General features: G+C 40.3%; 2 protein-coding genes across 5 annotated transcripts; one reads left to right on the top strand and one right to left on the bottom strand.

Moving 5' to 3' along the window:
- Window positions 1-3,552: 3,552 nt before the first annotated feature.
- Window positions 3,553-31,977, top strand: kiz (kizuna centrosomal protein). 4 transcript variants are annotated; one of them, XR_013935964.1, is made up of 16 exons: window positions 3,553-3,742; window positions 4,135-4,197; window positions 4,725-4,887; window positions 6,143-6,217; window positions 7,565-8,159; window positions 8,239-8,497; window positions 13,616-13,735; window positions 14,614-14,778; window positions 15,793-15,943; window positions 18,001-18,157; window positions 18,616-18,678; window positions 18,751-18,892; window positions 20,038-20,124; window positions 20,888-20,957; window positions 28,801-28,847; window positions 31,691-31,952. XR_013935964.1 is itself a non-coding variant. In XM_080479675.1 (15 exons), exons 1-15 carry the CDS (start codon window positions 3,675-3,677, stop codon window positions 31,771-31,773), a joined length of 2,166 nt encoding a protein of 721 aa, XP_080335801.1. In that variant the 5' UTR covers window positions 3,553-3,674; the 3' UTR covers window positions 31,774-31,977. The 4 variants fall into 4 exon arrangements, 3 of the variants coding, with proteins under 3 accessions (XP_080335801.1, XP_080335802.1, XP_080335803.1); XM_080479675.1 differs by lacking the exon at window positions 18,751-18,892 and having other exon boundaries at window positions 31,691-31,977; XM_080479676.1 differs by lacking the exon at window positions 18,751-18,892 and having other exon boundaries at window positions 28,804-28,847; window positions 31,691-31,977.
- A 35,646-nt stretch (window positions 31,978-67,623) lies between these two features.
- Window positions 67,624-69,229, bottom strand: nkx2.4a (NK2 homeobox 4a; the record flags this gene model as incomplete). The annotated part of the gene is made up of 2 exons (XM_080480692.1): window positions 67,624-68,291; window positions 68,860-69,229. 2 exons carry the CDS (start codon window positions 69,227-69,229, stop codon window positions 67,624-67,626), a joined length of 1,038 nt encoding a protein of 345 aa, XP_080336818.1.
- Between the last annotated feature and the right edge of the window lie 2,860 nt (window positions 69,230-72,089).

Below are 72,089 nucleotides of genomic sequence, written 5' to 3' on the forward strand. Positions count from 1 at the left end.
TCTACTGATTTGGAGAACAATAATCTCATACAGGGCTGCACGATTCTGAATGGACAGTCTCAGTGCACTGTGAAGCAGAAAACTAAACAAGCTTCTGTTCTGGCATTCTGCTTCTTTGTGGCTTTCAAGGAGCATCTAACTTTCAAGAAAACACCTTCAATCTGGTGGAGAGCATCTGCTGCAGTGTTAGGAAGTAACTGCACAATGTAAAGCAGAGAAATGGCACTGCGCAACTAATAGCCGTCTGGATTTTAGAACTCTAACAGTAGATGAATATTGTCAGAATCAAGGTAAAAAGGAAGTTACTGGACTAAGACTGACAATATGCTGCCTTACAGTTCAGTTCAAGTCAACCGCTTCACAGCTGGTCACACTGACATCGCTGCTTTAACAAGGCCCAGGGTCAGTGTGACCAACGAGGAGCATACTGTGGCTGTCAGACATCTGACCACATGAATCTCATCAACTGACAACTACACACACTGCTCTTATTTGCCGTTGTGCCCCTCCCACCAGCTGTCGCTCAAACTCTGGGCTCAAAGGCTCTTGTCAAACAGAGAGAGAAGCCTTTCTTTCCTGTCTCCTGACGCCCACAGACCGCGAGCATGCGAAAACGACCGGTAGGAGCTTGGCTGACAGTGGTGATGGATGCTCAAGAACGAAAAAAAGGAAACAAGGAAAGCGGAGATTGTAAAACTCATCACAACTCTTGCAGGCACTAACAACAAGCCACTGTCATCAGACCTGGCAGCCTTTGTTCAGAACCACACTGAGGCATTGTGCTCTCAGACAGCACTCGAGACTGGACTGATGTTTATTCAAATAACCTACAAGTGCAGCATCACGGTGAATCTGATCTCCTCACTCCAAAGCACAAGTAGAAGAAGCTGTATCTACAAGAAATAGAAACTACTAAGAAATACGTCTGGATTAGAAATATATAAATGACACACTAAGTTCCCACACAGCTTAACACACCCTCTTGGGGTTCAATTTCTTCTCAAGTCGCAAGCAAAACGCCAAGCATTGGAAACTAGTCTCCCCCCTATCCTATTCTATTTTGTCAGCTTTCTTTTGCATGGAATTATAAAGGGGATTTGTTGCAGCTTTTCATCCACTTGATAGCACTTAACTAATTGCTGTCCCCTCACAGACAAAAACGTACTCACAAAATATGGACACACAAATAAACCGTGTGCGGGCACATGTGTGCGCACCCACATGTGTACGCAGCCACAAACATTAGAAGATCCGACTGTGGTATTTTGCATCCTTTTTAAAATTTAATCAGCCCTGGTTTTGAACAGATACTACTAATATCATCGTCTGGACACATTTAATCTTTTTAATATAACTTTGTGAAAATCAAACTACACCTGTGCCAACTACAAGTGCCTACTTTCTGAAATGATTATAAAAGCCCGGTCAAATCTCTTTCACTAGTGGTATCAGCCAATTATAGAAACAAGTGACCATTGAATTAACACATGGAACTTGAAAGCTTTTGCACTCTGATGTAGAATGCTCTCTGGAAAAAAATATGTCAGACCTTAATTTGCAATTTCACAGGGAGTCACCTGAGTTCTGGGCAAACAATAGGCTTAAACTGAATGGAGGCACAATGGCATTGTAAATGTTAAAATGTGTTGATAAATGTCACATTTGCCCATTCCAACATTTTAGTAAATGCTATCCAGCTCGAACTGCGAATGAATAACAAATGCTCAGACTCAGTTCATTTTAAACTTGCCACAAAAGGCAAACTCCTACGGCTTTTCTCTCTTCATAGATGAGAATTGAGGATTTGCATTAACCCCAAACACTGCTTCAGTATCTAAGTGATAGTGAAAGGCAAGGAAATGGGAGGTCCATGAAAACCAGAGTCGTCACAAAAGACAGATAAAACCCAACACCAAAGAGAGGTGAGCCAACTGTTCCAAGTCTCACACAAGGGGAGGAAGAAAAGGAGGAGGGGATGGAGCAGATAATTTAGCGTTTGTGTAAGCTGTTTATCAAATTATTAACTGCACAGATGTTTCTGACTAGCTAGGGGCTGAACATGGGCTCTGCCAGGCAGGGGAACAAAGGTCTGAAGGATTCAACGGAGATGTGCACTGAATATCAATTTAAATTACTAGCTGTTAATTCACATGCAAATTGTGACCTCTGTGAGGGCATATCAATGGCCATACACATTGTATGTCTTCAGAAGAGCAGCAGGGGAAAAACAGTGCAGAAATACTGTATAAAACCACAAATGGTATATAAAAAATAGGATATTTAGTGGTGCCATTCATGTGGAAAGATTTGAGAAACGTATGCATGGCACTTTTTTGTTTATACTGATAAACAAAAGGTATTGCAACTCTGTCAAGCTGTTTTTTTTATTTCTGCAGCATTCAGACTGTAAGTTTTTCTAACTTGGGTGAAACAATAACATAGATAACTCTCTTTAATGGTAAAATAATGCCTCCTGTGAGATACACAGATGAGAGAGCTATGAAGAAGATGAAAATGTGTGAGTGACAGGTTTTTTTTTTTTTTATTCCGTCTCTGTCCAGAAGTGACTGAAATCAGACTCACCAGCATGCATCACACTGAAAGGTGAATCCAAGCTTTTCACCTTAATTCGCAGCCATCTCGCACATCTGGATGCTGCACGAAAAAGGGGACACAACAAACACTGTGTAATTTATGGGCCATAATCTGCTGAAAATAATCATGAATGCACAGCATGACATCTGACAAAGGTCGATGGCAGGCATCAACCTTGGCTGAGCTCAGCTGGAACAAGGGTGCTGCAAGTCTCATTTTCATCACCTCCAAAGTACTGCCTTTCAGCTCTCCACCCAACAAACAAAAAGCCTGGCAACAATATCAATTATACATGCAGGAGGCAAACAAGGGGATTTATTTCACAACAAATAGCCTCATGGAGAGATGTTGAATGGGGGAGATTTGCATTAGAAAAGGACAACAAAACTCCCCAGTTCAACAGCTAAAGAGCAATTTGATGGGACTGGAATTGGGGGAAATTGCTTGATTAGGGTGTGCATTTGGAGGGGCTGTCAGTTCTCAGAAATCCCAGCAAGGACGTGCAGTATTGTGGCTTTGCGAGAAAATGACGTACAGCCCACAGTCACAACATGACATTATGAGAACTGTCAGTGATGAACTTTGATAGTGCAAGACAAGATCTGAGGATGATACAGCAGCCATCAGACCAAATGAGACATCCATGTGTAGGTAACAGAGGGAGGCTCTGCTTATCAAACAAGAGACAAAGAAAGACATTTGAAGGCTGGTATTTAGCTTTTCCAGGTTAAACTAAAAAAAAGCAGGGTTGACGTTTAGCACGTGTTTCTAAAGAAGGGGCTCTCTGTTTGAGTGAACATTGAATAGCTTACCAAAAAAAAAAAAAAAAAACACGCATTGTTTTCTTACCCACACTTACCTCTTTGTGAAACAAACTTGCGTTTCCTTGTTTTTAAAATCGGTGAAATTTTAATTTGTAGTCCCACGTGCTCTCTGTGTTTACCCGCGGGGGTTTCTGGGTAGCGGTGGTTATGGCAACGAACGTAAACACCGACACTCCTCTCCGCCCTCCTCCACCTCCTCCGCCTACGTCCCGCTCCCCTGTCTTCCTCCCGGCTTAAGCTGCGGCGCCGAAGCGGATGAAAATGGCTAACGAGGACCCGTACTACGAGAAGATCACGTCGATTCGGGAGAACATGGCCAAAATGTGAGTTTAATTCCTGATCGGGAGCGGGCCCCGACGGAGACCGCGGCCTTGAGTTGCGGTTGTACCCCGCTCTGTAGCTTCCTCTTGCGGCTTGGCACATGCTAGGTACTTAGCTTCCAGAAGCTAGTTTATTAATAGCCTTTTTTTCTACTTCAAACACTAATTGAAGCTGTCAGCAGTCGGCTTTAGTTACTCTTGCGTGCAGACGAATACATAAACCGTCTATAATATTGTATAAATGCTTGCAGAAGTTGTGTGTTGCTAATTCGCCACATTAGCACATCCTCGATGTAGTTGATCTTTGAGTGGACGAGCACCGCTGTAATTAAAACCATAGAAATGTTTCAGTGATCTGTGCAAGTGACACTTTCTTTTCACTTGTGTGTTTGCAGGGAGAAACGGAGGCTTGAGCTGGAGAGGGAGCTGTTTACTTACTGCAGATCAGATAAAAGAGTGTAAGTTACGCTGGTATTACTGAAAGATTTTGCAGTGCTCACCTTGACATTCACGTTAAGCTGCAAGATAAATATATGATTACATTTAAGTGGAGTGTCATCACTGTCTGTAAAGCTACTTTCAGTGTTAATTTAAATGATCTAGCGTATAATCAGTATATAGTCTTTCTAAGTGTTTCCAGTAGGAGAAAAAATAATGCTTTCAATTAAGGTATTCAATAAAAAAAAAAAAAAAATATATATATATATATATATATATATCAGTGTTGTACTTGGGTGTGCTTCGTGTACAGTACCTCTCTTGATCCAAGCACCCTGTTTTCATTCCCATTGTAAACGGATTCTCATAAATATTAACACGCAAGGCCAAAACAACAAAGCTTGGGTTGATGGGAGAGCTGAGAATGAGATTTAAATTTAAAACATATTGTGCTTAACCTTTTCTTGTGAGAAGTCTAAGCTCTTATTTTTTTGACAATGCTCTTTGATAATATTTCTTTTGAATAATAGTTCTCCACTGCCTTCAGCTCGCAGATAAAGTGTTCCAAACTGCGCAGCTATCTCAAGGAAATCTGTGACAGGGAAGCACGAGCGAAAATGAGAAACCTTGAGCTTCTGAGAGATGTGGAGTGCATAGAAATTAGCATGAAGAAATATAGTCCTGACCATGGCCCCCTGCAACAACAAAAGGTATGACACACACACACACACACACACACACACACACACACACACACACACACACACACACACACACACACACACACACACACACACACACACACACACACACACACACACACACAGTAGATAGTTTTCCTTGTCCTTGTTGGAGTCATATTAAAGGCAGGTTATTATATAGATAAACACTCCACTGCCTATTTTGAACCAGGTGTATTCAGTAATTAATGTTGTGGATTGTTTATACACAAAAAACATCAGTCCTAATAGTTAACCAAATGAGCAATCACTTTAGTACAATTGCAACTGAAGCATATATTGTATCTATATTTTTCGAAGGAATGTTGATTTATAAATGAAGCATACAGACTCACATTTGCCTTAATGACAGGCTGTAATTTTAACACAGAGTCGAAATATTTGCTTGTAATGGCTTGATGTGACAATAGTAAACACTCAAACTGTGCAATTTATCACGACAAGCAAATGAACGAGGGAGAAAACAATGAGCCAGTCAGATTATCACTTAAAACTCAACGACAGTGCTTGACAGCTTAATATCAAATTAACAAAATTGGCTAATTATGACTCACTGAGTTAATTGCCCAATATAGAGACTCTGAAGTGCTCCAGAGGTTTAGTCATTCTCTACCCTCAAGCAGTTGGTTTATTTCCTCTTGATGCTTTATGAGTCCTGCATGTTTGCTGTTATTTTGGTTCTCCTGTTGCACTTTGTTTCCACTGTGTGAAATAATCTCTCCAGTGTTTTCAGTCCAGCAGGTACACATTCAGACCCTGAAATGTAGAAATTTGTGTGGACTATAGTGCGAACATAGATAGAAGTATGTTAAAATGCAAAGATGAATAAACGGTAACCTACGACAGCTGCCTTCTAAAAGGTCTGATGGTGTTCCTGTAATCGAAAGAGGTGGACTAAACAAGATTATTACATTTATTTATTTGAGTTGGGATTAAGGTAGTCGGTCTGCCCGTTCAGATAAATTGTGATGCCTGTCAGCCGCCACACAAAGGACACTCACACTTGGTAAAAACCCCCTTGTGATTGACTGACTGACTGACTGACTGTCATTTCTGGTTTCACACCTCCTGCTTTTACACCACATGCAGATAATATTCAGCGACCCCATATTGGACCATTCCTAGTATTTACGTGCAGTGTAGGTTCACATGGCAGACGCCATGATCATGGTATGACTGACATTTTTTTTTGTTTGTTTTGATTAAGTCTTTACATTTTGTGCAGGCTGACTATTTGAAAAAGATTTCCAGATTTATGGAAACAAGGAAGAAAGTGGAGCAGCATCTTTTAACACCCAAGGTAATATTGATATTTTACAAATTCAAATGTGAACTACTGATGTCATTCTATTATTCTATTATTATTTTCTGACATCCCAAAATCCTTCATTAAACAATCCACATATTGTGGATGTGTGGATGTGGTCTTTTCTTTTTTTTTTTACACAATTTATTGTACGGTTGAAAAATGGTACTCGTTCCTTTTTTTATGCGGGATTCTTCTTTTTTTTGAAATGTTTACAAGCTTTATGTAAATCTAGCTTTTATCAAGCTATGTTTTCAGGTTTAGAATAACAAAGGGAAAGCAGACATTATGCCTGGTAAATCTGTAGAGGAGTCTACATTTAAACTGTGTATCTGTAATAGCACAGGTGTCTAATCCTGCCTGGTGAATCTGCACAAGCGATGTAGTTCAAGCCCATAGCCGCTTTCTCCCTTCACTTAAAGCAGTTAAAGCTCTTTTAGATGAAATGTCTAAGACATCTCATAATAACTTGGAGCATGCTGTCTAGAGCAGTCACTTGTAACTGTGTGCAAAAACCCCCCTCAGCCTGTCGATATTGTAATGAGCAAAATGGTACCGTCACTCCATTATGCATACAAGCCATTGGCTGGCAGTGTGCATGTCCCTCAGGCTGCAGCATTCATTAAGGGAAGCTTACCGGGCTGAAAGCTGGAGACAGATGATAACGGGATATGATTTTCATATTTAATACATTCCTTGGAAGAGCACACGCGTGCCGCAGATTGATAGAAGAATCAATTGCTACTTTAGTGAAACACTTTCTACTTTGCCCTGCAGCTACCGATGGAATCACTCAGCCAAGAAATTAACTTTTCCTCTTTTTTTACCTACTTTGTGGATCTGCTGGGCAGGCTGCATGGTTTACAGTGAATGTTATTAAGCAGCTAACTGTTTGGTATTTAAGACGCTTATCAGAAAAGAAACAGAAGCCATGCTTTTTGTTATTATGTTCGGAGGGAGGCTTTTTTGCTCCTCTCTCTCCCCCCCTTGGTGACATTGCAGACATGAATCAAAACTTGTCTAAAGGATTTCTAATAAGATTAAAAGTTAAAACATTGATCCTGAGACATTCTTCTGAAAAATGTTGTGAAAAGAATTCTGACCTTGGCCCAAATAAGCTTCACTTATTCAGATTTGTAAAGTGGGTGGTTAACATTCTTGAGTTGAATTTCTTTCAGAATGACACGTCTTTAACTTAGGCGAAGAAATTAGGAATTTTTTTTAACGATCTGTATTCATTCAAAAAAAAAAAAAAATACTTAAGGTAATTGAAAGATTAGTTACTAAAAAGAAAATATTTCGTCTTTTTTTTTCCTTTTCTTGTTTTTCTCATATGTGCAGGCTGAAGCTGAATGCAGACAGCAGTGGGACAGCTACTCCTCTCACACAGAGAAGGATTTTACACAACCACCGGTGGGAATTTTTATGGACCACCAGACCTCCAAAGGGTCTGATGCTGGAGCTGGCACCACAAGTGTACACTCAGACCAAGCATTGCATCGTTCACCCAATCGCAGCCTGCACTCCCGCGAACGTCTACCAAGTGGCCTTTTGAAGGACTTCCGAGTTGGCGGAGAGGATGCCGCCAGCAAGCGAGCGCATTTATCAGATGACATTTCAGGCTCAAACGATTCCCCTGACGGCTGTAATTTGAGTGACAAACATGAAAGAACGATGGGGCTGCTCCCATCTGTTCGAGCCTTAACAGGTACGGCTGGCAGTGTGGCTTTCGGAAGTGATGATGAGCAAGAACCTTCACCTCTGGTGACCTTGGAGGGGCCAGCGAAGAATCCGTCTCCCGGCAGCGGCAGCCACACGAGAGCTGAGACTTCCCCCGCTGAACACATAGACTCCCAAGAGGTGGCTCACAAGTCACACATCATGGAAGACGGAGAGAGGGGTCTTTGTCATGGACGAGAAACTCCAGAAATTCCAGGTTTGCTGTGATACTTCTTGTTGATCATGACCTGTCATTTTCGAAGATTCTGATTCTGTGTTTGTGTGTTTACATGTAGGGAGATGTGAAAGCGTCGCCACGCCCAGCTCTGATGTGCAGCTGTCAGAAAGCAGTGCCAGTGACCTGACCATTTCTCTGACACAATCGGAGCTGGAGGAGGACATGCCAGAGGGTGTGGCGTCTGAGAGGAACAGCACTTCTGGAGGGAGCCACGATCACAATCAGCGCAGTCCTGAATCAGCCCTCCTCTCTGATGTGTCCAGGAACACACCTCAGTTAAACAGTGAATCCTCAGCACAAGTAGTCACCTTGGAAAGGTACAGTATGTAAGACTTCAGCACTTTATTGTTTCACAAAGTGGGTCAGCCGAGAAGAAAAAGCATAAAAGTTTCTATTGTTTAATAGCACATATGCTTTTCAAAAGTGGAGTCAGTGTGTGTTTCCCCTTAAGATTTAAAGCCAAGCAACCTAAAAAAAAAAAGAAAAAAAAAAAAGGAGAATTTTCTGCACGGCCATGCCGAACCACAGAGGGCTGTTAATGATAGCGGGTGAAGGCACCACCATCACATCTACGGCTGACAGAGAGGATTGTGGGTCACGGTCCACGCCACCGTGCTCTCTGGAGCTCAGCAGTCTGCTGCTGTGTTGGTGGCAGTGATGCATCTTATAGGGAGAGCTCAGGACCTGTCACCAACAATATTGCCATAATCCAAGATAATGCTCTAACAGAGCAATTTTCTGCTTGAGAGACCTCAGGAAGTCCCCAGTGGAGGAGGAAATTTGTGGCACCATAGAGTGTTCTGGAGGGTGGGCATGTGGACAGCACTTACTGCCACAAATCCTTAGCGTGATGATGGCCTCTGAGTTGAAGGATCATTTTGGATGAGGTTAGAGTCACAGAAAATCCCATGTGAACGTTTGCACCTGGAGCCTCTGCCTTTTCCTCACAGCATAGTGTTTCACGAACACGACCTCTTATGTTCTTAGAAAACTTTATTTTATGGCTTTTATTTTTCTTCTTCACCGTATTCTCAAGGACATACCTGAACTTCTGTCTTAGATTCACTCAGTGCTCCATTCTGCTTTTATTTTTAATGTTTTTACACATTTTTTTCTAAACTGCCAAAGAAAATGTAATTAAATAGTTTTAGCATAACACTGAAATAGGTTATTTGTCACTTTAAAACGTGTGGGATTAGCTCAATTGTTTGTGCCCCCTTTGTTTAATCAGAGCACCTGATTGACGCTTTTAATTGGAAAGTATTAAATAAATAAATAATAATAATAATCATGACTGAGACTACATAATATCAGGTACACAAGTGTTAATGTCCAGAATTGTGACAACACTGATTTTCAATGCATTGTAACATTCAACAATATGTTAATGTATTTGTGATTTGTTAACCCAAATAGCAGTGCTCCTTCTCTTGTTTCTAACGTCTTGATTTTCTTTCCTTATTTTTTTCTATCACTCTGCAGTTTCCACGTGCAGCGCTTCAGAAGTGAAGCACTTTGTTGACTTTATTATTTGCTTTATTATGCTTACACAATAATATTAAATGATTTGGGCTGTCAATCAAGAAAATCTTTAAAATCAGTTGCACATTTTCTTTGTGAATTAATTAATGTGAAAAAAACTTTTCCTTTATATTCTTTTTGAATTTGCAGGTCATGCCACCACCGTACATGAAATCAGTATTTATTGAATTTCATGCATGTAGTTTGACATTGTGACGACAATACATTTGCAGTATATTGTGCAGCCTCTATGGTGACACCATATTTGTTGGTATACACTGTACATCTACTTCAAGTGTCTAATAAGTCAAATCTTTTGTTTTGTTTTTGGAAATGGCATGTTTAAAGACTTTGCAACTCAGTCGTTTATTCAACGTCACAATTGGAGTTACTGAGATATTACACATCTCCAGTGACAATTTCATCCCATTTAGAAACATTTTAAAGCTGTAAAAAATACTGTGATTGCTCATGGTAAATTTTAGACCTTTTATAGTATATACATTTTATACAGTGACAGTTATATGGTTGATAAAATTTTTTTTATAAATAAATAACAGTTAGCTGTTTAATGTCCAAGTATTTAAATTGGTGCCCTTCTCAAGGGTCATTCACAAATGAGTAAAATTCGGGTTGCAACTAATGAATATTTTTATATTCTAATTATCCATCCATTGACTGATGGTTTGATTGGCCTTTAAACACTAAAAAGCGATGGCAAAAGCCTGAGATGTAGTCCAAGTGTCTCCTGGATTTATTTTCCGGCAATATTTTGGATGAAAATATCAGATTCTAAACTTTGTATGGGTCCCAATTTTATCAAAAGTAGTGTCAAGGATTGTATTTTCTCACTGAGGGTGCTGCAGCTGTGTGTGCATGCCTTGGTTCATATGTGGCGTGCTATAATGTTTATAGCGTGACCCTGTAACGGGGGGCTTCTGTGTATGAGGAGAAAACCAGAGGCTTTGATGTAAAGCGCGGAAAGCAACCAGCATCATTCTCTCTCTCTCTCTCTCTCTCTCTCTCTCTCTCTCTCTCTCTCTCTCTCTCTCTCTCTCGCTCTCTCTCTCTCTAACTCTCTCTCTTTCTCTCGCAAGGTTAGAGTTGATATCTCTCGCCCCATTCACCTCACAGTCAGGGATAAACAAGCAGGGCCAATTTCTTTGATTATCCCATTATATTTCTCCTCCAGGCTGGCCTGGGTGCGTGAGGGTCCAGATTTCTTCTTCTTGACGTACCATAATGGCCTCCCTGTGTGTGCTGCTCTCAAAAATGGCGTCATTTAGTAGTGTGATGGTTTGTCTTCATTTGTGGTTATTGAGCTATAGTTGCGATTTTAAAAGTCCAATACCCTCCGAGAGTGACACATTAAAGTCATGCCGAGCTAGTAATCATAATAATATCTCTCTATCGCAAGAATTTTTTTGTAAAGGTCACACATGTTAAAACTCAATGCACATGGTGTGGTGAAAGATTTCCCAAGTTTAGCCAGGCAGCTGCTGGATTGTTACCACTTGTGGTTGCATTTTGTTATTCCTTTGTGTGTTGCCTCCGCTGCCAGTGTGTGTGTGTGTGAGATTCTCCCTGACACCAATCACTCAGTGGTGAGACCATTCCGTGTGGTAAATCACCCCGGAGTCAGCACTGTACGCTGTGGAGCAATATTGCTGCAGAGAGGTTGGCCTCTTCCTCCTGGGCTAACAATGCACTCCTGATGATGTCGACACACGGACAACAGCAGTAACTGAGGTTGGAGACCTTGACATGAAAGCTGGCAACAATACAAATAGAGAGACAGGTTTGCTGAAATAAACCACAACTAATTCACTTTCTCCCTCTCTAAAGGTCTCTTTTTGAAGAGCATTGATAAATAAAGTGGAAAGAGAAAGATGACTATTTCAAGGCCCGAGCGGGCGATAAGGGAAAGGGAGGAAAGAAGAAGAAAAAAAGACGGAGCCTTTGCGTATTCTACTTCAGCCACACTGAAGAGGACTTGGCACAGATGGATTGCACACTACAGAATGTCATGGATATAATTCAAGCCGTCAGCTTAATCAGGATGTTACCAGGAAACAACCTGAAAAAAAGAGGGAGCAATTGTTTGCTGACCCCTAACCCCAGAGCCCATTACAGATTGTCATAAATTCTTTTTGGCCTCTTTTTATGTAAGGGGGCTCGGGATCTCTCGGCTTGGGGTTTCTCTGAGAATTCAATGAGGGCCACCCAGAGCTTATGGCTCAAGAAAGAGATGGATTCACAATATCCACATGCATTAGGCATCCATTTCTCATTTTGCAGCCTCACACAGTACCAGATTAAAGAGTAAATCTCTCACCAAAAGAAATATCATCCAGAGGCCCCCCTCTCTTCAGAAACCCCTTTTTCTTTGCACTCTTAAGTGTGAACTGGGGGCAGTAATGAAGTTGTTTCTGTTATTATCACTGTTTGGTTCTGGTATCATATTACTAATATTGATTACTGAGATTGATTCTGTGATTGAGCTTGAATGGTTTTACTACAACTAGTTTTTATAATATGAATGTCAAATGCTCAAGAATAGAAAAAAGAAAATACAGTAAACGCTTGAAATCCTGTATTCTGGTGAGAGCACTTCAACCCTCAATGAGGCCCTCGATGAAATATGTGTAAAGTAAATATTTTTACCCTGTTGCGTTATGTACCCTGTAAAGCAACTTTAAAAATCATCATAATAATAATAATAATAATAATAATAATAATAATAATAATGGCTTGGATTTATGTAGCACTTTTTTTTCAAGCTGACTCAAAGCACGTACATAAACCATTATTCATTCACACCGGTCACACCAGCGGTGGTAAGCTACAATGTAGGCAGAGGCGTGGCTGCCATTTCGCGCCTACGGCCCCCTCCGACCACCACCGACACTCATGCACCATTCATACCCATTCATACGAGGCAATGTGGATAAAGTGCCTTGCCCAAGGACACACCGACAATGACTTGGATAGAGCGGGATTCGCCAACCCTTCGGTTATTGGACGACCCACTCTACCACTAGCCACGGCAGCTGGAGCACCAAATGTCCCTTATAAGACTTACTTGGTGTGTGTTTTAAAATCCATGCCATCACTTGCTGTAGTTTTCTCTGTACAGTGCTTCTCATCATTCTATTACTGCATAAATCAGATACACACAAAAAAAGCCAAGGCACCGAACACCAGGGCTACTTTAGGGAAACATAGAATAATAACAAGTATTGCTATAAAGACATGATTTGTCATAAATATTTTTTTCTTGTAATACATGTACACCTGCAGTTCATACCAGCAGCAGTTTGTTGACTTCGGTCGTTTCGTCTGACTTATTCACTGTGGACAGTTATCGATGTTTTAATTACTTTATTGCTGTTTTTTGTCAATGAATTTTTGATTTAAAACTCAAGTTCTGTCATTTTGAATTTGCAGAACATGAATGCACTTGCATGTAGATGCAATTTCTTTAAATGTATTGCAGTTCAGCCAGTGTTTTGTGATACGTTCCACTAAAGACTGTGGTATTCATGTTATTATAAGAAATGGTGTGAAAAGATTACCTGTCTCAATAATGAATATGGCAGTTTTTCCCCCTCCCCTCATATATGTTGCATTCATTGTTAGTTTAGACGAGAACAAAAAGTTCCAAAATATGGTCAAAGGGTTGATGATCACAGTCTCCTGCAGTCCTCGAGCAGCTCAAAGGAAATTAGCTGAAGGAAAAAATGAAACACAAATTTCCGATCAACTATATCTTGGCTTTATTTTTCTTTAAGAAAAAAACTACAACCCTATCCATCACATGGTCTCACCAGTTTTTTTATTTTTTTTTTTTTATTCCTTTTTTACCACAGTAATAGGTAATGTGTGTGTTTTTTTTTCTTCTTCTTCTTTTTAAGGCTCTCTCAGGAACGAGTCTTTAATCTGTTAGACAGCATCGAAGGACGAGTCCACAGTAAACAGACCGGTCTGTATGAAGTTTCCTCAATTGATGGAAGACAACTCAATAGAATTATCAGGTACATTCTTCTTATCTTTTTCAAACTTCCCAATCTTATCTTTCCCCGGCTAAATGAAATGTCATGTATATTCATTTGATGGCCATGGAACAGTTTGTGCGGATGAGGAAAACATATTATCCTTCTGCCAAGGGCTCTCACGTTAGATGAAGTGCCATCATCGCCATGCATGCATCTTTATTTCTCGGGTGTTTTCAAACACATGGGACTGTTTCAGTAACCACTGAATTGTTATTGGGAGTCAGGGAGATGGAGGATTTGCATTGCATTGTCAAAAAACTGAGGATGCAGAGCACGTTTCAGTAAATGAAATGTATTTTTCAAGCGATTTCTCTGCATCCTAGTTTGGTTAATTGACAGTAACTACTTTTTTTTGTCTTTATATATGAATAAATGATTAAGAAGTTAAAGCTTTGTGAGTCTCTGAAACGCCAGCACATGTTCGTCTCCTGGTTATGCAATAATGTCAGTGACATCTACAGTGATAAAGACACTGACCACTTGGTGTCATGACCTCTAGTATAATGCTCAGTCCTCCTTAGTGTCGTGTGTGTGTGTGTGTGTGTGTGTGTGTGTGTGTGTGTGTGTGTGTGTGTGTGTGTGTGTGTGTGTGTGTGTGTGTGTGTGTGTGTGTGTGTGTGTGTGTGTGTGTGTGTGTGTGTGTGTGTGTGTGTGTGTGTGTGTGTGTGTGTGTGTGTGTGTGTGTGTGTGTGTGTGTGTGTGTGTGTGGGGGTGTGTGTGTGCACTGATCTGTATGATTATAGTTGTAAAGTGTGTGAAGTGTTGGCAGCTGTTGGATGTGTTCCGTGTACTCCTGACCTGTGGGCTGAGTCCAGGGCTCCATGGCAATAGCTGATTACTCTCTGTATATTGGGCAGCCTTTGTGACGATGGAGCGGACTTGAATGACGAGGACCTTGAAGCATGTGGAGCAGTTGTCCTTCGTGGGCTTCAGAGGTTGTCATGGAGCATGGAAAAGGGCTGCTTGCTACCACAGGATCTGGTGAGGGCTCATCAGTCCAGCACTGAGCCTAATAAAATAAGGTAAGGCTCGGGGTTTGTCTATGAATTTCAATCCCCAAACCAAAATCATTGGGTTTTTAGCTCCTGTAGCTCTGTGTTTTTGTGAGTTTGAGGTGGTTGATGATGTTTTGATTTCACCTAAATGTTAAAATGTATGAAGTATATAATAGCATGTTGCTTGTGTTATGTGGTTTCCTGGTGTAAAAGCCTGTGTTGTGTGTTGACAATTACATTTTCAACTCAAAGCACAAATATCAGTGCTCTTAGAGCCATGGAGTTCAACAGACGTTCCTCCTCTTTTCATAGAGAACGTGAGCAGATGTACAGTAAAGGTGACTTCCCCTTTTCAGACAGAGCGCTGATCACTGCTTGTGCATTTTACTTTATTTATTTTCTCCAGCCAGTCCGTGGGGAGGGGTCACGCACTTACAGCAGTCGCTGAGATATTGCACGCTTGCGCTCCCTTGTCCACAAATGTAAAAGGTCATCTCTGGTGTCACCTCAAACGGCAACACTGCATGGGTGAATGTCATGAGTAAATTAAAATGCCCTATCTACGACTTTCAGTCCTTTGGATAATGAGTAGTTATACTCTGAGCCAAATCCAGGCTCTGCTTCACTACTCTATTGATTTCACTGAGACCTTTCCTGCTATATACTCAATTCAAAGGAACACATCTAGCAGTGTCTCTCTCTTTGCTCTGGAGATGCCTATTGGCTGACCTTGACCTTTTTTCAACTTAGAGCTATACTGCTGTCTATCTCTATTCAGTGTTAATTGGAATTCATTAGTAATCCTTATATTCTCAATTGATTTAAGATGAGGCAGAAAGCAGAGTGAAAGAGTCTCTCTGACAGATCTATAATGTTCATGTATTAGTCAGTTTTTCAGTTTCCTCTATTTCCTGGATCTGAAAGATTGTTTTGCTGTATAGAGATCTAAGTATGATTTATTTTCATTATCTTTCTCTCCATGCATTCAATAAGAAAGCCTCCCTTTCTCTCCATCCACCCCCACCCCCACCCCTGCCACAGCACCAGCCTCCCTCCTAATGCTGCTCGACTGTGGGATCGCTGGTTCAAGCACGCCCTTGTGCTCAAGGAGCGCCGTGTCCTCAGCACTGAGCGCCTGGTCCAACTGTTCACGCCGCTGCTAGTGGAGCGCCATGCCACCGACAGCCACCAGGTAGCGTCGGAGGCACATGAGCAGCCACAGCACTCACACAAACAGGAGGTGACACACTTGCATTTAGACACCGAATCCTAAAAGTGAGCCGATATTAACACACATGGCTGAAAAAGAGGGATGGTGTCTTTTTGTCCTCTTTCCAAACGAGCGATCGCTTCTGCTTCTTTACTTGTTTCTTTGGAGTTTTTTTTTAAAGAGTGGTGTAGCTGGTATTGAATGCACTCTTTGTGTCTTGTGCTTGAAACCAAGCCCTGGGTTGGGCCACTCAGATTGCTCCACACGTTGACCTAAACAGAAGGGAAACCCTGACCCATGCAGTAATCGCAAATCACAGCCCCAGCTTGGCTTCTTTCATCTCATGTGGCGTATTCATCCAAGAAACACTTGCTTTTAATTTAGTATTAGCCCAAAGTATAACCATCAGCAGGGCTGGCTGAAAGAGGGAGCCATTTGGACTTTCTCCATGGTGGGAGTATTTTAAGTATCCCACTCATTGACCTTGTGCGGATCATGCTCAATTAAACAAAGACAGAAATGACAAAGAATATTTCCACTCCGAGCCAAAAGATGATGTCAAGAGATTGATATCAAACCCACCGTGAAGCAGTCTGTCTGCAGGAGCGATCACGTACAAATGCAGTTTCCTTTTGTGTGTTTTTAAGTTTTGCGGACTCATCTTACAGGGGTTCTCGTGGCTAGGAGATCTTCCTGCAGTGTCCCCGACGCAATGAGAGAGGCAAAGTGGGAGACTGTAGAGCCTCTTGAAAATATGAACTAACAAAAGGAAGAGGGGAACTGCCATCTACATCATTGTATCCAAGTGCATCAGGAAAAGCCTGAGTGAAAATCTTGCTCTCCCTTTATCTTTTTCACTCCATCTATTTCTCTCCCCCTTTCCTTCATTTCTCAATCCCTCCCTTTATGACTTTCTCTCTCTCTCTCTCTGTCTCTCTCTGTCTCCCTCTCCCTCCTCCCTGTCCTCTCATACAACAGCTTACTCTCCACACACAAGAGCAAACAGAAATTTCCATTCACGTCTTGCCACACAGCCTGGCTACTCCGACAAATGGGAGCATGCAGCTCGCATGCACACACTCAAAGAGGCCCTTTGAATATTCAAGTGCTAACAGTTGCATTCATTGATATTTAAAATGCAGTGGGTCTGCAAGAGCCCTCAACCCATGGTACATTTGACTAAATCTAAAAAAAAAAAAAAAAAAAAAAGGGAACAAAGAGAGATATCGGGGACAAGGATCAAGACAGTTTTTATTGTGCAGCAGCATCAAATACCAAGTGGCAAACTCAGATTGGCATGTGTTTGTGTCTCTTCCCCTCTCAGAAAATGAAAGCATGTACATTGTCAGTCTTCACTGTGACCTACTGATAACAACTTACAATGCACTTAAAGTTTGTCACTGTCGAAATCCTCCTGATCATGCCTTCCATATTAGCACTCATTAAAAGTTGCAAATGGCCATCTGAGGCTGAGAGGCAGTCTTTGATCACAAAAGAGAGATGATGATGGCAGGATTTGATATGGGGGAGGAAAAAGGGAGAGAAAGGAAATCGGTGTGTGGCATCTCCCTGCTCCTCATCTCCCGGAACAGCTCCTCTTAATTGTGTATCCTCATCTCCACCGAGATAAAAATAAAATGAGCTAGAGAGGGAGGAAGAGAGCAGTTTGTCTCAATCCCCTCCGCCAAGAGGGAAGATATCTGGAACGTGTTGCACATTAACGCCAGGGTGATTGCATTCTTTAGGCAGTTCTCTAATCTCATGGATGAGAAGAGAGGGAGAGGAAAGGAAGGGGCAAAAAAGTGATTGCGAAAGAGAGCGGGAGCGAAAGTGTGCGAAATAATCTTTTTTTAGTTAAACGAGTGAGAGAATTTGAAGTTATTTTCTCTCAGCGTTTGAACCCGCGTTACAGCCGCACCTCAGTGCGAGCAGCCGTGGCCAAAGTAAATGACTTGCCTAATCGGCGAGAGTTCAATTTGACACTTCCTTCACAAAGTGAGAACAATTAAGAGTGTGGTTTTAATTTGTGCTGCTCACAGGCCAAAGTGTTGCTGAGGACACTTCTGTCCCGGTCCAGTGAGGAGTGCCCCTCAGCGGAGGACGAGAGTGACTTATCTTCATTGTGCGGTCCTTCTTCTCTCCTGGCTGACGGCGATGCGAAGCCCGCCAGGCCCGCACAGAAGCAACAGATCCAAGGTCACTGAAGATTAATAGCGTGATTGCGCTCAGCACAGTGAATTAACATTACACAAATAAGAGCAATTATATTCGAAAGCTGGATTTTTCTCATTAGTTACAGAGGGATGGCTATATTTTGGTTTTATTATGACTGCCCACAAGCATCCAAAACATTCCCCTGTAAGATAAGTCTTTGCACAGTAATATGTAACAAGGCCATTAATAGAAGAAAATGAAGACTACTGCTTTTTTTTTTTTTTTTTTTGCAAATCACCTCAGCAGAGAACTAAAACTCCCCTTTTATGAAAGAAATCAATTTCACCACAGAGCTTTTTTTTTATGAATCCCTCACAGCCCAGTTTTCATACAGCCTTCTATTCAGAGCTAAAGAAAGACCCCCCCCATTCCCATTTCCATCCCTCGATCCCCCTTCCTCCCTGCCATTGCTTCTCACTATGCGCTTCCCTTTCTTACAGAACTACAAAGTACTGAAGAGGACAGCCAGGACGAAAGCCCTGTGGAAAGTGGTCCTATTAGAGGTAAAAAGGCATTGCCGGTGCCTCAGCATTCACACTGTCCTTATGTTGTGGTTTGTTTTCTTCCCACTGCAGTGAATAATGGGCTCTTTTACACAATGGCTGTGGCAGGATGATCAAGGTGAATCCAGGGTCAAAGTCCCACCTGAAGAGCTGTGCTAGTTCTCTCTAATTATCTCCCGAGAAAACACTGGCTGTGTTTTCAGCGCCGCCTGAGGTATTCCACCAAAACTGATAATTCGCTGGCCCAGCATAATGCGGCCGCTTTAATTGTCAGGGCGCCAGGGTGGGAAGCGCCAAAGATCTGTCATCGGTTCTCATTATCTTCTAAACAATGCCCGGGCAAGGCCGGACTTGAAAAAATACTAGATGTGACGGCATCCTGGGAGCAGTTGGTGTGCCCATCCCTCAGCTACACCTCTGAAATGTAAAGCAATCCTATATTACCCTTGGCTATCAGATTTCCTACTGGGTGTTTCATGTGTCCGCATCCCTAAGGTGCGCAGCGAGCAGAATGAGTCCAGTTTTCAATCTCTACACTTAATCAAAAGAGCCATAACCAGCTTTAAAAAAAAAAAAAAAACATGACTAAAGATTTTGCTATGGAAAGGTTTTGCTGTGCTGAACGACATCGGTGTCACAATCAACTACCATGACCTTGGAACTGATAGTAATTGCCAAGACAAGCGCTGCTATAGAGCGTGTGGGTTTTAGTTTTTTTTCGAGACGACATGTGAAAGCCGTGGCTGTATAAAGTGTTGTGGGTGGAATAATAGTGGACATTGCTATGCACTGTATGATTAAAAGAAGCAGCATACTTTTCTGGCACATAGTTAAAAATGCTAAGACTTAACTAGACAAGTTGACAACACCGTTTTCATTTGCTGCTTTTGACAGCATCATTGAGACAACAGCCCATTTATTATGTACTTCTGCTCTGTGGATTTTTGCCTGTGCAGTCTCTGTGCTCCACTCAAATATGATACCTATTTTAGTGTGCAAAGTAATTACAAGTGTTTAAAAAAAAATAAAAATCAATCATTGGCTTCCTGGTGGGAGGATGCTGAGATAATGTGAGATACTGATTGCTGTCTCATGGAAACTGTTGCTACATACTGTAGGCTTGGATCAACAGCTTAGGTGATTGAACACAGTGTTTTCTCTCACTGTTCAGTGCCAAGACAAAAAAAAAAAAGAGAAAAGGAAAAATCAGCTACTGAAGCGTGTTGGCTCATCAAACAGAAACCTGTGAAAGTTGGAAACCTGGGTTTTAAGCAAATATTTGACAGCGACGTCTGTGCGCTGCATGTGTGTGTATGTATGTGCCTGTGACTGTGTGTTTGTGTCTGTCTCCCCAAATAGAGACGAAAGCATATCAGTTACTTAAACAATCAGCCATGCAGGCACGGCTGCAGAGTTCTGAAGAGGAAGACGAGGATGGCCTCTTAGGTAAGAGATGTGAGCCACTTAACCATCCAAGTAGCACACCAACTGGGGTTAATCATTAGCTACCAGTGGTCGTATGTCCTCACAGCAGTGTAAAGATGTCACATAACATATGTGTGGTGACCTAACTGGAGTAGACTTTTTTCTTTTCTAAATCGTAATGGCTGTTCCTAATTTGTCCACTGGGGACACGATGTTCTCGTAAGAGCAGAAATCGTAATAAACACAGAGACCCACAGCTGGACAGTAGATGGCAGTGACGCTCCCACCCGAGAGATCAGCAATGCAGCAATAAAACCTGTTGTTAGACAGCGTTAGCATGTAAGCCATGAAATCAATGGAGGGAAACGTTAATACTAACGGCAATAGGAATGCTGCATTCTGGGAAGCAAGCTGTATTTTTAGGAAAAAGTGCTTCCGGTGTGCAGATTTTCAGGAAGTACTGTTACTTTTCTGCTCTGGAACACAGAGAAACCTTAGAAATGTCATTAGTGTGAGACCTCTGGCCTATACACCTTTTTGGATCGTATTGTCATATTTATCCTCATGGATTGAGCTTCCCATTTGATTCAGGCATTTTCATAGATTTTAACACATAACCAATACTTTTTTTTCATCATCAACTATGACCTTTCCGAGAAACTCTCCAATAACTTCCGGAAGCCCCAATTTTTAGTTTGTATAGAAATGTGCATGGTGGATTACGTTGTGTTGAGATCAATCAAAAAATCAAATGGTTTTATGTGGCCCTGTTTGTTCTTTTAAGGAATAAATCATGGCCATGAAGAGGACGTGGAGAGGGCCAAACGCTCCTCACATCAAGACCCTTACCCCCGGTAAGAACATTGTTATTCAACGGGCCACAGGAAATGGGCCACCAGACACCAAAGTGGTTGATGTACATTTGCATGGCTGCTCTCATAATTCCCTGTTCATTTCCATAAGATCAAGGGGGCGCCACCCATTAACTCGCTTACAAAGACAAAAGGCCCCTAAAGCCCCTCTTACTCACTGTTTACTGGGTTCAACCAGGTTTTGAGAATTCAAAAGCAAATCAGCCACCACAAAAATAAATTGGAGCCATAATCTCAACTGTCTTCAGGCTTGTTGTCAAAATGCAAACAGATCATGTCAAGAAGAGAATCAGGGACAACTGTTTTGGAAGAAGGAGATTCGAGTGTTGACAAGGACAAATGTCCTTTCATTTTTCACCCTTGAAACATATTTAGGCCGCTCAAATCAGAGGCCTAAGTGGGTAGGGAAAGAACATCTGATGATAAATAGCTTGGTGGACGCTAACACCATCATGGTTGCATTTGAATATCAACACGACTTCATCAAATCTGCAATTGCATGTCAGGTCCTCAGAGCACCTCTTCACTGCGAACCCATTTGGGCTGTAGTAATGGCTGGGTAAACGTTATGAGGAATAATCTTCTCTGATTTCATGTGATTACTGGGCACCACGCTGACACAAGGGCTGAAGTCTGTATCTCCCTGGCCTGGCAAGCAGGCGTTCGCAGTCAGCCTATTAGCCCAGGGAAGGGCCTAATGGCCTGGCTCTATTGTGGTCCTCATAGCTGCTGATGTCTGCCACTGCCAGCCCCAGTGACCAACGTCTTTAATAAACATGAGCCAATTTTTTTGGCTCTGATCCTGTCAGATGGTGTCTGTCATTAATGTGCATGGGAAGGGCGCAATATGTGTGATTAAACAAAATTTGCAAAGCAGAAATGACACTGGAACACAGAGCACAGGGAGCAGCCATGAGACACACGTTGTGTACGTATGAAAAATTGGACAAATGGTTGGTTGTGCGTGCCCGACACTCAAATCTCACTAGACACAGGGAGGAAGCACCACCAAGATCCCAAAGTCGCTATCAACATTATCATGTTCTCTTTGGTCATACAACAGAATCCCCCTGTCTTCTCTCCATTTCTCCTCAATGCTTAGATTTAAGCATTCCACTTACCACAGTCACTTCTTGCGCTTTATTGCTTCCACAAGTGGTCTGGAAGCCCTGCACTTAAGCAGAAGCATAACACTGCCGCATGCTCTTGCCTGGTTCTCGCCTTTCTCTTTGCGTCTCACTCCCTCTCGCTCCCTTGCCCTCTCTCCATCTCTGTACCCCTCTTCCCCTCCGTCTTCCTGTATTTTTCTTCTTCTTCCCCCTCCCTCCCCAGCCTCCTTGCTAATTATTTGCTTTATTTTGTCAGCGAGCTGATGAGTGACTTCAAAAGGAGGATGGAGCTGGACTCAAAATACAAAAATGGCTTCCTCTCTGTTGTCTTAGACAATAATTATGATTTGCCAGTTAAGCCTAGACTACAGCAGAGGGATTGTAGTTTAAAGCAGAGGCTTTGGTGCAAAAAATGCATTTATAGCCCTTTGTGAGGCTCCTCATTATGTGTGGGCCCGATTCATTAAGTAATTGGTTTGCAGTTGTTTACATGAGTATTAAGGCCTTCTATTCAGGGCCTTTGAGAGATACATTGTGCAAATGTTGCATGTTATGAATGCAGAATGAGAGGCGGGGGGCCAGTCCTATTGGCCAAACACTGCACTCGGCTGAAAAGCGAGAGAAAAGCGCTGGGTGCTGCTTTGCATAGCAATGACTAGGGCCTTAATAAGCTTTACAGATTAAATACATGCAGTCTATACAAGATGCAAAGAGATACTCTTAACACATTTATATGTGCTCATTTCACTATTATGGAGTTTGAGAGAATTGGGGTCTTTCATATTCTTTTTTTTTTCTCCTCGCTGGCTCTCTTCCTTGCTCTCTCCCACACAGTGTTTTTCACTTAGATACTTTTATGGAATGTTCTGTTTATTGTATTATAACTCGCAGGGAAGCGACTGATCTGCAACATTTATTAAGGATTTGTCCATTAGAAATCTTTTGCTGTCTTTGTGAGTGGCAAAGCAAAATCACTTTGTGGTTGAGTGGGGATGAAAGGAATAATGCACGAAGGAGTGAGTCTTAATAAGCAGCTGCACTCCATGTAAAGACCACTTGTTCCCCTTTGTATGCAAGTGCATGCCACTGCTTCCTCTCGTGCAAAGAATCATTGTGCTCCTTTATACTGTAGGCATTTCAGATGCCACTCCTTTTTCATTTTTATTTAATTTTTTTTCCATCCACCTCCACCCTTTCCATTCCTATGTGTTTCATCCTAAAATTTATATTTATTTATTTATTTATTTAAATTTTTTTTGAAAATGCTTGAACACATGTGCACAGATGCAGACAAAACAAAAATCCTGGGCCCATCAAACGGTGTGATGATTGTTGTGCCTAGTGCCTGCTTGACAAAAACCTTGACTCAACAATTAGTGGTTTACAGCTTTGCTTTGGACAACAGGATGTGCTCAAGCATTCGACCCCAAATCACTCAGAGTGTCACAATCAGAATATCTCTCTCTCTCACTCTCTCTCTCTCGCTCTCTCTCTCTCTCTCTTTCTCTCTCACCCACCCACCCCATCACTATTGGGAGGCTCTGTGTGTGAATCTCTGACAACTCACAGGATGGAGAGAGAGAGAGGGACATGGGAGAGACGGGGGGGGGGGGTTAGACAAAGGGATGTTTAATTGTGCACGTAACTCTGACTTGAGAAATACATTTAGATGTTCAAATGCATCATATAATGTCACTGTGAAGATGAATCTCACCAACAATGACTCTGAATGTATAATTTGGAATCTATATTATTCTGAACACACATTCATTGTGTCGTATTTGTAACATCTGAGCACACGTTAGTTGACGCACAGCTCCAGTTTGAAGAATTTCATTAAAAGACTGAGCGAACCAGACTGACAGCAAAACCACATAGGCAGCATTTAGAGACTCCAACCAGAGGAGGTCACTGTCTGACACTGACTGATTGTAACAGTGACTTCCAGGTTGTCGATAAGAAATGAGTTAAAGACAATTTTTATGTTTGTTTGTTTTTTTTGTACTATATTTACAGAGTAAACTTTAATGAACACATACATGTAACTATGCAAGAGTAAAGCCTAAACTGATTCACAACTTCAGCCTCCAAAGCAAACATGGAACATTTTCAGATAAGCAAAATCTTTATCCAGCATGCCGATTTAACAGAAATTTAATCTGTGCTGATATTTCAGATAAGTGTTGACCTTGAATAGGTGACCGAGGTTTGAATCCTGCTTCTTGTCTGTCTGTCTGTCTGTCTGTCTGTGTGGTGTGTGTAACAATGACTGGCTGTGGTGATCCCTGTAAAAAGGACATTCTCACTGCTCTTATGATGTCATATGGAGCATCCTAATAGTTTCTATTCTAAATTAACTTTACAGGTGTTTACGTATATGTTAAAAAAGCATTACAGATGATGCATAGGAAAAACAATGGGCATCATGAGATAAATGATCTGCCCTTCCACCATCCTGTGCTCCGGCTGGCTCCACTAGACCAGCACCAGTCAGGAGGAGAGCATGGCGGGTGTTCAATCATTGGCCTGGCACCTCTTCCTCCGAGCTGCAGTACACACTCATCGCCAGCAGAGAGCACTCACATGTTAGAGAGCGCCCACTCACCCTGCACTCAGTTGCCTGTCACTGTTTGCCCCCACTGAGGGCTATATCCTGCTACCATTCAGGCCCAGTAGAGTACATCTAAACGGAGCCTAAACAATGTTTCTGCAGGGTCATAGCTGGGATGGGAGTAGGAGTTGATGGGAATGATGAGGTGATGGGTCTCCCTTTACCTTTAGACAAGCACAGCTGCGTAAAAGTGCTATTGTGCTATTAGCATTTGTGTGTGGGAGGCAGGAGCTTAAAAAAAGGCAGGGTAAATAAAAGCAGTTATCTGGCTATGGGCAAGGCAGCATTATATGCTTGGTAAGCATTATTTTCACTGACAGTCGTCCTTTTGCCTAATGTGACTGTCAAATTATATGTGAAATACTGTCGGGTGATTACAGAAGTGCATCTTTAGTAACTCAAGGAAGCCTGGCAAAGCCTGTCAGCGATGGTGGGAAACTAGTTTCAGAAGACTTGGTGTTCTGTGAGGAATGTTTCCTGTAGTGCTAAATAACCTAAATTATACTCAAGAACAAGCAAAAGTATTGTTCTTAAATATGAGTTAACATTTTTTAAAGTATTACTTACTTTTTTCACCTGTATTTGGTTGAATTTCAAATGCTGACATTTGTTTTATTTTACCCTTTTGAATATCTACAATCAAAGCATATATCTCAGATAAACATTTTTTAATTTAAAAATGGACTATGTTAAGCGAGTTTTGTGAACAGATGTAAATAACAAAACAATAATTTCACTGTAAAAAGAACGATAGTAGCTTGAAAGGAGCAGATAAATAAGTTTGAATAATAATTCAATGTACACTCAGTAGCAAAAACAACAAAGTTCATAATAGTCTATTCATACATCCATCTTTTAAACTGTTTATTCTTTTTAGGATTTCAGTGCAAAACCATCTGACGATTGATGAAGGCAGATAAGTCCCCAGTTTATCACATATACTCTTTGATTGCAGTATTGTGAGTATTAGTACTAATCCACCCCTAGTTACTATATAAACTAAACACTGGTGGCATTTCCATACAGTGTCTAGAGGGTTGCACCTTTCTTCAGCCTTCTCTATTCATTTCTAGGCCGTTTAACTAAATCATGTCACACTAATCAGTTTTATTAAATATGATAACACATCTAAGGTGTATAATTGTCAGAAAAGTGCAGTAGTGGTTTTTATTTTTATTTCACAATGAGATAATGAGCAGAGTGTCTCCCTGTCACCATGCTGTTGGATTTTACAGATGTGGGTCACTTATTCTCTAGTAAGAATCTCTGCATGTGGTTACATTATTCACTGTTGGTATTTGATTATTTATTTGTATGCTGTGAATCATTACGTTAGCTGACAATATCTTCTTCGATTGGATGATCCACTTCAAACATAATGAAACTAAAAACATTTGAAAAATAGTTTACCCAAAAGTAAATTAATACCTTTTCAGAAATTCAAAGACCGGTCCCAATATTTTCCCTCAGGCTCTGTGTAATGTGTTTGAAGCCCCCACATTTCTAAAGGTCACTGTGAACTCAGTGATGCATAGCAGACACACACACACAAAACAAAAACTGTTAAAAGAGGAGATAAACAACAATATGAAACAATTGCAAAGGCCAGAGAAAGCGTCAGAGCGACGAGGCGCCGGGCGGGAAAAAAAAAAAAAAAGACAACGTTACAATAGCTATAATTTGCATCATTTTACACATTACATTCACCTTTGTCTACCAGAGCTTGTAAAACACTGGCCTGGCCCAGTCTTACATATTCAGATCATTGCCTCAATTAAGGGAAACTCAGCAGAAGATGAACTGGCATAAATGTTTATGGAAACGGAATATTAGATTGGTGGGGTCAGATCCAGGCTGGGCTCTCTATGGTAATAGCCCTGTCTTGAAATCAGTACTGTCCCTCTCTGAAGTGGAACAGCTGATAGACCATTCCCATCCCGGGGGGAAGTTCGAGAAAAGAAAAGCCTAATTTACTCTGCGTAACGGCGCTATTATTGTGGCAAAGGATAGAAAGTAATCGTATAGATTATTGCTATATTTTCTGCAGCAGGGTCGAGCTGGGATCCGTTGCTTAGCAGTTGTAAATGGATGCACTAGTCCCTGTGGTTTCATGTCACTGCTTTATCTCTTACCTGGTATAAAAAGCTGAATGCAGCTAGCAGGTGGATTGCTTTCTTTTTGTTGAGCAGATCTGTGAGCTCTACAAGCAGAAAGAACAAATAAAGAAGTTGAGAATAGAAGGTAATTCCACGTCTGACGGAGAGAAAGAGGTCAGAAAGTCTAATATGCACTATACACCACTCCTTGAACTAAATATACTGTAAATAGCCAGTGGCTATATGCTATGCTCAGTTTGCACATATTTGACTGTCTTCGATCTCTTTCTCATCCGCAGTGGATAAGAATCAATTTGTAGTTCATTGCATTTGAGGAGCCAAAAGGTTTTTTACTCATTTGTTTGTGCTGTACACTGATTAGTCTTTAATGCTCGCGTGTTTGCTTTGACAGTAATGCGTTAGCTGTAGCATTTAGTGGTGGGGCTTATATAACATGGAGATATTGTCCCTTAAGTGTACATTGCTTAAAATTTGTCACCATATTCTTTTCAGGTTGTATCTCCCTTTCAGAGTGCGTTTGAATTGTATGTTAAAGCAGGTTTAATGTATATTTACTCATTTTTTTTTTTGGGGGGGGGGGGGGGGGGGGGGGTCACAAAGACTAGTATTGTGATGTATGTTTGCATCGAGAGTCCAATGTGGTTGAAGCACATTTGTCACATGACATTCAAAGGAGATATTACAAGAAAAACAACAACACCCACTATTCCTTTGGCCTGTGTGTAGGTCACATTTCTTTTTTAACCAAACCTTTTATTTCACCAAAATACTTTCATAGGGGCTGATTATCTCTTCTTCTGTCGATGCTTTTCTCTCATCTCTTACTGTCATTCTTACTCTTCCCCAGCTTTGATATTCTTGTATTTTAAGTGCCGGAGGTTTAGTTTGCTGCCTGAACAGATGCATAAATCATCCAAATGTCCTGTAGGAAGTCCCATCAGCATATGAATGCAAAGGTTATATTCTAATGATTATACCAGCTCTATGGTGTATTGCCTATAACACAAAGCAATCTGCTCACAGTTAAGAAAGGAAGGTGCATTCTTTTTTTCCCCCCTTTGATTCTGCCTTAAGTGGTGCAAAGCAGCAATATATAGTTTAGAAGATGGCAACTGGAAAGCAGCCAGAGTAATTTGGTCCTCAATGTACAGTCGCATGTGCCAAGATTTAGCAGAGGGAGAGATGAGGAGATGAGGGTGATTGAGAGGGTGACAATCAGAGAGGTCACAAGTTTGAATTGATGCAGATGGAGGAAACACACCCACGTCGCTTGTTGTCTTGCCTTGTCTGCGTCAAACTCGGCATCATTTCTTAGGATTTCCCCAAAATAGTGTGAAAACAGCCCCGGTATGGACGGTCCAAACAAATCCGCCATATGGATGTGTGCTAACCTGGGAGATGATGAGGATATATTGTGGGGTTTTGAATAGGCTCTGTGATGATGTAAATTAAAGAGGAGGCCTTTAAAAGTGGAACGGGGGGCCTTATTGCATATGCATTGAGGTAGATCAAAGCCTTTTTGGAGGTCACACATTTACATAGCGATATCGCCACAGCTATGGGAACCTGGCAACCCTGTCGGCGCACTATTTTTGAATAAAGAGGGCCTTGTGGAAGTCCTTTGGCACAATTAGAACAGGAGTCAAGGAAGTTGCCCCTGCGACACTGTCTCTCGCCTGTGTCGACCGTACATCTCATACATGTCTCCACATCAGTCCGTTTTTTTTTTTGTTATATAGTTTTGTTATAGAATTGTAGTACTCATGAATGCGTCTTTTCACCCACTGAAGTGATCAGTTGTTTTACTTTCAGATCAGGATCTGCCTACAATGAATGATTTCTGTTCCGGAACGTAGTTTCACATTTATGTAAAACGATAACCTGCCTTTTTCTTTTTAGCCATTTTTAGTGTGGAAAAAGTAGCTGCTTCTCAAAGAGAGCGTGAGGTAATAACTCTACAAGGCTGTAAACTGTCTTTGTGTTCCCAGTAGAGAGAAGACGGATTTAAAGGCTCTTTCTGCTCTGCAGTCAGAAGGTGAGTATAAACAAAGTCATTTCAATTGGGTGCAAAGTCTCGGTGTCAAAAATAGGTTAATTACACCAAACAGATCACCATAAAGAGGTCCTTGTGTTAACATGTATGATTATTGCAGAAAGTAAATTCATGCCTCAGAAAAACACTGGTTGTTTGATTAAATCTCTCCGTCAATGCAGCTGTGCCTTTTGAGGATGTGTCAATGAAAGATGACCTTGGAGTTAAGTCCAGGCTTCTGAAAGCTTCATTAGAAACAAGCATAGCCTTCTTCACTCAAAAACAACATCATCACTCCCGTTTTTAAGGTACATCCGAAGGTTTTACATCTCCAATCAGACCTTAAACATTTTCCACAGGCTTTTTTCTTTTCAGGTTCTATGATACATTGAAAAAAAACATTGTTGTTCTTAAAAGGTGAATTTTATTTGTTTTTTTACCTGTCTTCAGGTAAAGCATCCGGCTTGAAACGTGTGCCAAATTGATCGTGATCACATGATCCACTGTAGTGATCATTGAGGGAAGCAATCAGAGAGAGAGAGAGAGAGAGAGAGAGAGAGAGAGAGAGAGAGAGAGAGAGAGAGAGAGAGAGAGAGAGAGAGAGAGAGAGAGAGAGAGAGAGAGAGAGAGAGAGAGAGAGAGAGAGAGAGAGAGAGAGAGAGAGAGAGAGAGAGAGAGAGAGAGAGAGAGAGAGAGAGAGAGGAGAGAGAGAGAGAGAGAGAGAGAGAGAGAGAGAGAGGAGAGAGAGAGAGAGAGACGAGAGAGAGAGAGGACTCATTGGCCACTTTATTAGGTACACCTGTCTAACTGTTCGTTAACGCAAATTTCTAATCAGCCAATCCCATGGCAGCAACTCAATGCATTTAGGCATGTAGACATGGTCAAGCCGAGCATCAGAATGGGGAAGAAAGGTGATTTAAGTGACTTTGAACGTGGCATGGTTGTTGGTGCCAGACGGCCTGGTCTGAGTATTTCAGAAACTGCTGATCTACTGGGATTTTCACGCACAATCATCTCTAGGGTTTACAGAGAATGGTCCGAAAAAGAGAAAATATCCAGTGAGCGGTAGTTCTGTGGGCGCAAATGCCTCGTTGATGCCAGAGGTCAGAGGAGAATGGCCAGACTGGTTCGAGCTGATAGAAAGGCAACAGTAACTCAAATAGCCACTCGTTACAACTGAGGTATGCAGAAGAGCATCTCTGAACGCACCACACGTCCAACCTTGAGGCGGATGGGCTCCAGCTGCAGAAGACCACACAGGGTGCCTCTCCTGTCAGCTAAGAACAGGAAAGTGAGGCTACAATCCCCACAGGTTCACCAAAATTGGACAATAGAAGATTGGAAAAACGTTGCCTGGTCTGATGGGTCTCCATTTCTGCTGCGACATTCGGATGGTAGGGTCAGAATTTGGCGTCAACAACATGAAAGCATGGATCCATCCTGCCTCGTATCAACGGTTCAGGCTGCTGGTGGTGGTGTAATAGTGTAGGGCACACTTTGGGCCCCTTAGTACCAATTAAGCATTGTGTCAACGCCACAGCCTACCTGAGTATTGTTGCTGACCATGCCCATGCCTTTATGACCACAGTGTACCCATCTTCTGATGGCTACTTCCAGCAGGATAACGCGCCACGTCATAAAGCACGAACCATCTCAGACTGGTTTCTTGAACATGACAATGAGTTCACTGTCCTCAAATGGCCTCCACAGTCACCAGATCTCAATCCAATAGAGCACCTCTTGGTGGACCGGGAGATTCGCATCATGGATGTGCAGCCGATAAATCTGCTGCAACCGCGTGATGCTATCATGTCAATATGGACCAAACTCTCTGAGGAATGTTTCCAGTACCTTGTTGAATCTATGCCACCATGGATTAAGGCAGTTCTGAAGGCAAAAGGGGGTCCAACCCTGTACTAGCAAGGTGTACCTAATAAAGTGGCCGGTGAGTTTATATTCTTGAATACTGTTCAACTGATTCATCGGCATTAGACGGGCTTTCAATTTTAAAATCTGCTAGGTCTTTATTCACAAAGTGCAAATGATTAATGATTCTGCACTAATGTTAATTTTATCATTTCAATTCATGACAAACAGGTTTAGTAATAAAAGTATGTGGTTTAATTATTACATACAGTTAATTTTTCATTGTTTTCCCATGTGAACAATTCCCCCAATTTGGAGTGTTTTTTTTTTTTTTTAAATGTCCATTAACATTTGTTACCACACAATAACATGTCCTGTTTTACGTAAAACATGAAAACATACCAGCAGATTGTCAGATTTCAGCACTGCTCAACCGCCGTGTTTTTGTTGAGTCGACCCAGAAAAGTGGATCTGAATTCAATATCAACAGATGAGGTGCGGATCTTACTGACAACGGTCTGAGTGTGCAAAAAATGACACTCCTTACCCTTCGAAGGCTTCAGGGGTATTTTGGTTCACCTCAGGAAAAGTCATGACATTTCAAGGGAAAATAATCAATTATGGGATTTGTACGGCAGTCAAATGCTGAAACGAGTTACTTTTTGACCCAAACAGCATATAAGAGTTAATAAACTAATGATTTAATCCTCCATTGTTTGTTAGAAACTACAATACGTCCATTTGATCCTGCAGGAAAGAACAGAGAGTAAAGAGCACTGACTGCAGGAAAGATATAACATCTTCTGTGACATTCAATATTGGCGGTTTGACTGCATGGAAATGAACATATAACAGATCGAGAAGGCGAGTGTAGGAACAGATAAAGAAATGATGCTGAAGATGGGAAAGGGGGCATGGAGTGAACATTGTGCTCTGATAATGTAATCTCTTATTTTGTTCTCTCTGCCTTCCCTGTGCAGCGTTCTGGGGGCAATCAGATGACAGCAACTCAGAGATTGAAGCAGCCTTACGCCCTCAACCTTTCAACACAAACAAGCGGTGACACTGACGACGTGGAGATGAACGCACCGCATTATATCACTGCAAAATCTCTGGCAGATTAACTTGTGGCAATTCACCTCCTGACCATTATTTTAGTAGTCTGCATTGTAAATCATATGCGCAGTGTATTGTAAAAACAAATAATAAAGTTGACAGCTCTCAGGCTGGGTAAAGTATGTGAAGAGTTGTCCAACACGCCGATGTTAACCCCGCTTCAGTCTCTTTATCTGAACAACTCTCCCGGCTCATAATAACAGCTCGAAATAGATTAAACTGATCTTTTAAAGCGATTTGTTTGCACTAGGCTGAAAATCATGCATTTTGAATGCTGCAAGCATCTCCGAGTGCTCTACCTCCAGCATGCTCGAGTGTAGTGATGTGAGTCACCTGTGAAATGACAAAGCACAATGGCCACTCCGCTCGCTTCTGTGCGACCCGTGAACCTGCTGAAGAGGCCCATCTCCCGGGGCACAAAGTGCTGCGGCGCCAACAAACTCCCAACATTCAGAGCCTCCCGACAAACGCTCAGCTCCTGTTTTCGCAGCTGCGTCTTTAATGATTGCGCTTATGGCTCCAAAATGCACCGACCATATTTGCATTCCTGCAGACTGTTGTACAAATGAGTGACTCGCCGCAGAATTGTTGCTCAAACTACACAATGGGGTTTAATGCCATTTATGATTTTCCTGCACTCTGGACATTTTGTGTCTATTAATAACTCGGAGCGGCTGTGTGGGCGGCTGCATTCCAAGGTTTACATTTATAGTTCATTATGTCTGTAGTGTAAATTTCCAAAACTGCCATTCTGATGTGGTAAAAGCCCCTGGCATTCAGTGTCAGCAGGATTCCATTAGTCAGCTTTAGGTGACTTTACATGCCTGAACCTTTTAAAGTAGGACTCCACATTCATTATCAATAATGGCTTCAGACAGCCCTGACCCAGCACAGAAAAGGGACCGTGGCAGAATAATTTGGAGTTTGCTAAAAGGCTCCCTAACATAATATCCATGTTAAGGAGCATGTCAACAGATACTTGTGTGTGACAGATAGCTCACAGTGGAAGTGGAGTTATATTGTACTACTGTGTACTAACACAATATATATATATATATATATATATATAAATATTTTATTTTTTCATAAAGAACTTCAGAGTCCACGTCAGGGAGACGATGGTGATGACATTCAGCTTTATTCTTTTTGTGAGCTCTGTATTATGAGAGGAAGTGTAAGGTTTTTTTTCTCATGGTTCAGAAATGTTGTTTGTTACATCATTGACTCCCATACAGAAGCTGCTTTGCCACATCACTCAGTCACACTCAAGGAGACAAGACTCTTCTCCTGGAGTGGTCATTTTTGTGAAGGTGATTCATGTTTATGATGGTCGAGTTTGTCTCAAGAATGCAAAAGGAAGGAAATAAATATATTTAAAAAAAATTATGTATAAGACTATCTATCTATCTATCTATCTACCTATCTGCCATAAAAGAAACAATTGAAAATAAAAATCTAACCAGTTTAAAAGAGTTCAACGTTACATTTTGATTATTTGGCGAAAGCCTCTACGCCCGTCAGAGAGCAAGCACAGAGACTAACCGCATTACTAAATTAATGACCACATCAAATTGGTGAGGTAAAAGTCAAAAATGATCACCTCAGAGGGAACGATATTTTTTGTTTTAGCTGAATATTGTCCTTCAGGTCAGTTTTTAACACGTTATTCATGTGTCCGGTTGAGCTACCGTGTCACAGGCAAATAGTTGAAGTGAAGCATTGTGAGTTAAATGTGCCTTTATTATGTCTAAAATATTCTTTTCAACAGTCAGTGGTACAAAAATCGCAAAAATTCTCTAGGATGAAATGCATGAATGAATAGGTAAAATAGTGTAACAAAAAACTAAATCCATCTACACTTGTATTCTTAGTTTTAGTTTAATGTTCAAGTGAGGTCTGTAGAACCTTTAATAGAGACTGACATGACAAAGCCTAAATTGGCAAATTTGTAGTTAAAATGTTGAGTCATTTTAACCAAGCAAATGGTAGAAAATTCAAGGAAAACATTGATTTTTTTTAAAAAAACTAATTTGTTAAGAGTCATAGACCTCAACACAACACTGAGACCTGAGCTGATGTCGTGATGCTGCCATGAAAGATAGAAAACTAGAATTAGTCTCAAAGCCATGCTGTCAGGGTGAGTTTGTAAAAACATGCATAATGCGACCAGTTTTAAGGACATTTCACTGCTTTTTGCACAAGAAGGTTTCATTAAAATTGGCTTTATATTGATATTATAGTCATTTTACGTCGTAATTGTTTGGTTTTGTGAAAACATAGACATTTTCATCACGTGCACTCTGCACCACAACAGAGAAAAGCTTTCTAGAAAACAATAAAGTTTAAATTTCAAGGTTATTATGGCAGTATTTTCCCGGTCCAGCCCACTCAAGATTAAATTGGGCTCCACGTGGCACCTGAGCTAAAACATCTTTGACACCCCCGCATTAGAGTAACGGTGGAATACAACTCTCAGGTATTTGTGCTTTACGTGAATATTTTCCTGACAGCTATTTATGTTTTGTCTTTAGTTTTAACATCCATTTGAACACAAATACAGTATTTTCTCAAAGTGTCTTGGTACTTGTTGAAACCCATTTGATTCAAAGTGGTAACTCTTGTCAATAATGCATTAATGCTTCCTGATTACCAAGACTACAACATACAGTTTTGTTTCTTTCCCCCATTTAGAAAACAATTTCTGTTTTGACTCAAAACTATGATAAAACAAGTGAAATCATGTAATTGGTACTGCTTGTGTCCATGTCGAAAGCCAGTAACTGATGCGTGCAAATGAAACAAAATGCAGCTTGCTAAACTCACTCCAACACCGACTGCTCCGCAGTACGAGAACGTGCCATTATGTAACTTAGAGTGTTTACATTTAGTTTAAAATAAAGTGACTTTTAGACATCTGACTGATGTTTTTGTGGGACTCGCTGGCCTGTGAGGAGATGTCTGACATCTCTTTTGAACCGTGGACAGAGATGATGGTTTCTTTTATTGATGTTTAACATAATTATGAGAGTACCAAGCTGTGAGTTTTTTTCCTTTTTCCTCACAGGATAAAGAAGAGTGACACATTAATAGTCCCCAGAGTGTCTCGCTCCTGTTTGAGATTTTACATGTGCCCTCATATTAAAACTAATGTGAGTCTTCATCACCTCCTCTGCCTGCACTATAAACATGCCCATTGTCAAGGCTTTCATACTATGACTGCAGAAAAGCTTGATACTCCTCTGAAAGTTGACATGGTTGACACTGGAATTGATTAGAAAATATATGGGTGGGTGTGGACTCTTCACGGTTTCTTGTGTGTTTCTTTAAAATGTAAAACTCAAGGTTTTTGTCTCTTTATCAGATGTGAAGGTATCAAATGTGGACTCGGCCGTCCTTGATCACAATAAATAGCCTGTCGGCAAGAGTATAACAATCACATCACTCCCACTGGTTCAATGTGAAACCAAAGGGCAGCGGGACTGCTTGACTGCAGGCACATTTCCTTTTCAGGTGAAAATAAAAAGCACAATTGTCAAAGCAAGGAAACCTAAACAGAACATCTGTGAGAAGCAATGTCAGACTTACAGTATCTGTCAATTCTATTCCCTTAAGGTCTTTTTTTTTTTACTTTTTTTCCCCCTTCTTGAAAATGTTCCTGCAGAAACACACCTGAAAATGATGTTCCGTTGCTGATTTGGCCTTCAATGGCAGCAATAAAAAAAAAAAATGAAATATGCTGTTTAGCAAAATGAGTGAACATCATAATAGCATTATGGCCATGTTTGTTGGTGTTTATTGTCGAGTGAAAACATTCTGTTGTCACTGAACACTGTGATTCATTCTCTGTGCGCCCATATGTATTCCATATGCAGCGGAGGCCAAGGTCTGACTCCTGCAGGTTTGTTAAATGTAAACACAATGTTTGTCGCAGTGGCCAGCTCAGCTCACTGTTTGGAAACAGAGCAACGTTTCACAACAGACATAAAAGGACAGTGACACCTATCAACAGACAACAATTAGGAAAAGTGGAGCGATCACGTTGTGCTTGCTGCACGTCACGCTTTCTGACATAAACAACTGTACAGCGGGAGACATGCAGTCCACATACATTATTTGAAATGCAGTTTGTGTTTGGACTTCATTATTCTACTTGCTGAATGACATTGTCTTTTATACAACAGAGTTTCATGTTGGATTGGTGAAAAGTTCTCCAGTATCTTTGTATTTTAAGATTTGCTCTTCCGGTTATTAGAAATGATTAGGGCTGTCAATTGAGGAATCTTTTTTTCTAACTACTTAATCATACATTTTTTGTGAATTAAACGTGATTAATGACAGTTTTCCTCTATCTTTAAACTTCTGTAGGTTTTACTTTGCATAGCATAAATGCACAGTGCATTGAAACCTAACTTAGTGCAGTTCAGTCCGTTGTTTTGTCATATGTATGGCGCACAAGCTGATATTGTGATGACAATATTGTGACACTCTTCATAGAGGGGAAACGATTAGTTGCTTTACTTTGCAACAAACACAAGTGTGAGCTTCAGTCTTCAACAGAAATATTAAAAACGTCACAGAATTGACCTTCATGAGAACAGATTTCTTCTCACAGATGCAATTCAACAAAACACTAATGCATTTCATACTTTGCAATAATATGCAATGTACAACAATGCAATATGGGTTGTTGCAATACAACACTATGCGATGAAACCGATGCAATATGATGTTGTAGGGTTGAATTATGACTCTTTGAGATATTAACTAAAACAATGTGACGACACAATCCAAGACAACATGATGCTGGGTAATGTGATATGATACTATGCAGTGTGGCGCTTTGCAGTACTATCTAATGATATACTTTCTGATACTATGAGATGTGATATGGCACTACAATACTATGGGATGTGTTGTTGTGTATTGTACAATACTATTCGATACATATATGATAGCATGCCACACGATATGTTACAATGTTTTGCAGTACTACATAATTCAATGCAATGCGCAACTCCGCAATACTATGCAATGCAATACAATGTGAAATAATACTATGTGATGCAATGTGACCCCATAAAGTACCATAAAATATGGTGCAATGAAAGGATACAACACAAAACATTGTGATATGTTATGTACATTAAAGTAAAATATGATGCAATTAGATCACATTACACTGGATTAGATAAACCTGTATTAGTCCCACAAGTGAGAAATTTCAATGTCGCAGCAGCAAAGTGGACAGAATAATATTACCACCTCAGCAATATAAATAGGCAGCAAACGGGCGCCACAAATAAGTAACACCAAATGGGAGCATCAAAACAAAGACAGAGGATTACAAATAGGAAAAACACATATGAACAGTATATACGTACTTTACAAGCTCAGCCAGTTGAAAATTACTCAATTTCACCTTGGTAGAAATAGGTGTTGGACACAGTCTTGCAAATTGATGTACAGTGCTTCAATGCATACAACATATTGTATTTAAAATATGTTTAGTGTCAGTTTGGTGGTATACAAAAAAAAAGAAAAGACGGGATAAAATATTTCACCTCATAATAGGGAAGAATTACTTTGGGAAAACGTATTTTCTCCCCGATATAATCCATGAAAACTGTGAAACTGTTTTGGAACAAATGAACTATCAGTGAGACTATATATAAAATTATTTGGATGGTGGATCCCCGTTATGTCACATTAAACATAAAATGAAAGAAACGAGAACATGCAACAGCAACTGGTTTCTGAGTAGAAGCAACATTACTCTATTTTTATTTATTTATTTATTTTTTATCTCACCTGCATCCACTTTATGGTAAGTTGTGAAGGCTCTCGCTCCCATCAGGATGACCTGCTTCTCAAGCTCATTACTTCCCAGAACATAGAGGAGCGATCATATTTATTTCCTGGTCTTAAGTGTTTAAACTTTACATTCAAGATATTTTTTTTTTTTTCTAATCTCGACAGCGTATTTCCCTTGTGACTGTGTGTAATCTGAATACATTTGTAACAGAGCTCTCTGCCAGCCCTCTCTGCAACCATATGCATTTGAAATGACGATCTTATTGTGATGCATCAACAATGCTACGGTCTCACTCTCATACGTCGGTGTGATATGTTTCTGCTCTCTGGACAAACCGAGGCTCTCAAGTGTGCGGCTCTCATTCTCTCCCTCCCTCACTTTTATTTTTATCAGTGAATAATCATTTAAAACAAGGTCATTTTGATCTTCTGCCTCAATAGGCCTCAATTAAATATTCATTCATTCTGATATGGCCTCTTCGGCTGCTTCTTTGGTATGTGTGTTAAAGAGACAAAAGGCTCTGCTTTTGATTACACAAGCTTGGTCTTTTTTTTCTTTTTTTTAAATTTCTTTTTTATTCAAAGGGATCAGGCACAATTATATGGAGTTAAACAATCTTTACCACCCATCAACAGTTGTTGGTAAAATGTTTACTTTGGCTCGGGTTTGTGATTCTGTCCTTGAACATTGAAACAAAAAACACTTCGAATTTTTTTTTTTATTTATTTATTTTTTTGCAGGCCTAATCAAGGAAGTCTGCAAGGCTTTTGTTTCGTGTGTCATGCTCCTCTGCTACATTTAGTATTCAGCAATCTATCTGCAGCAAAACCTTATTAGATTACAAGAATAGTCGCTATTCACCGTGGAAAATTGTATGAATCTGGAGCTCTGTTGACATAATTCTTTTTAAAGAAATTGTATGAGTATCAAAGTTGATATCAGTTTTAGGTTTTCCTTTTGAACAGAGCCTGAAGTCTTGGAATTTTAACTAAAGTTAAACACTTTATCTGGCTCTCGTTGCGCAATTGTATCTGCCAGCCTCAACGTGACAGGCTCTGTCTGAGCATTTCGACAATCGAGTGAAAGCACAAGACTTACTTGACTCACTTCCATGTTTCAGTCTGAAAGCGTGACGGCAACTTAACACCCACAATAGACATGTTTCATGGTCATCGTTTGGATTTGTCACAACAGGAGGGGGAAAAAGAAAGCAGCGATGAAACTAACTTTCTATGCCGTATTTCATCCACTGTTAAAGTGAGCCTGCATACCAGGAAGAGAGCTCCATGAAAAGCTGTTGTTTAATTTTTTCAATGAAACCATTCATCTTTTTTTTCCCAAACATATTCCATTATCGTCTAGATAGTGTTTGAGGTTTTAGTCAAATATTTCTGGAGATAATGGCACTATGGAGCACCCATGACTTGTGGCTTTGTGGCAAAAGTTCAGGGGAGTGTTTTCCTTTTAATTCACAGGAGGAATTTGGATAATAACACATACATGATCCGTACAACTATTGAAACACTTTTTTAAGAAACAGTATTCATTGGAAGGTGTAACTGTAAAATAAGCAAACCCATAAGTATAAAACGTACAATAATTAAAGACAGATATAAACCTTTCACAGAACCACCATGTGTTCCCTTTTCTAGAGTTAATCAAGTTTGAACCTTATTTTCATCTTCTTTTCTTACTATTGGTCCAAAGCAGATTTTTCTGTACAAGAGGTTTTCTAGATGCGGTTGGGCCTCCTCTCGGGGACACCAGGGAGCGCCAGGGGCAGACACAACAGCAAATAAATACTGGGGGTCAGGGGAATGCCTCTTAAATTTCAAAGATGATGATAAGATGAACCAGGTGGGAAACTATTCATTTTTTTTATTTGTTGACTTTTATCAAGAGTGTGATGGAAATAAACCAACATTTAAAAATGAGCTTTATAGCTAAAACTACTGTCACCAGATATTTGTAATGAAAACCATCCAACTATGTATATGTATATGTATATGTATATGTATATGTATATGTGCAGTGTGAGAGTTGTTGGGTGGGCAATGGAGGTCAAACTCCAGGTGGGTTTAGTATTAAAAATCCTGCTATTTGGGGTTGCCCAGGATTGATAAATTATAAGTATTATAAGATACTGTATTGTTCAAACTTGCTATACAGCATTTAACATGTGATTTGCATGTGTATTAGAAACAATGGTTTGTTTTGTATTCAGCTCATCAGGTTCTTTATCACCTTTCATGCATCTTTGTGTTATAGATATGTCCTCACCCTTTTGAGAATATATATTTTTAGCTTTGAACTAATTGTAACACCCTCAATAGTAGCATTTATGAGGCAATATTTATATTTGGGTATGTTCTTTTTTAACCGTGTTTGAGAGATGCTGCAGCCTCATGAGGGACTAAACATGGAAAGAGCATACTGTCAAATAAACAAAGCTAATTATTCATAAAGGTTGTCTATTGTTCCAGCTCATCCAATGAAGTTAGCTTTACCTTTACGGAATAAATTTGAATGTTCTGATAAGTCCTATTGTTCCTGTGCACAATATGGAACATATCTGCAGCCCTGCCATTACATTTATCACTTGATTCAGCAAGTATCTGAGAGCGCAGCGGGTGAACAATAGGTCCAAGGATGATTTGCACATGAATGATGTCTGTGAATGAGAGTGGGTTACAGAGGAAGGCTGTCTCTCCATAGTTGGGGCAGGAAGGTTTGCGCCCCTCTGCCCCCACTCCAAAGGCCAGGTGAGATTCTCTGACACAAAGGGCCAAGTGAAAATGTGTTCAGCATGGACGCCTAAAACCCTTATTATGATGATGCTTTGTGGAGGACATATGTAAAAGCAGCAAGTTGCTCTCATCTACAGCCGGATGTCATGTCTTTATAGATTGATATTACATGTACATGGGGCTTTGATCTTTTGATTACAAGACTATATTCTTTCTATAAGGTAGTGCACAGCATGTATCAGCCTATATTATATCTCAGTGTATACTAAGACGATGCTTGAAGTCCCTGTGCATTAATGTGCTCCTCAATAGGTCATGGATCTATTTGTTTATGCAAAAATGCATCTGATTAGTTGTCTTTTCTTTTTTAATAGACTTTATGACTGTGTTTTATTCTTCCTTGTGTTGGTGCTTGAGTCCTTGCCCCTTTGGTTTTCTTATGGCTGACTGCTTTTTCTACTCAACGTTTTTCTGATTTTGATTATTTGCTTTCTTTGAAATCAAATTCTAAAGGACAGCAGCAGCAATGTGCATAAACTGCATTTAAGTTATAATTTGTCAGGTGGGTGCAAACCCCTTTTTCCCCCGTCGGCTAAAGGCACTACAATCAGCACAACTCGCGATGACAGACAGATCGACAACAAATAGGTTATATTTATAAAAAAATGACATCATGAGTGAAAACCACAAAAATGCTTGGACTAATCAGTCTTTCAGGGTTCTCAAACAACTGCACATCCAGTCATATTATATTAAATTATCTGTTTCCCTACCCCACAAGTTTATTCGAACCCTAATATGTTTCAAGACTGGCAATTGTTAAATTCCCACCACAGATTCAATCAATTATAATAGACCATTATTTTTACAGTTAAGTACCAATCTATGTGCTTCACAGATGTTTGAAACTAATAGAACTAAATAAAATTAAAAATTTCAATAATGGAAAAATGAAAGCAGAAAACTGCATTATAAGGAACATTACTAATTATTTGAAATTGATCAAATTAATCTATATTAACACCATTAGGAGTACAGTTTAAAAATAGTCCATTCAGTTCGAGTTACATAGACTTAAACTGGCAAGTACATTATAAAGAAAAACCCAGCAATCTCCATATGCATTTGGAATTTAGCTGAGACTGTATGAGTTTTCAGTTGTTTTCAGTCTCAGTCAAAGCCTTGTACACATGCAGTAAGTGCACTTCTTTTAATTTGAAAGCAGGGCTTTTAACTTGAAATAAATTAAGGTGGTCTTGTGCGTCCTAATAATGGTGCAACCTGAGTTAATGATAGACGTTACCTCATCCTGCTGCTTTTCAGCAATGCGGAAACCAACTACATGTTCGCAGAACAGTTGCAAATGTATCAGGATATTTAAATGCAGTCGAGCAAGACGTGCCAGAAATCAGGAAAAGCATCACAAATCGAAATGTAAAAAATGTGAGTGTGAGTCCATGTGGGTCTGGTTGATGAGGAGTCACTGGCGGAAGCAGCACTACAATTAGGAACTGGACCAGAGGTGAGTTGTTCAAAGTAAAAACTATAAATGAGAGGAAGCAACAAACCATTCATGAGCTGATTTTAGTCCATTTCAAAAGAAGGTTTCTGACGTGACCATGTGAACGTGAATCAATGATGCTTCACTACAGTTCTACTTTGGCTTCATTATAAAATGTACCTGAAGGCATTTTTTTCCTCTTCACAAGACATAGCAATGTTTATCTCTCTGCTGTAAACATTTGTGCTATTCATAATGCAAAAAAAGCAAAACATAACCAAAACAGTTGCATTGCACAAACTCGGAAGAGAAAGGCTACCAAGAGCAAGGACACATACATTATTATCTGAACCTGTCAAAGCATTATATCCAGGAGAATTTAACATTAATATTGTTATGATTGTGAACCATTTCACTCATTCAGCTTTTTGAAATTCAGTACATAGGATGGTATTTCACAGTATAGTGTTTTCTCCACCTTCAATATACTGAAAGTGTCAAGGACAACATGTTTACAACCGTTTTAGTTTGTTGATGGCATCAGTCACTTTATGTGAGTTTTCGACACATCGTTCACGTATTTTAGTTTTAGCTTTACTCGCTTTGACAGTTAGTTGGCTAACTTGCTTTCTTTAGTTACTGTGAAATAAAACTTCTTTCACAAGGATTCACTTTGGGATTGAACTTTCCTCTCATCTTAGAATGTGAAATATTTGAGTCTCAACAGAAAATTGTTATAATTTGGATTAAAAAGAAAAGAGTAATTGATAATTAATTTGGATATAGGTCACAGATATATATATATATATATATATATATATATATATATATATATATATATAATACAACTAGGAAAACTCGAAATGATATTAGGTATACATAGATTTAAATATAAATAAGTCTTCAAAAAAACATAGCTAAATATAGACTACTGTATAGTAGTTAATCCTTAAGTATGTCAATTCAACATGTCTTATATACACACATTAATAGATTTTTTGAAAAGGTGGCAAATTTTTTTTACAAAATCTCCCCCACTAAAAATAACTCGCTTCCTGTACAGCATTATCAAAATACGGTATTCACTTCTCACGCCCATTATAATTCTTATTGATATGTAGCTTCATAATGAATACAATATACAATAGTGACATTCTTACATGAGGGAAGCAATTAGACAATTTAGAAAAAGAAGCAATAAAGGAATAATAAAATTGAGAACTAATTCCCAGTAATAAATATGAATAAATAAATAAATGTATTCAGTATTTTATACTGTCTTCATGCAGCTCAGAACTGGGATGGTTACTAGTTGGGAAGGTACACTTTCCCAGTTTACAAGACGATCACAAACTATCAACATATCCGCCTTCAGCAGTGCTGCCTGCTTCATTTCTGCTGTCGGAGAAAGAAAATAGACAGTCAAACTCATTATCACATGTATCATTAGAGAGGGGAGTGAAATGGAGCTCGGGAGGTTCAATTTATCTTCTCACATTTATGCATATTTGTACTGATTCCCCGCTGTTGTTAACATATCCAGCAATCATTACAACCAGTGCTGTAAAGATTCATAGCTGCATATCACTAATTTGTATCACTGAAGTTGTAAGAGTGAGAGGTCGTGTCATAATTTATGGCCACTTTGAATACAAGCTGAAGAAAACTGTTTGTGTGCAGAACAACTGCTGCCAAAACTGCTAAAATACTGAACGATGTCCAAAATCTCCCAGTTTCCGAAGTTAAGATGCATTTCCCCCCACTGGGAAGTATCTTCCCTCCTTCCTTTGTTTCTCTCTTTTGGCCGTGCTCTCGATCCCTCTATGGTGCTGCAAAACACACACTGAGCTCTGCTGCTCATGCCACAAATGCATGTTTTTTTAAACACCAAAACAGGAAATAATGGCATGATATTAATAACGAGGGAAGTATTGTTACAATAAAGAAAATGAGCTGAAAACAGATTTGCTTGATTTGTTTGCTTGTGTTTGCATAATAGGGACAGAGAGAGACTCAGATGTATTCCATTTTAATATTCAGTTACCATATCAGATTGTAGCCTCTCTTCATTGATAACCAATTGCTGAACGTTCACATTTTATTTATAGCTTTAAATTTTGCCTGTGCTCTTTGGTAGTCTATGTGAATGGTGAACAATACAATATACGATCTAGTGGGGAGTTGGTATGATCATAATATCTGACATAGATATATTATAACTATAATTTAATATAGTAAAGAATGTGGAGTGACTTCCGATTCCCAGAACTTCCGATTATCTTGGTATATAAAATCACTTCAATTGTTTGCTGGTGTACACGTTTAAACTGTGATTTCCAGTTAAGATTATCATCTATTGTTAGCCCCAGGCAATTTGAAGAATATTTTCTAAATCATGTTATTTAATTAGAGCCCTGGCCTTTGACGCATTTCCATTGAGTGTTGTAGTTATTATGGCCATGTAGGCACGATTCCCACCCGCCCACACAGACTGAACTGAAGGAGTTCAGGAGTCACACAGCAGAGAGAGAAAAATAACTGCTGCGTCCAAGTTTCATTCCAGCGTCTCGTCCATTTTTGCTCTCCTCCCGCTGAGGGAGGGAGAAAAGCTGGCCAAGTTGAACCATAATGAAGAGACCCAAACTGCAGCTCTGGTCAAAGAGCTCCAAATCTAGATTGCCAGATTCCTGCTCGAGATGCTTCAGATCACATTATAATTAACCGCATTTAGGATGGAGAGCAGAGAGTCCCTGCTTAGAGCTATTCCCATGACTCCATCTCTCTTTCGCTCCCTCAAACACTTTTCTTCTGTCACTCTCTTTCCCCCCATCTCCATCTCTTGCTGTCCCTATTTTCAGTTGGGGTAATTAATATGGAAAGATAGAAAGGCAACATATTCTGCAAATTCCTATGAGATTGGCTTGCAAAAGCTGTTAAAGCCAAGTAGGCAAATTAGTATTCATGCAGGTTTTCCTGTTGCAAGTCATTTTTCCCTGCGGGACCAAGTAGTAGATTGGGTAGACAGGCAACGCTCATCCTTGATTATGTGAGCAGAATGCCACCACAGAGTCAGAGCCCAACAGGAAAAAAAAAATAAAATTCCTTAGGCTGTAAATCAATTTCTGTGACCTGCTAAATGTAATTGACTACACTCTAATTCTTTAACCCTGTGTACGAGGGAGGAAACACATCCTGAGGTAGAATGATTACCAGCTATTATACAAATCCATGGTTTCTGTATCGGTTAATAACCATTTACAGCAAAATTATACATAGGCTGTAATGCAGCAGCAATAAACAATTGCTTTAATGCACTAGTCTTGTCTTTGTTTAGTCAATCAACTGGATCTCAGAAAGCCAGCTATTATTCCAAATGGGAAAATGGCTTGGTAAAGAGTTTTTCGCTTTTAGACGCATTGAAATTTGTATGTAAATTGAGATGTTAATATTTCAGCTTGTGCTGAATACTGGATATGGCCTATAATGTTATGGTTCATAAACCGTAGGATTCGGTGGAAATGTTTGATGCCGCTCTGCGCCAGGAGATACTTTGGTGATTATGGATCCACATTACTGCGACTTCAGAGTATTTGCTGTACATAAATATTTGATCATTTACATCCAATACTCGTTTGAAAACAAATAGGGCTTCATTTTGTAGTTGCATTATTAGAAAAATACAGAAAACAGTGGCATTTATAGAGTATATTTAGACAAATCCAAGCATGCAAAAATGTTCCGGTAAACATAAATGCGCGTTTTATGGTGTTATGGCCTGAGCTTGACCAGTTGTCAGCCAGCCCAGGACATGAGCTCTGACTTTGTCTGGATTAATTAGCAGTCCGTGCTCTTCAGTCCATTCCCCATTCCTATTAGACCCAGCTCAGCAATCTGGTGGAAGGTAATTTGGTGCATGCAAACGGGGCGCCGCATTGACACCTTATGCTTCGTGATTGAAGGCAATCTCCTGGGGGACAGCGCTAAATTTATTCATGGTACACTCTCCCGTAGCCACTAGAGACGTGTCTGTGGCTGCCTGCCTCACATCCACAGATTTCCTGCTCTGCATCTTTTCCGAATGCGCAAATAATACTAAATGATCTGAGGGAGTTGTTGCAGTATCTTATATTCCTCTGCATGTGGGGGACCTGGTGATCTGTGGGTGGGTGAGTCGCCTCCTCCTCATGTCGGATGTGATTCTCTGAAATGAAGACAATGCATAATGTCAGGCTGGTGAATGCTATTGCATTTACAAATCTTCGCCCTCGCGACCTCCTCCACTCCCCTGAGGACGGCACATGGTTGGCGAACTTATCCCTCGCACACGCGTCCGTGCTCAGTGCAGCGGGGTCACAGGAAGTGGCGTTAATGTGATTCCTTGTTGATGACTGAAATCTTTTGATAATAGAGATGTTAGCAAAGGTGATCAAAGCAGATTAGCCCAAGACACAGCAGGGAGGGTTGGTTGGACTACCTGTCATTAACGCAGGCGGTTATCCAGGAGCCGGCACGCTCACTAGTCCTCTGGAGGGAAACATGGGGTCAGCCATTAGCATGAAGGAGAAAATGCTAATGCTCAACTTGAATCAACAGACCCCTGACTGCCTGCCACCGCTTATTTACTGCTGGGGTTTCAAAGGCATTATAAGCCAGCGACAAAAAACAGGTGAGTGGCAGTTCTTTGCTTTCAGGGCGATGGGGTCAGGTCACGTACCACACACCTGAGGAATGGCCTTTTGTCTCCCCTCTATAAAATAAGCTCATGGCTGAAGCACTCCATCACACGTACCATCTGGCCCTTACACGTGACACATTTTAACCCGAGTATCGCATGCAGCGAGCGTGACACTGAGGTGAAGGTGCATTATAGCATCAGAGTCATGTTGCCGAGAGATTCTTGCGTCCCCCAGATTCCCGCCGCGAAAGAGAAGAAGCTCTGGAAGGAGCACACAAATGAGGGCCGTCACTCCTGAGGCTGCAAACTTGTTTGGAGTTATTGTATCATCAGAGCAGAAGAGGCAAACAAGTACCCTCAAGTCTTGCAGTGCTCGAGCGGGAAGAGGTATTTTGACAATTAGCCCCATGAATTTGGCTCCCTCGGCATCACAACATGAGTGCTATCAATATTTGTTACACAATGCACGCACATGCTCTTCCTAGACAGAGTGTGGCTCTCTTCTTTCGGTTAGGGACAGCATTTTGTCACCTGAGCAGGGATCAGAAGTATTGACGATCATATTCTAAGAGTATGGAGGCATTTGTGATTTATCACAAAAGGTGAGCTCACAGTTGTTGCACCCTTCAACTCCAACTCCACATATGCTTTGTAGAGAGTAAAATCATAACATGATAATTTGGACAAATAGCAGGAGTGCATAGATGAAAGAGTAAGTGAGTCAAAGTCTTGGTAACAACTCCTCAGTGCCTTTGTGCTTCTCTGCAACTGATAATCTCAAGTGCCGGACTTGTGAGAATATCTATAAATTTGTCAGAGAACAATCAACTAAACAATGGATTCAGGTCGAGGCTGCCGCTTTCTTCCAAAGTAAACAGTCACTTGAGTTTTCAGCCAAATACACAAGTAGCATGTTGCTTTTGTTTTCTGGTGTCACTCTAACGTAAAGCCATGCAGCACAAAGAGTTCAGATGACATGAATGTCTGCAAAAGCAGCAGCCTTGATCAAAGAACAAATTGATCCTGGTGGGGTCATTAAAGCAGCCGTAAATACTACAGAGAAAAGACATGAATGATGGATAATAGTAGTTAGATTATTACGTACACAAACATTTACCTCATTCATTCATAACAAATTTGATCATTACGTGAATTATTTCTTTAGCATGGCTCCTGTTAGTGGCAGCAAGTGAACATGTCTGACCTTTGATGTGTGGAGAAGTGGAGAAATGGCAAAACTTAAGGTTTTGGGTGTTTAACAAAGATGACATGGCTACATGACTGGGTCAGTCAAGCTCCTTCAGCTCAAACCGCTTCAGAAGTGATTTCTGGTTCTGATACAAATGATTTAACAAGAGAAAGCATTTTAATGATTTTCATCGTAGATAAAAGGGTCAGAGCATCTCCCAAAAAACTGATTGGCATACGCTTTGTAGGGGATTCAGCATCCGTTAGAGACAAGCTGATGGAAACAGACTGAATGAGAGTAAGAACCATGTGATGGGAAGAGTCACTAATGACATTGTTAGTTTACTCCTGCAGCTCGGTCTTCATGTCACAGTGATGACAAACAATGCCCCGTCGTAAAACATTGAACTTGTTCAGCATAACATTTTATATTCACACTGGACTCGCAGTATCAGGATCAAACATCCATTTAGCTGACGCTTGGAGCCTCACGGCTGAGGAATTGATTTCCCATCGTATCTTTTGTTGCGACGTCTAAATGCAGACAAGCAAAATTTGTTTGGTCTGACGCACATGAGTCCGTTGCAGGAAAATAAGCGCAGCTCTTTGTATGCAAACACTGACATTACCACAGATATGTACGACATTCAGCTAGTTCTCTTTTCAATAGCACCATATTCTGCAAAGGAAGGCCAAGCAGTAGACCTATTCATTAGTCCCCCTGCTTTGATGCGTGCTTGCACAGAACTGCATGGGGATAATGCCCTTCAAAAAAAGAATTTTCCATGGGCAAACGTGTGTGTGTGTGTGTGTGTGTGTGTGTGTGTGTGTGTGTGTGTGTGTGTGTGTGTGTGTGTGTGTGTGTGTGTGTGTGTGTGTGTGTGTGTGTGTGTGTGTGTGTGTGTGTGTGTGTGTTTTCTTTCTCTATTTAGTTCATCATTCAGTTTGAATAAAAGTAGGCCAGTGATCAACAAACTATTCAGTCCTTTGAGTGCAGGACTCAGGAATAAACTTTGCTGTTGACATGCTTCACCATATATTTCTTGCATCAATGGATTTATCCTCTGCATGAGGTCTGTCCATATTCAACTCCATGTTTTGCAGATTTGTGTGTTTACATTGTTAGATATTTTGGTAAAGAACTTCATGTGCCACTATTCATTGATTTATACATGACCCTGCTTTTCATCTTTGATGTGGAACTATCAAGCATAGGAAATGATGAATTACAAACACTCACATTACTATAAGCAAGTAGTATTTAAGGACAAGTGTATTTGATTTTTACAAATCATAACTTCTTACCAAATACACCCAAAATATGTAAAAATATTGATTTGAACTTTTGTGTATGTCAACACTAGTGTGACTTTGCACACTTCATTGATCAATAGATGTGTTTAAAGTTAACATATATTAATTTAATTAAATGCCTTAATGCACTCTAAAAGTAATAGAACCTTTAAAGACTACTTTGTATGTTTACTTCTAGTTGAGTACATATAAGCAATGTAGGAGGGAATTTGAAAACATGTGGTGGTATAGCAGATTCAGTACTTTGTGATACAAATATAACACTACAGTGCACATATGAATGTCATTTTGTTGCAAACATTTCTTTATTATAGAATCCAGTAGTAAAACAGCATGGTTTGAAAGCATATATATATATATATATATAGCTAAAGAAACAGCAGGTGATTGACTTCATAATGTAGATTGCTCTTAGTATGTATCACTGTGACAGAGGAAAAACGTTGAATTTCAGATGGAGGTCAACAGCTGGTTGTTTCAAAAGAAATCCTGAGTATCTTTACCATTCAATGCTTTCCACAGTTTCACTGTTGGAAAGAGTCAGTTTTAAATAATTCACTATATACTTGGCAGCAATAGTCTCGCTTCACTTTGGACATTTTCCTACAAAACACCTTTAAACTCTTACAGCAGCAGGTTTCCACACCGCAGTTTATAAATGTGCATCTTTATATTACAGGCACAAAAGAAACCAAAGAACCATATAGATGACCTATCTGACATATAGCATCATCAATCAATCCCTCGATGAATAGATTTATCAGTTCAGAGTCGTCACATTTTATGCAGATGGCAGATGCTGATATTCTTTCTTTGTTTCTTTTTTTTTTTTTTTTTACCATTTTTTGGAAGGATGCTTAATCTTGATGTTAGTGGAATTCAATGAATTGCATGATGGGATGCATGTTCTGTCTGTGTGGATTTCCTCCAGGGTTTCCTCCCATAGTCCAAAAGCAGAAATTTCAGGCTCACAGATGACTCAAAATTGCCCGTGAGTGTGAATGTGGATAAGAATAAGATAGAAAAAAAAAAAAAAGTGGCATGGGAAATAGTATAACACATTCACCCGGCAAAGGACATTTCCTACTCCTACAGATATGATAGGTCTATTATCATATCATATTATATAGCACTATATGTGTGTATGAATGGTAAATAACAAACATGTTTTAAAATAACAAAGACTTAGTCATGGCAAAAAGTTAAATTAGACACCATAATCAGCATCAAATATAATGGTAGGAAAAGAAGCTATACATAACGTAGAATCTTAAGTGCACTGTCTAAAGCTCAGGGAGAAAGAGTTTTCTGAATCTAAATGATGGTATGTAAAGCTCCACGATGATGTAGTGGGTTACTGTATATGAGTTGGGTTTGTGGACCTTCCTCTGTGGAGTTTGCATCTTTTCTCCAGGCCTGTGTGTTGTTGTTTTTTTCAGTAAGTTAACCTGTCCAGGGTTGATCCTACCATCTTCCATCGTCAGCTGGGACTCATCACAGCAACTCGCAGTCCTGCGTTGGATGAAACGGTACAGAAAATGGCTGGATGGGTACTGGTATGCAAATTAATCCACCAGTAAACCAATCATAACAGCCGCCTCTCAGCAAGACTGCACCTTTCTCTCTCAAATTGTTTCATTTTATTGCAAATATTGTCCAATAATATGAAAATATGAGTGGCCATCTTCTTCCTCATTCTTAAATATTTCATTTCATTTTTTCAATGAAGTAACAAACAACCTGGTATTGTTTTTATAGCGAGACAAAGGAAAGTAGTTTTTCCTCATGTTCTACACAAATAATATTTACATATTAGTGTTTAACTGCTAAGAGCAATTCTTATTTCTTCTTCTTCTCTTGTTTTTTTTGTGCTTGTCAGTCTTTCATTAAGTTGTTTTCATCATTTAAAATGAACAACAAATTATTTAAAATTGTGGGGAGGAAAAAAAAACCCAAACAAACAAATCATATATACTATATTTCATTATTTCAAACATTTGTGTCATGTAGCATCTCATAGTTTTTAATGGCACATTTGTATGCTGTATTATTGCCATGTTCATTAGCAGAACTTTGACTCTATGTTTTCACTAAAACAACAAAGTCAACAGCCCATCCTTGCCAACAGCTTGCTGCTGCAAGGCTGCATGGCTTTAGAAATTGTTCCCATTCCGTGGTTTGTTTCAAGTAGTTTGGTGGTTTTCGGTTTGTAGTGTGAACACAAAATACGATCATACAATCTTGGTGCGCACATCTGAAGATAGAAGCGTGCTTAAATTTTATATAAGTATACAGTATTATGTGACTCAATGTCTGCTGAACGGTTTTAACTTTTAAGCGTAAGAGCTTTTCAGTTTCATATCAGGGGGATTACTTTTCCCACTAGTATTTTTTTCATTTCACTTCATGAGAAGAAATCATGATTAAAAACAAGAGTGAATTAAACATACATTTATCGAACTGAATTTAAGTTATGACAGTTGCAGTTTTTAAAAAATTACAGTCTTAAAGTTTAAAGAGACTAATTTCTAAATCTGCCTTCCCTGTTTTTGGCCCAAAAGATGTGAGCCCACAGATGCTCTTCGGCTTCTGCTGTGTTGTTTAAATTGCGAGAATAAAACTAAAACTAAGAAATGTGCCACCGATCCATTTCTCAAGTGGAAAATCCTCATCTTATAGCAAAGTTGATATGCCATTTTCTCCACTACTCCGCCGCTCAAAACAAGTTATTAGATGTGTCCTTTGTTCTTTTTTTCCATCAAAGCTGCGGCGTTAACCTTGCCAGCTATGTGCGGTGGTATAACTGAGAAATTCTGCTAATGTTGACAAGCAGTTTTAAGGCAAACTGGGGGACAAATGTTGTTTTCACTTCAAATGAAGGCATTCACTTTCTCAGTCAAAATCATTATCAAATATATTGAATATTAATGAAGCTTTTGCTAGTTTTTGACCTTGTAATAACATCCTTGCATGTCTGAGCTGGTGCATTTGCAAATGCTTGGAAACAAAAACGGTTTCCTTATTTATTTGCGGGGAATTTGTTGCAAATTACTGACGACAGAGAAAATGAGTGAGCAAATGTGAAGTCAAGGGCATCACTTGTTTTGTTATTGTTCAAACGGAATCTTTCCCCAGTTTGTAGAATGGAACACTCGCTGTTCAAATGGCATTTCTCCTTGTGAAACACATTCAGCAAATCTATAGTATAAGTTTCAATTCTTAAGTGAGGCGCATTACTTTTCAATACGTATAGTAGTTTAGCCTCAGTTGAAGATTATTTAAGGCTCCTGATAAACGCACAGATCTAGCGTACCAGTGTTGTTATAGTTGATTGAGTGTCATATTTGCCATCGTTGTCATTTAAGTTATTTTTAACGGCTGTTGGGATACACTGGCAATGAGAAGTGTAATCAGGGCTGCCTCTCTATTACGAGTCTCCCCCTTAACTGCCCACCACCTCAAACAAGAATAGACGGCCACAGCTTTACAAGTCACATTTAAAATTATAAAGATAGCAAGGAACATAAGTTTGACTGACAAAGTTTCAACTGAGGTTTTGCTTAATCACTAATACAAGACAGTAACCACCTCAGTGTTGTGCCTATCAACACATAACCACAGAGCTGTGCAACTGTTAGAATGTTTCATTGGTTAAGAAAAACAGACACTTTTAAATGGTTTCTTTATTAGAGGGGTGGAAACAAAGTATGGAAATGAACCCGTTGAAAACTAAAAACTCATCCGCTGTGGAAAATGCATTTGTGAGAGAAATGCAGTCTTAAATTTACCAAAATATAACGTAACCCCATCGCTTCATCAATTGTTGTGTAAGTCCTTTAGAAAATTATTAAAAACTGAGTCTGCGATGGAACTTGTACATGTTCCTTCTCAATTCTAGGTTAGGTTTGGCTGAGGAGAGGACTCAATATGCCAGACACTTCCGTAGGTGGAAATGAAGCTCAACTTCACTGAGAAAATGGCAAAACCAAAAATCCAATCGCCAAAAATAAAGTTACAAAGAATACCAGGGAAAACACCGGAAAGTTCAAACACAAAAAACCCAGACAGAGCGCGATAGCCACTCAGAAACACAGACAGACTGACAACCAGAGCACAGAGAAGATGCCTAATATATACCACAGCCACCAGGTGAAGACAGTCACACACTCAGACACAGGTGAAACACATCAAGGTGGGGAGCAGTGTAGGAGAAGACATGAACAGAACATTTAAGAACATGTATAGTATCTTAAATCGAGTCTGAAACCTTCAATAACGTTTTGGTGTTGGTTTTGCACTGAAGCTTATTTTATAGCTTTAATTTGTCTTTGTTTCACTGAGAGAAGATTGTATCCTAAAATATGGTCTTTAATAAAAAAAGAAAAAAAAAAGAATTTCTCAAAAATTTTAACAAAAGAAACTATACTAGGAAAAGGCATTCCCCTGATCAAAAGATGTGTGTAAAACCTTCATTTTAATTTAATTCAAGCCTTTATTTATTGGAAAATTGTAAAAACAAAACATGTCAGCTTTTTGAACAACAACGTCACAGTGCCTGAAAAAAATACTGTCTATATCCAATTTCTTTGAGCCACTCAAAAATAATCAAATTATTTTTATAGGCTCGCAATTTCCTTGTGTGAGTTATAGTGTCTCGTAAACAAGTCACTCAAATTATGACCCAAAAAATTGTTTGGAAATGTTTGTATATTCATTGATGATTACAAAGTATGAGAAATGATCCTTTAGCATGTCAGTCTGGACTTGATCCAGGTTGAGGTCTTTTATATGCTTTATAACTTCCATTTTGCTTTATGTCTGTTTGCAAAAGGATTTTTGGATTGGGCAGAGACCCTTTAGTTTGTATGCTCAAGGATTCTCAATGGACTTGCATACCTGTAATGTGGCTATTTCATGGAATTCCTGCTTAAGTTGAAAGATAGTCATGATATTTCATCAAAGAGGTAATAAAATCATCAATGTATATTTGTTTGTCTGTCTGTCTGTCTGTCTTTCCATCAAGATTACATCAAAACTCCTGCACAGATTTTGTAAAGATTTTCACCACAAATAGACATTAGGCCATGAATGATTCTATTATATTTTGGAGGTGATCCGCAAACATTAATTTTTTCTTAGTCCAGGTCAAGCTTTGGTGGATGCCAGAAATCTCTGATTGCTCTTGTTTTATCTTGTGACTATCACACAAATCGCACGCGAACTAAAGGTCAAATTTCACCCAAATCAAATTCTCACGACTGTCTTGGCCGCCACAAGCCACTTATCCCTGTGTTAACATTTCAGGCTCCTCCTGCTTAAAACCTGAAAAGTCAAAAGGATTGTGAGGCCCTGCTTTCACGGTCCGTATTCATACTGAAAATCAAGATCAAGCGAGGTTTTTCCTTTCTGCTCTACGGGAGTGTCTGTCCTCCCTGAGCTCATCTTAAGATGCCTGCGTTACAGTTACTGTATGGCAAAGCTTTCATAGTCGCTTTTTGATCCTTCGATGTCGGCTCTTCCTATCTTTGTGAAGCAGAATTTGCCAAGTGATTGATTGTTCAACCACTATTAGGAAATGTGAACTGGGATTAGACCAATTGTGAGACAGGCTAGGTTTCCCCTACTGATGATGTGTTGTTGCAATAGTAATCCTGCTCAGAGAAGATCAGTAGGCAAGGCAAAGCACAGGAATACTACAACACAGGCAACAAAGAAGAGAAGGAGAGCATCAGGAACGACAAGAGAGACCATATAGTTAACTTGGTCAGACAAGCAGAATAGGCTGTAGGACAAGGCACCGTGAAAGATGGAAACATGATCATGAAGAAATTGACATGCACGTTTCAGCAGACAGACAAGCCAGTGAAAGACAAGGGAACCCACTCAGAACAACTGAAGAGCAGTTGACGAGTTGTGCAAAATATTTTAATGGACTACTAGATAGACCAGCACCTGAACCATCAGCTGTTGGTCTATTCAGCACCTTCAAGACCTTGGTCTTGCTGGGTATATCAAGGTCACCAGCAGAGACAGTCAACCTTGATATATTCGGTTAGATGGAGGTCAGGAAAGCCACCATGTCACTAAAGAATGAAAAATAGGCAGATCCAGATGAGATCCCCGCAGAAGTCATCGAAGCTGATATGAAGACTGCTGTCGACGTATTGCGTAGCCTCTTCAGGGTCCAGCTGAGTAAAAGCAGAGAATTCTGATCACGCTGCCAAAGAAAGGAAACCTCAAAGACTGCAATAATTACAGATGTATCATGCTACTGTCAGTGGCATATGGAGAGGATTGAGGCAGCTGACACCAAACTGTGATATCAGCAGGCAGGCTTCTATCAGCCGGAGTAGATTTTGTATGGACCAGTTATCCACTTTACACATCATTGTGCGGCAGTCACTGGAGTGGAACTCTTCTCCTACGTCAATTAATCGATTATGAAAAAGTCTTTGACAGAGTGGACAGAGATGCTGTGGATGTTGCTTAGGCACTATGGCTTCCCTAAAGAAAGTGTCTCCCTGATCCAGTGCACCTATGAAAACATGGCATGCTGAATTGCTCATGCGGGACAACTGTCATAAAGATTTGGGGTAAAAACCAGAGTTCGTCAGGAAGTCAAACTTCCTGCCCCTTGTGGTCACTGACAGCAGACAGGAACAATGGAATACAGTAGACATTAGTCACAACTGGATGATCTCGATTTTATTGTCAATTTGATATTGCTGTCACACAACCACAACCAGATGAAGATCTACACCACTGACAACATTTCAGTTCTAGTAGCTGGGAAGCCCATTGTAGAATTCTTTCGTATACCTGGGAAGTCTTCAGACAAGTAGGCCATGCACGGATCGAGACGTGATTTTGACGAGTGGATTTTGACATGCTGTGAACACCTGCACTTCTTTAACTCCAGTGTGAAGTTAGTCCTCTTCTATGGCTGTGGGACATGGAGGGTGATTGAGAGGGCACAGCAGAAGATTCAGACCTTCTTCAGCACTTGTTGACTCTTGAGCATTGGATTTTGAGGAGGAAGTGGGGCTGGATTTGGATGTACGCTGAGGAAGCCACTGTCCAGCATCAACCAAGCTCTGACGTGGAACCCACAGGGAAAAAGAAAAAGAGATTTGCCCAGGAACAGCTGGTGGTGAGACCCTGAGGTGGAACCAGCTTGAGCGAGCCAGAAAGAACAACTGTCGAGTTCGATGGAGAAGTGTCGTCGATGGCATATACACATCTTAGAGCCAAGCGGTTCAGTCAGTATGACGTCCATGTCTTGCTTTTATTAGTAACATTTTTACGGTATTAAATTTGAAAATAGCAAGTGTCCCTTAAATGCAACCTTTTGATTAATTTCTGCAACTGTCGAACGTATGGGTTGTGCAGGCATCAATGTATACATTTAGACATTTAGACACTGGAGTTGTTTTGCTTCCGACATAAGTGATATTCTCAGACTCATATTTGCATAATTAATGCCTGAGATGTTATGTGTATTAGTTTGAGCAGTACTTTAGTCTACATGACACATTTTTCAACTTGTGGACATGTCAAATCACATTTGTTGAAATAAATGGTTTCTCAGTTTATCTGTTTAAAATTGCATAAACAAATAAAATCAAGATATCTTTGTTAGGACATTTTCAAAGATGTAAAACCCCGCCAAAGAATGGTCAAATTTAAATAAAATGCACAAAGTTAACAGAGAAATCCTTGAGAACATTTTAACTACTGCTTTGAGTACATTTGGAAACGTGGCGGCTGACGGCTCTGGCGTGAGATGTGAGGCTCGCTATGCGCTCTAATTGAATCAGTCCTTGGTGGTAAATAGCCACAAGATTCCACCTGGAAACATTTTGATAGATGAAAGTATATTTTGTGATCAGCCTTGGCTCTCTGTGAGGGTATTATTACTGTTTAACAGCGCTTTGCATCAAAGTCCACACACTCTCCCCGCTCACTGCCAAACACTCTGGTCCGAGTTTTTGTTGTATCTTGCTTCAACGCTTCACACCAATAAAGGTCGCCGTGGCAGGTCTGGCTACTGTCACAACAGAAACTCACCACTTTAAGTGTTACACATTTGATTTATTTAAAATTAAGATGGACAGTTGAAGGAGCAAACCGCTTTTGCGTGTGTATTTTGGACTGTTCACGTGATTCCTGTTGCTCACCCTTCGCTTCGACAAACATCACAGCAGTCAGTTTTCTTTAAATGAAGTTCTGTCCAACATTTCTCATGCAGAGTACAAATCACATGCTCGTCACAGTTTGCTTTACACAGTGATATGCCATCATCTATTTTCTTTCGCCTTTAAGGCGAGATTAGCTATTGTTTAGCATAAAGGTTTTGCCTCAACATGAACTCCTTTCACATCCATTCAGTACTTTGTAATATAAACTTTCATTAGTTTTAAAGGTTTTAACATTCTTGAAAATGACTGGCGCATTGCACAGAACACTATGGTAATTTGTTTTATGTGTGTTGTGTGTGTGTGTGTGTGTGTGTGTGTGTGTGTGTGTGTGTGTGTGTGTGTGTGTGTGTGTGTGTGTGTGTGTGTGTGTGTGTGTGTGTGTGTGTGTGTGTGTGTGTGTGTGTAGTGTAGTGTGAGCTTCTTCCTCAAGGTTAAAATGTTTCTTGAAAGACACAATCAGTTGTATCTAGAGTTGTATCTTTACAGTTAACAAACAATAGCGTACAAACACTTTGTACCTGTGAGGCTCTGTGAGACTTTCTGTGCTCAGGCAGCGAGCTTCACAGCGTCAGGCTGGTAGGCTGAGTGAAGGGCAAAGCGGTCAATCAAAGGCCACCTTTTCTCTCTCAGCTCTAGCTTTGGGGTCTTCCTGACAGTAATTCTCTGATTTGACTTTGATGTGCCAATTTGTGCCTGATGAATAATTGTCTGGTTTGCTGATAACTTGTGGGAGTCAAGTGTATGCTGGTGGCACTCAATGCAAATAGGAGATATTTGGGCCCTTCAAATCACGACAGTAGCCCCTCTACATTTGCCTCCCCGTTCCGTGAGTAAACTGACCAATTAGCTGCGTTTGAAGAAGCCATTTTTGATTAGAGCAATCAGTAAACAGCAAGGCCTTTCTATGATTGTCCCCCTGATTAGATGAGTTGTCACTTGAGAAGTTGTTGGAGATTTTAATTTATGGCCTTATATCGCTGCAAAGTATGGTAATTACCTAATCCATTCTCCACGGTGCAGCACTTGGATTAAAATTCATCCATACTGTTAATGTTGACGACCTCATTTCTCCTACTAAAGTTTCTTAAGTAGTCTCTGAATCAAGCAAATAGGACGGCCGCTGTTTGGATGCAGGTGGAAAGCATTAGTGCGAGTGGTGACAGCATCGAGGTGGAGAGAAAAGACGACACAATGGAGCCAAATGAGCACAAATTGAGAACGATGGTATACTTTCCCACATATTTGCTGTTCGTTTGTTTATTTCACTTAGTCATGGTTGTATTTACCTCCCGCCTCCTGTGTCAAAGGGATGCTCATTACTCATGGTGAGTTATCACCGAATGATCTGCATAAGAACAAACATCCTCACTTCAATACATTATTATTCACAGTCAATCTTCGAGTGCCTATGCATTAGGCCCTAATTAACACTATAGGCCTGTTAATGGATACAAGACTGCACTAAGTGATAAATTACTACATTCTTGCTCACCTAAATTACCAGTCTAATAATTTGAATAAGTAGCATTTTGAAGAAAATGGCCTTTGGGGTAATGTGATTGTGAAATCGATATATTTACTTTAAATCTATGAACTGGAAAAAGGTATGGCATCTAAATCAAAGAGAAACATAATGACTGATTTAATTGCTTTTTAATCTGTAGAGAAGGAATTCTGTTATTTAATACCAGCAGCAGGTTTTCAAAGTGGATTATTGGTTGCTAATGTTACTGTTATTTTTGTAATTATAAGATATTGTAGTTAATGACTCGATATGCAATTATTAGTTAGCTCTTCTTTGCTCGGTGGATGCTTTTCACACTTAGAATAAATGCGGCTCTCAAAAACTCAACAGATCAACAAATAGTTTTACACTCCGCTTATATATCATTATGATTTCTCCAACTTTTTCTCTGCATCGCAGCAGAGAAAACCTTAATCCACAGCGGAATTTGTTTTGAATCTGTACAGAAAGTGTTTAAAAACAGAGGATAGGACACATCCAGGGTCTGATATAAGTTTTAAAGCCATGAGAGGGTAGTCAGGTACATGGCATTAAAGGTTCAATCAACCATTTGACAGAGACAATTCAACAAAAACATTAAATTAAACACATTTCAAGCATTTCCTCAATTCAAAGTCGGTGTGCAGTGTTGACTCACTTTATTCTATCCACCAAGGAGCTGGAACATCAAAACACAGGTCAGAAACTTAACTCACAATAATATTTTTACCCTGTAGGCTACAATATAATGTCACCTTGTTTTATCGGCTTTATTTGACAGAAGTCATGATGAAAGAGAGTTACTTCAAAAAACAAACCAGGAGGTTTGAGTCATCTGATTTAATACAAGTCAAAGTAATGCTGTCTGTGATTGCTTTGTTTTTTTTCCAAACGGTTTCATTTATTTCTTTAAGTTTCATGAGACGACGTCATACATGGTCCATTGCAGATTGCAGCGTATTGACCACAAAATCCCCAAATGATGCCTCAATCAATACAGCAGACAGCGTAAGTAGACAGGGGATGTGTGTGTGTGTGTGTGTGTGTGTGTGTGTGTGTGTGTGTGTGTGTGTGTGTGTGTGTGTGTGTGTGTGGGTGAGACACAAAGCCAGGATTAGGCCTGATTAGGGCAGTTTTAACATGTCCTGCTGATTAGGGGCCAGTGGATCTGACCGCTAATTAGATGTGAAGTGTGGCTGGCCGCTCAGACAGGACAGCAGAGGGAGGAGAGGGACGACGGGGAAGAGAGGGGAGTGGAGGGGAGGCTGGAGGGGGGTTGGCAGTCCTAACGTAGCCCCCCCTCTCCCTGTGCCTCCATCTCCTCCTCCTCCGCTTGTCCACTCACCTCCCACCACAAAAGGGTGTGGGGCGCTTTGATTGGGCGCGCTGCATTGTGGAGAGGGAGGTTGAAAAAGAGCCCATTTCCCTTTCGCTGCTCCACTACCCCCTGCAGGGAGGAGTCAATGTAGCCTTTCTGTGCCTTCGTGTGACCAGCTGGCTGCAGCGGGGCAAATAAACACTCCAGATCCACCGGACAGTGTGACTCCCCGTCTGAAACAGAGCCTTTGTCCCATGTGGATTGTGCCCTAATTGGCGTCCCTGAGACAAATTCTCACTGTGATTGTTATTTGCACTGATGAGGCTTTAATGGACAGATAATACACAAAAGATACAAGTTGTAAGTAAATAATCAACTTGTGTTAGCTTGTTGAAAGACTTGAGGGAGAGTCTTCTTTTTTGACAAGAAACATGCATTTATCTTTCAAAACCACATAAATTAAGGCGTTTATATGTGTGTGTGTGTGTTTGTGTGTGTGTTTGTGTGTGTGCGTGTGTGTGAGTATGTGTGTATTTATATATTGACCTGTTGACAATCTGTAAACATGCGTCTCCTCAATGTGTGACCCCCCCCATGTACAAAACTATCATGTTGGATTATCATTTTGGGGTTTTCATGGCTTAGAATAAACTATACTGTAACCTCAGGAATAATACATGAGCCATGTATGCTTAAATGCAGAGAGTTTCATGTATCTGAGCTCTGTGTAGTCTGTAAACTGACTATTCTGATTGATCTCCTAATCATGACGCCCATGTCAGGAAAAATATTTGAACATATTTGTTTTGAGTGTGTTGATTCCTTCACCCACATATTCATAATTTTGATTAAAGTAACGCGTAAATTATTCTGCAATCGCCTTGGGTAATCTATTGCTAGTCAGTGCTTCATTTTCATCTTAATTTGATCTTCAATAAAAAATAAACTTTTTTTCTTTCCGTCGCTAACCAAACATCGTAACACTTTTCCAGAAAACAAGGTTTTGTGTTGCCAATAGTGCAAACGACAGATGTGTAGCTATTGCCTGGTGATAATGGCTATTAAATAGCATGGACATCTCTTAAAAAGTTGCAAAAGGAATTGATATGCGTCCCCCCGGACACTCCCCCCTGGCCAGGGCAACGCAAGAGGAAGAGGGGCGAGGGAAAAGCAACATGGGATTTGGGGGCGTAATCCTATTTGTCCTCGGGGTCACATGCTCTACAGAGTTGAAATTGCCAGGTACAGTGTGGAAGTTTATCTGAGGGACAAACAGCAATCTAATTGTAATTCCCTCTGGAGAGCAGTCAGTGTCTCCTGCTGAATGCTGGAGAGGAGACAGGTTGCTGCAAGATGATAATTGAAAAGAAAGTGGGTGGTCCTGTTTGGCCCCGTGGCCCTCTGGGACAGTTATATTCAGTCTCCTGCGTGTTTTGGAGGGGGGCAGATTACCCCATGTTATATTTGAAGAAACGATTATGTCCTTCTGGGCTTAATTTGACAGATCGCTATTGAGTGATGGCTGCTCTTGTTGTCTTTTACCATTCATGTTGAATTGTGCGTGTGTGGGTGTGTGTTTGGCTGTTTGCTATTGGCTCATTGCCCCTCATTAATTACTTCTGAGAGCATTATTTACAAGCTTTGTCCTTGAATTTTCCTGATTTTTTATTTTTTATTTTTTTACTTTTACAATTTCCTTTGCATGCTTTTGTACGACATGTTCTCAGCATGCCCATCTGTTTATCACAAATTAAACCAACTGGTTTTTTATACCAAAAACATCAAGCAAGCAAGCACATTCTCAGTGTCAGCATGTCAGAAGTAATTAAAAAAAATATATGCTAAAACAAAGTGAAGGGACTTCTGCAGAAATCACTTTGCCTTAGTGGCCGGCTCCCACTGATCTTATCCATTGCTTACCTTCATTGAACCGCTCTCCAGCACTGGCCCTATTAACCAGTAATCCGCAGACTGGCAGCTGGCCATTACCGTGGCAACGGTGAGTTGGGAGAAAACTGCTTGTTGGTTCAAAAGTAAAGAGGAGTGTTGTGAAGGACGGAGATGAACTCTTGTGTCCTGGAAAGGTCTCTATTTCATATTTATGAATGGAAAAAAAACATCTCTTTCTTACTAATTTTCAAATCACCTCTTTACATATTTGTAAGTGTCATTGATTTTCATTTTTTAAATCACTTTTTTTCCAATTGCTCATTTGGTTTCTTTTTTGACGTCGTTGTTTTAGGACTGATTGAAACTCATTCCAAGGATTTAATATAATTATATCATGTGTAGCCGTGCAGTCATTGCTGACAGGCACATTTTAAATGGCTTACAGATCTTTCACAGAGAAATGTGTCCTTCGTGATCTGAAAAATGTTGTTTACAGTTGTTTACGGTTTGAAACCATTTTGGTGAGCAAGTTAGATCTCTGCATCACTTTATTTCACACTGAAGGTTGATAAATGAATACAAATAGGGATTGAATTGCAGCATTTCACTTAAGTTTTTCAGAAGAATTTATACGATATTTTGAGTGAAATCTCATTCTTTTAGTATTTTGAGCTATAATAGTTTGTACTTCAGATGCTTTCGTTGCATATGTGCTACACCTAAACTAATCCATTAGAATCACGATACGCTGGAGTATAAAGAGGCCAGCTAATGTAAATTGTGAATTTGCGGTCTGTAATACTTGAAAGACAGTTCTGTGACGTGTTCTTCAAGTATAAATGGTTTGAGAATGTTCTGACCAAATATGTATAGAATAGAGTTACATCTCACAGATTAAAAACAAGAAGATGTTATTACACAGTAAAGCGGATCCAGCCTCTTGTGTCCCCAGGAACTGAACACAGGCGCATCTCAGTGGGGGATTCACCACCGTAATAGATTTCAGAACTGGCAAAGCTAATTTTCCTTGAGAAGAGTTTGTGGGACTTAATGAGGCATAACTAATGGAGGTCCCACAATCATCGGTGCCATGCTGGAGGCACTGTGGCGGGACAGAGCAGCCATTGATTCTTGCTTCAAACCTCTTGAGTTCCTAATCAGCTTCTTTAGTTGTGCGTTTCAGGCCTGACAAACCTATTGTTGGCCTGTGTCAGCGGAGGTCAGTAGTTATTAGTGGCAACTGAAAACAGTTTCTCTAACTACTTATGAGAGAACTGAATAACATGCATTGGGGGACTTTAGAGGGGGGATTACTGGCCGTGCAGCGAGTCCGGCCAGTGGAGGAGAGAATGTGACATGGTTTTCTAATAAGGGATGCCCCCCCCCCCCCCCTCCACCAACACACACACACACACACACACACACACACACACACACACACACACACACACACACACACACACACTCCTCCCTAACCTGGTCATTCAACCTTCACCCCCCCAACCTCCTTACGCACAGTTGTGAATAGTATTTAGAAGCCCTACAAAGCCCCATGTTGTTAAAATTGCATTCATAGTAAGCAGTGGCATGAGCCAGTGGAAGTCCAGAAATAGACCAAAGTGTGTGTCCATGCTCACTTTTTAGTTCATGTTGTCGTGAAACCAAAGGCAATGGTAAAAATGTAGTCTCATGTATTTAATTTCATGAAAATCTATTAGAGTGAGAAATGCTTTCAGAGTCCTATGACCTCCTTGAAATATTTTTTTCCCACAATGCAGGAAGATGATTATTTGCAGCTTTTTCTTTTTTTTGCCATTTGAAGATGAGTGGGATCTGGGATTTCTTTTTTTTTTTTAGCATGCTGGAGCAAAGTCATGCAGACTTGCAGAGTCTAATTCTGCCCAAACAATTCGAGCAGCTCGTCATCGAAAAGAGAAACCCTGCCTCTACTTGGCAGAATACGAGGGCAATGCACTCATTAAAAATCTTGTTCTGTGTCTCTCAGAACTTGTCAATTCACTGCGTTCACACTCTCAAATAATCTCAGCAGATTCAAATCATCTCAGAAGATTTGGGCTCACTTTCTTACTACTGAATGTTATGTTTGCGTATAGCGATATAGATTTATGCTGCAAAGCAAAATAAATCAAATCACTGAAAATCTGAAACATCTATAATCCACTCTCAAACCAAAGCATACTAGTTTGTGAGCTTAATTGGATTTTAGTGAAGGGTCACAGCAGAAACTGTTTTTATTGTTACTTTCCAGGCACACCTCTATAAGATGGAAAAAAAAAAAGAAAAAGCCCCACAGCTGAATGTATGGTGATGGTTATATATGTTTGGCCTATATTTCTGTGTAAACTAACAGCCAATAATGTTAAGCTTTTGCCAATTAGCGCTCTCTGGGTTGCTAGGTCGCCATGGTCAATTGAGGAACACATCAATAGGACTTGAAAAGGTTTCTCTGCGATCAGACCTTCTGACATATTAAGTAGAATAATGGGGAAGGGAAGGAGTTGTGGGGGGGGCGGTTGCAGAAGCTGAAGCAAGGCTCCCTTCTACGCTCACATTATGAAGTCTAACCTGCAATTACCTGAGAAGAATAGTCTAAAAAAATTCTTTACTTCTGGGAAATAGAAGATCCTCCACTTCATGTTTCATGCTAACAACATATATGGCACTGAAGTGCATGTACACTCCTTCCAGCCATGATGGAAATATTTGCTTTGTGCGATGGCCGCAGTTTTATATAATGCATGACTTATTCAGCTGATTTTTTTTTTATGTGTGTGTGTGTATGTAAATATAAGCTCGACGTGTATCGCCATATTTATGCATGTGTGTGTGGGTGTGGAGGCTGTTAATACAGGTGGCTTTAAGCAGACTCTGCGGCTACACACGAACAGACATGACGCCACACACTGCAGCCTCCAAACTTTCCACACAGAAATGATGATGCCAGCACCAATTACAGTGCCCAGCCTGTCTCATATATCCTTACAAAGAGAACTACCCCCCCCCCAATAAACCCAGCGAAGCAACAGGCACAATAGCTAGTGATTACCCAGCATAGCCTATTAGTGCGCCATAACTATGCCCATTGAAAGGAGAAAAGAATGGCTTCACCTCCACTTTCATTTCATGTGGTCCACCATCAAAAGCTTTGTTGACAGCTCATTCATGCCCTCAATTTGGAGACAAAATCTATCAGGAGCATCTTGCAGCATCAAAGTGTATATTGTGGAATGCATTTCTCTTTTTAATGCTCTTATCAAACTCTTTTCTGATGGAGTTGTTGCGCTCAATTCCAAATGTCAGGTGCATATTGGCTCTGGCGCTTCCTTCGAGTGTGGGGATGATAGCACATATACATACAGCTGCCAGGTATGTGAAGGGGTTGGAAATGGAGGCCCTTCAAGGTCTCCATTGAGATACACTGATAGCCATCATCAACATCATCATCATCATCATCATCATCATCATCATCATCATCATCATCATCACAGGGTGTCATCAGCAAGGGGATTGAGAAGTAATTTCTGAACATGTTTAAATGACCACAGGAAATGAAATGTTAGATTCTATTATCGCCTGCTGCCGGTGTCATAAAAAAAGAGGTAGAAAAAAGGTTTTCGAGGACAGAAGCAAAGGGGAACTGACACTGATGCTAAGTGATGACCTTAAACACTTTGGAGTTTGTTTTGCAGAAATCATCCATCTTTAGCAGAGATCATTCAGAATTGAGTCTCAACAGTGTGTGTGTGTGTGTGTGTGTGTGTGTGTGTGTGTGTGTGTGTGTGTGTGTGTGTGTGTGTGTGTGTGTGTGTGTGTGTGTGTGTGTGTGTGTGTGTGTGTGAACTATAAAATGAAAGTGACATAATGTGCTGCAGAATCAACTGCATGCAAAATTTGATGGTAGTGCATTTCTACATGTAGTGAGTGTGAGCTCAAATCCAAATAAAACATACTCAATATCATGCAAGACAGGCATTAAGTTTGCAATCCTTGTATCCATGCATCCAATATACCGTGTTTGTGTCTATTTTGTTAAAGATTGAAGCAAAAAAATATAAAGTAAATTGAATCTGTATTGCTTATTTTTAAACAACAAATCATTTAAAACGGGAGAATTTTCTTATTTTATATATCTGTTTAGTGTCTAAACATTAGAAGACTGCTTGAATGTTTACAGTGGGGCTTTATTTTGTAAAATGTTATTGTGATTAAAATTCTTAGTTGCATATTGCAAATAATAATGACGACATTAAAATGAATAAAACTGAGTAAATATGAATAATTTTATATAGCTAGAAATGCATTTGATTTTTAAAGTAAATTAGAAACCCTCCAGGTACAACTGGAAATAATAATAATTATTAGTTAAAAAGTAGTATAATAATAATAATAAAAATAATAATAATAATACATGTGATTTATGTAATTTAGTTTCATTCAGAATAATAATATGCATACTCTATTCCTTCTTTTGACTATAATTGCTGGTCATTGTGTATTTTAGAAGCTCGCATTCTCTAAAAGTTGACCAATTACATTGCGGCAAAACGAAGGTCTGAGCGTATTAAACAGGCTATTCTCAATATGATTGAAGAGTTTATAGAAAGCGAAATTAAGACAAATTATCGTGCATGAATGCATAAATTAATGTCACTATTAAAGCTGCAGCAAAGTACTTTGATTTGGGGTTTTTTTTTTCCCGGTCTGAGACTCTTGCAGACATCTCCCATGAAAGGCAGCCCTCCAAAATGTCACCTGAACAATGCTGGCTCCCTCATCGACCTTGCTTTCCAGCTCAATTTGGTCTCAATCACAACATAATGAAAATGCACTCCAAAACAGATCCCTTTAAAAAAAAAAAAAAATTACTTGTGCAGGAATAGCTCTCACACTTCAAGTTATTTATTGTTAACGTTCACTTGGTTTTTTTGAAACATATACAGCAGCCATCACGCATTTGTTCCTTTTTAACTTACAAAAGAATAAAGAAAAACATAAAAGTAGACGCAATAACGATTATTGTACAGTTAAACGCATTCTTGTGTGTTAGCCAAATATACAAGTCCCTACTTTATTCAATAAGTCTAAATGAATACATTAGTTTACAATATTAATATGATAAAATACCAGGTTATCACCGCAAAGAAGGAGTGGAATGGACTTCAAACCTGATCCCACCTTTTTACCCCCTCCCAAAAAAGTCCCAACTCAAGTGGAGCAGCAATTCCTTTTTGTTTCAACAACATAGACTACGCGTAAAACATCATGAGGAAGGTCCAAAACATGGATTACAAAAAGTCCAGGAACGACATGATTGCAATCAAGGGCGGCCATTTCTGTAATGTTCAAAAATAGACTCCCCCTGTCAGAGATGTCAAGAAAATGTGCCCTGATCAGCTGGTGCGCCTCTGTGCGCCTTGCTCGTCCACTCCGACTGCAAAGGGACACCCTTTTATATATATATATATATATATATATATATATACATATATATATATATATATATATATATATATATATATATATATATATATATATATATTAGGGTAGGTGTGTGTTCGCAGTGTTTTTGCATGGGCTCATCCGCAGGTTCACATAGAAAAAGTGGAAAGTGACAGTACTGTATTAGGTCCTACCACGTTCTGCCGTAGAGGAGGTTTGAGCTGACCATGTTACTGGTGTAATCTACAGCAGATGTGTCTATCTGGGCCATGTTGAGCTGGCTGTGCAGTGAGGGGGGGCTGGGCGACATCTCGTCCAGCTCCAAAGCGTTCACCTGCTGCTGGCTCTGATGCTGGCTGAGGCTGTTAGTCGAGGACGCGAGCACGACTCCGGCTCCGTTCTGTTGCTGCTGCTGGCCCTGCTGCTGGTTCTGTTGCACCTGCTGCTGGTTCGGCGTCGGCGTGTTGGAGCCGTTCTGGCACGGTTTACCGTCCTTCACCAACACGGGCACGGCAACTCGCCTCGGGGACTGCGACTGCTGTTGGCACAGGTTACCGTCCTGCTGCTGCTGCTGCAGCTGCTGCGCCGCCTTGTCCTTGGCCTGGCGCTTCATCTTGTACCGATGGTTCTGAAACCAGATCTTGACCTGGGTCGGCGTCAGGTGAATCATGCTGGCCAGGTGCTCCCTCTCGGGCGCCGACAGGTACTTCTGCTGCTTAAACCTCCGCTCCAGCTCGTAGACCTGAGCCTGCGAGAACAGGACGCGCCGTTTCCTCCTGGGCGCAGCGTGCAGAGCTGGCATGGCTTTGGTGGCGTCCGCCATCCCTGTCAGACTCCCCATGCCGGTCATGTTCATACCTGTGGAAGGTCCCATGAATCTAGAAACTTGAAAATATACATACATATACATTCGTTCAATAAACAGAAGAGGAGAACACTATTTCGCCTGAAGTAGTCTTTAATGATTACTGGTTATTATGTGTGTGTGTTTTATTTGAAGTTGGCTTGGAAGTTAAAAAGCATCAGCTAAAAAAAGGTCACATATTAACAATAATAATAATAATAATAATAATAATAATAATAATAATAATAATAATACAATAATAATAATAATAATACATTCATTCATTCATTCGTTATTCATCCCCCCAAAATTAAAAGCCGAGCCAGACTTGAAAGAATGATCTCCTTTTCAGTTTCAGCGTCATAAATAGTAATTAAAATAGCAGATTTCGTTACAAAGTGTCCACTTTATCGCGGACCTTTTTTCAAATTATTATTTCGAAACTAACTACATCAAACAATGTAAAAAATGGCACGCATTTGGCACTGTGCACCACGCGTCGTCATTCTTGAAGCATTTCTATATTTGCATAGACAGAAAGAAAAAGTCCAAAAGTGTGCATAAAAGAAGAAAATAACTTACTTGTGGAGTATCTCGGATCCGGGTTGGCGCTGTACCACCCTGTTGCTGCTGCACTATTCCGCATGCTTTCCTGGTACGACGGGAGATCTCCCATGTTGCCAATGCTTCCATTGCAGTATCCCCCCATAGCGCTGTGGGAGAACTGGGAGACCGAGTGCGGCATGTGGTAAGTGGTGGCCACGGTGGCGTTATGGCCCATGGAGTGCTGTTGCATGCCGGTCTGAGACACCTGAGGCTGTCGGTAGGCTCCCAGTGGAGAGGTTAGGTTCCCTGCGCCGTCCATGCCACTAAACTTCTTGTAGGTCTCCTCGATTGGACTCAAAATATCTGTCACTGAAAAAGGCGTTGTGTGCTTTGGGCTCAACGACATGATTCAGAAAGCAGGTAGATTTTTTGTGTTTGAGCAGATCAACCGTGTTGTTGTATCGGCTCTCTCCTTGGTGGATGTCTACGTAAGAGAGTGCTTGTAGTGCGCCTGAGATCCTATTGATCGCCTTGGAGAAGGAGGCGAGCCCAGGGCGCTCTTAGCCCGGGTTTATTGGAGCCAGGAGCCAGGTTTACGACAAACACAGGGGGCGGAGCAATCCTCCTAAACCAGCAAACAATAGTCATTGACATTTTAAGGGAAATAATTCATGAAAATACACCATGCCTTTTAATAATTTCTGTATATGGGGAGAAAAAAAAACTGAAGCTACTTATTTATGTTTCTATTCTTTCTGACATCAATAAACAGGTGAGAATGTCCCATTATGTCCTACACATCAGCTGATCTGACCACATATGACTATTTTGCGTCAGTAGGGAATTCCACTCTTTCTAGAAACTTTGAGAGCACTTTGAACAGACATAAGGGCCACCGAGTATCATCAAAGAGGCACAATGAAGTTGTATGACCAGCTCATTTATGCTTCTTAAGCATCATTTTACCCCACCAGAGAGGGACAAGTCCAAATCAGCACCAAATGCTGGAAAGGAATGAGATCCAAATTGTATGTCACTACCTAACATTCAGACGAGATGGAGCAAGTATTACACAGAATATATAGTTTCTATTTGCCAAAACTGATCACAAACGATTTAAAAATGTTAAAGTTACAAGAGCAAAAAAAAAAGCTGCTTTACATTTCTGGGATGTGTGTCATTAGATTTGATGCATGCATGGACACAATAACATGAGCCCCAAACCCTCAACATGCACTTTGTATTTGAATGGCACTTTGGAGTCCTGACCTGACATTGTAATCTCTGTGCAAACTGACTGGCGCCAGGGGAAGAAGAAGAGGAGTGACAAAACAAGCGGGTCAAAAGAAGAAAGCGCTGTGATGAACAGCTTATGATAAAATTTCCATGACAGAAAACATGTGTCATGTGAATCTATGGCGCATCATGGACCTCCATCATAGTGATGCACGTGTTTATGCTGGTGTTTTTTTTAATTATTATTTTTTAATTTTATTTTTTTTTTGGGGGGGGGGGGGGGGGGGGGGGGGGGTTCCACCACGCGCACCTTGCAGCAGCAGACAGCAGGTGTTCGGCTCGGGGGTCGTTTTGCAGAAATATGCTGCTGCTTTCCTTCACTGGAGGGAAGGAAGCACTCGTCTTGCGTGAAGCCACTAATGTAATTTAGCATGGCATGGCAGTGAGTGCCTACCTACTCTAATTGAACAAATGAAGATGTGACATGGTCAGCCATCAATTAGAACGACACATGAAGAACGCCTTTCCCTCCGGTTAAGTCGACAGTCTGATTGGAACAAATCATTGTTGTCATGCATATTTCTGTAGCCCAACTCCGTCTCCTTCTCTTTTTTATTTCTTCTTTTTTCCCCTTTCCATCCTCTGCAGATGCTCGGACAGCGGATTTAAAGTGAAGTGGTTGGACTTAATTGTCGCAGAGGAAAACAAAACTGCGTGCGTAATCTTAAATGAGATGGAGTTGTGAGAAGGACACAGAAGACTCAGAAACATGTATTCTAAAACTATCTCACAAGTCGACCAAGTAAAAAGCAACCCCGTCTTTCTTTTATCAATAAAGTCGTTTTTTTTAAAGTGAAAAAAGAGATTATTATCAAAGCTCTCCTACCTTTGAATATTTCTGTAATAGACTCCTGTGCGCCTTTTCCACTCTTTTGCTAACGGCAGCATGGTGTCTTTTCAAAGAGAAAAGAAAGGTAGGCCTCGGCCCCAGACCTCTAACATTATGTAAATGAGGCAAACCTCTCAACCTTGTGGATTACTGAGTCAGAGAGCAGGACCCTGGTCCACAAACCCTCCACATTAGGATCCATAAAAATCTGGAGCTGGATGGCTGCGTGCACCGCTTTAGAGATGCTTATCGTCCACATTAATATAGTTGCATATCCAAGTTAACTTTTCTCTGTAGTTCTTGTGAATGTGACGGGTCCAAGCACCTGGAGACGGATATGAGGGATGCGCCGAGGGATTGTGAGCCAGGCCCTGATAAGGTTTGTTGATGCATCTCAGACTATTACCTCGACGAAAAAAATCAAAGAGACATATTTCTTTTTGCATTTACTGTGGTAAAGAATTGGTGGATTATTGGCTTGCTTTTGCGCGTTTGCTGGAGTAAACCAGTGTGAAGGATGCAGTATGATATTTATCCTACAATATACACAATTAAAATAACCCGTTCTGACCTTTGTCACCCCAATAAGTACACAAGACAACTTTTTGCTGCGACAATCATGAGTTTTGTTCCCAAATTTGGACAGTAATTCAATCCATGCGTTTTTTTATGTGACCGTTTTTAACATAGATTTTATGCTACAAATTTACAATCCTCTTCATAATTTACTGACATATTTTACAACCTTTTTTTTAATTGATCTAATTGCATGCATGCGTACATGATTGGCAAAAAATAAATAAATAACAAAAGACCTATAAGCTTACAGAAAGCGGTCCATCAACATATATGAAATTATCTATTATGATATTTGCACTAATGATAAAATTCAAAACTGCAAACTGTCGTACCTACATAAGCAGAGCCGGTTTCCAAAACAGACCTTTCTATCCAATTCTCGATACACGTACTGAGTCATTGAAGTGTTGTTATCTAAAAGCCAATGCCAGCCTCATTTGTGTAGTTTGTATCCTACAGACAACCTATTTCCCGATATCATCTCTCCCCCCTCAGCTCAGTATACAGCAGATGGACCCAAGCGCCTGGTTATTGAAGTGCTTTTCTCCATCTCGTCGTTGCT

The sequence above is a fragment of the Lipophrys pholis genome (assembly GCF_963383615.2).
Source record: "Lipophrys pholis genome assembly, chromosome: 14".
Lineage (NCBI taxonomy): Eukaryota > Metazoa > Chordata > Actinopteri > Blenniiformes > Blenniidae > Lipophrys > Lipophrys pholis.

What these genes read in the sequence shown, in the direction of transcription:
- kiz (XM_080479675.1), top strand. Translation starts at nt 3,675, where the DNA reads ATGAAAATGGCTAACGAGGACCCGTACTACGAGAAGATCACGTCGATT. An exon ending in CGGGAGAACATGGCCAAAAT is followed by an intron (nt 3,743 to 4,134) that starts GTGAGTTTAATT and finishes GTGTGTTTGCAG; the next exon opens with GGAGAAACGGAGGCTTGAGC. An exon ending in AGAAACTCCAGAAATTCCAG is followed by an intron (nt 8,160 to 8,238) that starts GTTTGCTGTGAT and finishes GTTTACATGTAG; the next exon opens with GGAGATGTGAAAGCGTCGCC.